This window comes from Gossypium raimondii, chromosome 3, assembly GCF_025698545.1.
Source record: "Gossypium raimondii isolate GPD5lz chromosome 3, ASM2569854v1, whole genome shotgun sequence".
Classification (NCBI taxonomy): Eukaryota; Viridiplantae; Streptophyta; class Magnoliopsida; order Malvales; family Malvaceae; genus Gossypium; species Gossypium raimondii.
The window spans coordinates 41,549,509-41,621,597 of NC_068567.1; the positions used below are offsets into that span (position 1 = coordinate 41,549,509).

At 33.2% G+C, this 72,089-nt stretch overlaps 2 protein-coding genes across 3 annotated transcripts; one reads left to right on the forward strand and one right to left on the reverse strand.

The window, feature by feature from the left end:
- Positions 1-23,870: 23,870 nt before the first annotated feature.
- On the forward strand, positions 23,871-28,422 carry LOC105794302 (aldo-keto reductase family 4 member C10). Of its 2 annotated transcripts, XM_052628370.1 has the most exons (4): positions 23,871-24,168; positions 24,481-25,051; positions 26,164-26,418; positions 27,865-28,422. In XM_052628370.1, exons 2-4 carry the CDS (start codon positions 24,494-24,496, stop codon positions 28,123-28,125), a joined length of 1,074 nt encoding a protein of 357 aa, XP_052484330.1. In that variant the 5' UTR covers positions 23,871-24,168; positions 24,481-24,493; the 3' UTR covers positions 28,126-28,422. The 2 variants fall into 2 exon arrangements, with proteins under 2 accessions (XP_052484330.1, XP_012478867.1); XM_012623413.2 differs by having other exon boundaries at positions 23,873-25,051.
- A 4,373-nt stretch (positions 28,423-32,795) lies between these two features.
- LOC105794303 (phytosulfokine receptor 1) lies at positions 32,796-36,469 on the reverse strand. The gene has a single exon (XM_012623416.2). The coding sequence runs from the start codon at positions 36,122-36,124 to the stop codon at positions 33,086-33,088; it is 3,039 nt and encodes a 1,012-aa protein (XP_012478870.1). The 5' UTR covers positions 36,125-36,469; the 3' UTR covers positions 32,796-33,085.
- Between the last annotated feature and the right edge of the window lie 35,620 nt (positions 36,470-72,089).

Sequence of the window (72,089 nt, forward strand, 5' to 3'; positions counted from 1 at the left end):
ATTTAATGTATAAATTACATTAATAACTGAATGAATTACAATGAGTGGAGAGGCCTCTAATTATAGCTGAGCCTCCCTAAAATCAAAGGTATAAATTAAAGTGCATCCATGGATAAAATTAAAAGCTATCTAGATATTAAATCTCTAAGATTACATAATCGTATCTTCTAAAGATTACATTTAATGTCTAGGATCACATATCTCTGAAGATCACATTCCATATTTGCCAAGCATATCTTTGAAGATCATTTTCTATATTTACCAAGCTCCGAATATGGGCTTTTAATCTCTCCAAGTAATGGACCAGTTCGATTGGGCCAAATGACCTCCCTCGAATGCTATGAATCGTACGAGATCATCATGGTTGCGGGCTCCCATGTGTAACCTATGGCACTAGCACTCAATAGGGGATAAATAATGGTAAGAGTGTAGACAGTGAAAGGCCAAGTTTAGCATTGCATAGCATGATTAGTTATTCGATTGTTTAAGATTCTAGTATGAACATATTAGATTGTCGTGACCTGCCCCTGTATATTACAATATTACTGATTAACTTACACGTAGATTATGATTAATTAAGTGTATGATTCGTTAGTAATGCTCGTGACCCTAATCTGACGACGGAGAGGGGTTAGGGGTGTTACATTTAGTGCTCTAAATGTAACACCCCTAACTATCAGGTTGTTACAATTCTCCCCCACTAAATAAATTTCGTCTCCAAAATTTTCTTGAAAAGAGGTGGAGATATTGAGGTCTCATCGTCTCTTCTGGCTCTCAAGTTGCTTCCTCGACACTAAGACTACGCCATAGGACTTTCACTAGCGGAACACATTTATTACGCAATTCTTTCAACTCGCGAGCTAAAATTTCGACCGATGCTTCTTCATAAGACAAGATTAGGTTGAATATTAATTTCTTCCGTTGAAATAACGTGAGACGGATCTGATCAATACCTTTTAAGCATTGACACATGGAAAACGTCAAGCAATTTTTGTAATTCCGTAAGCAAAGCTAACTGATATGCCACTGGTCCCAATAAAACGAGGACTCAACTTCCCTTTTCAGCCAAGTCACAGGATTTTCTTCCATGGTGAAACTTTTATAAATACTTTATCTCAAACCGAAAACTCAATATCCTGGCGTTTTAAGTCTGCACACGATTTCTGTCTATCGAAAGTTGTTTTCAATCTATCTCGAATTATCTTAACAATATCTTCCATTTCTTGAATCAATTCCGGCCCAACAACTTTTCTTTCACACAATTTCATTCAACAAATAGGTGTTCAAAACCTACGACCATATAAGGCTTCGTACGAGGCCATTTGAATACTCGATTGGAAACTATTGTTGTATATGAATTTTGCCAAAGGTAAATAACATTTCCAGACTAATTCAAAATCGGCTACACAAGTGCGAAACATATCTTCCAAAATTTGGATAACACATTCAGATTGTCCGTCTGTCTACAGGTGAAAGGTTATACTGAAATTGAGTCTCATACTAGAGATTCATGCAACTGTTTCCAAAATCTCGAAGTGAAACATAAATCTTGATCAGAGATAATCGACATAGGAATTGCAATCTCACAATTTCCTGAATGTAAATTCCAGCAAGTTTTTGACGTGACCAATCAGTCCTGACTGGAATGAAATGAGCCAATTTGGTAAGTCGATCAACAATCACCCACACAACATTTTTCTTGCTCAGAGATAATGGTAACCCCATTACAAAATCTATCGTGATGCACTCTCATTTCCATTAAGGAATAGAACTAGACTAAAGTAATCCTATGGGAACCTGATGTTCTGCCTTAACTCGTTGACAAGTTAAGTATTTAGCTACGTATTCAACTACATCTCTTTTCATTCCCGGCCACCAAAACACTTCTCGCAGGTTGCAATAGATTTTCGTTCCTCCAGGATGCAAAGCAAAAGGATTATCGTGAGGTTCGTGAAGTATCAACTCTTTTATTTCTAGACCATTTGGAACACATATTCGATTTTGAAATATCAAACAACCACAATTATCAATTCAGAAACTTTCTATTGTGCCATTTTGAACCATGTATCTTTTATTCGCTAACTTGGCATCACATAATTGTGCTACTTTAATCGGATCAAATAACACCAGCTTGACCTTCAGCTCAGCCAACAAGCTTCCTTCAGCTACAATGTTAGCTTCACTAGGACGGTAATCAATAACACAATCATAATCTTTTATAAGCTCGACCCAACGTCGTTGTCTCAAATTCAACTCCTTTTGTGTTAAGAGGTACTTAAGACTCTTCTGATCGATATAGATATGTCATTTTTCACCGTACAGATAGTGCCTCTAAATTTTTAGAGCAAAGGCCACAACAACTAACTCTAAGTTGTACGTCGGATAGTTACATTTATGCGTTTTTAGTTGATGAGACGCATACGCGATCACTTTTCTGTCTTGCATCAAGACATGATTGAGACCACTCAATGAGGCATCACTATGGACCATAAAACCTTTTCTCGATTTAGGTAAAGTTAAAACCGGTGCCTTAGTCAACATTTGTTTTAATTTCTCGAAACTTTCTTAACATTTCTTGCTACAAATGAACTGAACGTTTTTGTGCAACAGCTTTGTTATCGGCAAAGCTATCTTCGAAAATCTATTTACGAATCTTCTATAGTAACTAGCCAAACCAAGAAAACTACAAACCTCTGACACATTCCTCGGTGCTTTCCACTGAACAATGGCTTCAATCTTTTTCGAATCAATTCTAACTCCATCTGCCAAGATAACATGTCCCAAAAACACAACTTTTGATAACCAAAAATCGTACTTGCTAAGGTTTCTATATAACTATTTCTATCATAACACTTGTAAGAAAATTCTGAGGTGTTGCTCAAGCTTGGATTCAGATTTCGAATAGATCAAGATGTTGTCAATGAAAACTACTACAAATTGATCCAAATAAGGTTAGAAATTACTGTTCATGAGATCCATGAATGTCGCCGGAGCATTAGTCAGCCCAAAAGGCATCACTAAAAATTCATAGTGGCCATAATGCGTACGAAATGTCGTCTTAGGTATGTCACTATCTTTCACTTTCAACCGATAGTAACCTGATCTCTCAAATCGATCATAGAAAAGACAAGCTCTTTTTAGTTGATCAAAAAAGGTCATCAATATGCGGTAGGGGGTATCGATTCTTAATCGTCAACTTATTCAATTGCCAATAATCTATATAGAGTCGCATTGAGCCATCTTTCTTAATCGTCAACAAATAACACTGGAGCTCTCTAAGGTGATATACTAGGGCGTATAAAACTGTGATCTAGTAAATCTTGTAATTGCACATTTAATTCTTTTAGCTCTGTGGGTGCCATACGATAATGACACATTGACACCGGAGCCGTATCAGGAAACACTTCAATTGCAAACTCAAACTCTCGATCTGGTAGAAATCTCGGTAATTCCTCGAAAAACACATCAAGAAATTCATAAACTATGCGAATCTTACTGCTTTGGCTATTGCCCGAATTCGAGTTAATAACATAGGCTAGAAAAGCTTCACAGCCTTGATTGAAAAGTTTATTATCTCGAATTGTCGAAATGGTACTAGTTGACCCACTCGTTCGAACACCATTCACTTCAATTATGTTACCGTCTTCACTTTGAACCAAAAATTTCTTTTTACGGCAGTCCAGTATCACTCCATGCTTAGTAAGTCAATCCATTCCCAAAATTAAATCAAAGTAGCCAAATTGCATTATCAACAAATCAACAGGGAAGGTTATATTCTGTATTTCTAACGGACACCACTTACACACCTGATCCACTATTACAGACGATCCCAAAGGACTTGACACAACTATTGATACTCTAAACATCTCAGCTTTTAAACTTCTTAATTTAACTAATTCAACATTAACATATGAGTGTGAAGATCCCGGATCTATCAAAGCATAAATAGGTTCTGAATGTAATAAAAAGATACCTACCATGACGTCGGTAGCATCACCATTCTCACGTTTCCATACAACATAAGCTCACACTGACACTCTGGCCTCTGTCTGACGAGTAACAATATCACTTCCCTTTCTAGCACAACCTCTAGCAAAAAAACCACCGCAACTTATTCCGCGACCCCTAGATATAGGCACAGATGTTAGAGAAGAAACAGGAGTAGCATTCTAATTCTTCAAACACTCTCGAGTAAAATGCTCCGTAGATCCACAGTAAAAACAAACCCGAGTTAGCTTTCAACATTCACCATGGTGTTTTTTCCCTTAATGTTCGCAATTCGAGACATCAATATCCCTGAACATACCTCGCATACTACCTGTGGACGCAGTCAGTTGTCGATCGCGTTTTCTATAAGATCTGCCGAGCTTAAAAGTCAATTTCTAGCCACCACGAAATTCCTTAGTTCGTTTTGGTTGTGGATGCGAGCTAGTAGCTCCAAACCGTTTCTCAAAAGTGTGAGAAACCTCAACCTTTTTATCAAGTCTTAAGGCTTGTTCTACCATCTTTGCCCGTTCAACTAGATCGGCAAATTCTGTAACTCGATACGATACCAGCTGTACCCATAGTTCATCACGTAGCCCATGTAAAAATCGCTTACAACTTTCAATTTTAGATGGTACAAATTCAGTAGCTTACTTACTGAGTCGTTCAAACTCCCGTTCATAATTAGCCACCGACATCCTACTCTACTTTAACAGCAAAAAACTCTTGCCTTCTATCTTCAAGATACAATCTTTCGACGTATTTCTTTCGGAATTCCCTTTGAAAGAATTCCCAATTAGCCTGTTTAATAGTTACGTGGCGTGCCACTAACTGCCACCAGGTATATGGTTCAGTAGCACTATATCTTTGCAGTTCTTTTATTGGAGTCTGTCGAATAGTAGGTGTAGGTACTGTAGCAGACGTAGTTCCTATAACACGCTGAAGTACAGTAGCGATAGCTCTAAGTAAATGTGAATGACCTACTCTATCATTATTATCACACTCAACATTAGGTCATTGAGCACTAGTTGGGTTAACATTCGAAGTTACCGAACTCTGTTTCCTCACAATCATTAATATACTGATCACTAGAGTAGAACTCTTGTTCAACTTCATTATCAGATTCGTTTGCCATCTTTAACTATAAAATAAAAATAATTATAATCAGCATCCAAATCCTTACTCAACTTGACTCAACTTTGGCATGTACCTCTATACCTAATTTTAAGCTCAATTTAGTCTGAGAATCGGCTAAACCTGTAGTTTTGATACCACTAAATGTAACACTCCCAACTATCGAGTTGTTACATAAATGCATTGATATAGCACAGAGCACTTTTGTGCCAGGGAATTTAATTTTGGATAATGTTTTGTTGGATTCTGAAATTCTACATACTCTAAAACATAAAAGGGCAGGGAAAAAATGATTTATGGTGGTAAAATTAGACATGAGTAAAGCGTATGACAGGGTCGAATGGAGTTTTGTTAAGGAGATGATAGAGCGAATGGGTTTTGATCCGAGCTGGGTAGCGTCTCTTATGCAATGTGTTTCCACAGTTTCTTATTCGATGGTCTTTAATAGTCATGTTGGAGAAAACTTTCGACCAACTAGAGGACTAAGACAGAGTAATCCTTTAAGTCCGTTTTTATTTTTAATATGTGGGGAAGGCTTATCCAATCTTATACGATTTTCTATGAAGGAAAGCTTATTAAGAGGAGTTAAGGCCAATAGAAGTGGTCCGTAGGTTTCACATTTGTTATTGGCAGATGACTACATTTTGTTTGGGGAGGCAACAGATAGAGGAGCTCATATTCTGAAATGGCTTTTACGAGGAGTCTACAGACCACTAGGTAAGTCCCTTTTCCTCCTCCTTTTTTATAACACAAGATTAATAATAAAGAAAAACAGAAAAGAAAAAAACGCAGAGAGAAAAAGACGAAAAGAACACCTTCAAAACTCAATCTATTCTTTTTTGTGTATTGATATTGTGTGTCCCCACATTACAAATTTAAAATCGGTTTTATATAGCCAAAAATTACAAAGAATTTTATCTTTTTCTCTATCCTATTCACTGTATTTTTTTGTTATTGTTGCCCATCTTTTCATCTGTCTTTTTGTTGCTTTGTTTGTTGTTTGCTGCAGGTGTGGCAGTACAAAAGTCGACGTCGAAGTACGGAGGCACGAGTGAGGCTGAGGGAGAACCCTGGCGGCTGCGGCGCTGGAGGCTCACCATTGCTGCTAGGGCTTCAGCCTCTGATTTTACATCGTTGGGCCACATAGTAATTGGGCAACCGTTGTAGGAATTGGGTCTGGGTTAGATTTGGTTTCAATTGTATGGGTATTGGGTTGAAAATGATTTGGGCCATGTTGGGCCCATGTATTTGGACTTTGGACTTTTAAATTTTGATTTGGTTTATTTATTACGGGCCAGGAAAATATTGGGCCTTACAGTTGCCCCTCTTTGCTCATTGTCATGTAACGGGAATGAAACAAATACTTAAAAAGGGCCAATTTTGCTCGGCCGTGCTAGACATTGGTGCTCTTCTTCTTCAAGTAGCTTCATTCCATCCTACTGCATCTTCAGAGGTATAGGAATTGGGGCTTTGATCCACTCTATTGCGATGACAAAAAGATAGGATTTGTAGCTTGTAGCTTCTCAGTAGAACAAAATTTGCTATCTTTAGTCTGTTCCACTGCAACTCAGGGAGATAAGACTTGTAGCTTCAACTTGTTCTACTGCAAATTTAAAGATAAGTCTGATGCGATCTGCTCTACCGCAACTTCATAGAGATGAGATCCATCATTATGATCTGCTCCACTGTAACTTCAGGGAGATAGGATTGGTTTCTTCTGTCTGCTCTACTACAATTCCAGGGAGATAAGATCCACCCTCTTTAGTCTGCCCCATTGCAACTTCAGGGGATAAGACTTGCTTTCTTCAATTTTAATGCCAAGGAAGTGAGATTCGCTGCCCTCAACTTTAATCTACTCCACTGCAACGCCATTATAAACATCAATGAGAGTTCAGTCAGTGCCTAAAAATAGTCGTTTCAAGATTATGGGAACCACCTTGTCTGTCTAGGAGTCAAGTATGATAAAATCAATCGAAAAAATAAATTTATCCACATGAACTAAGATGTCTTTTATTTGCCCTTCAAGTTGAGCCAATGATTGATCGGCTAGTTGTAATGTCACTGCAGTAGGTTTCATGTGATCAATTCTCAACTTTCTGAAAGTAGATAGTGGCATTAGGTTAATGCTAGCTCCTAGCTCGCATAAAGCCTTACCCAAATAATGATTTCCAATTGAATATGGGATGGTAAAGCTCCCAGGATCTTTTAATTTAGAAGGCAACTTGTTTTTCAAAACAGCACTACAACCGTCTATGAGTGTAATAGTTTTAATATCAATGAGTTTCTTTTTCTTGGACAAGAGGTCTTTCATAAATTTTCTATAACTCAAAATTTGTACTAGAAATTCCACTAAAGGAATGTTGATTTGCAGTTGCTTCAGTGTGTCCAGGAACAGCTGATACTGCTTGTCATGCTTATTCTTCTTGAATCTTTGTGGAAAGGGTAAAGGTAGAGATGTTAATTGCATCGACAATTTTAAAGGTCAGACAGTAGGCAGATAATTGACAATTAGTGGAACATCTTTGTCTAATACATTGACAAATTCTTCAGATTCAACCTTTTCACCAGTGATCACTCGGTCTATATCTTAAGGTACTACAGTAGAGTCGATAATTGGTTCGCTAGTTTGTTTACCACTCTTAAGAGTGATAGCTTTACAATGTTATTTTCCCCTTGGACTAGGATTTTCCATATCACTAGGTAATGAACCTGGTGGTCGAGTATGCAGATTTGAAGCAAGTTGTCCTAACTGTGCTTATAATGCTTGAATGGAAGATGAATTCCCTTATATAATAGCTTTGTGTGAGTAATATGCTCCCGCATTAATGCCTCAAGATTTGCTAATGGGTTAGAAATAGAAGCTTGAGTGTACGGTTGTTGTCGATGTCCTTGAACATGTTGATTTGGTATTGAAGCATGTTGTGACGGTAGTGGATTTTGATGTGCATATATCTGGCCTTGTTGTGGATACATCGGAGTGTGCTAATTGTAGGTCTGCTGCTGTTGTTTGCAATTCTCTTGTCTGGGATTATAATTACCCTAAGTAGATAGATTCTCATATCTGAATATAGCAACATTTTGTCCAGCATTCTAAGTTCTCCAAAACGGTTGGTTACGTGCAGAGTTTCTATAAGAATGTCCATAAGAACTGTTGTGGATGTTACTAATATAACAGGCATTCTCAACATATTATTGACAATCTTCGTAGCTATGGTTATCACCACAAATTTCATAAGAAAAAGTAGGAACATGAACTTGCTGAGCGACTTGTATAGGTCTAACGCCACTTGTCCCTTGCATATTTTTAGTCATGTTTGTGAGAGAAGAAACTTGAACACTTACTGTGATTATTGCATCCAATTCAATAACTCTTAGAGTAGTTTTTACTTGTGCCGCTCTGAAGATAAGGTATTGATAATCATTCTGAGCAATTCTCTTAAAAATTTTCACAACATCGTTATAAGTACAATCCAGCAGAGGTCCATTGGCTGATGCGTCAACAAGATTCATTGTATGTTAATTCAGCCCATTATATAAAATCTCAATTTGTGTTTCTCGTTAAACGTTGTACAAAGGACAATGTCGAATTAAAGATTTATAACATTCTCATGTGGTGTGAAGATTTTCATCATTCAGCTGATGATAAGCAGTAATATCATTTTGAAGACGAGCATTCATTACCAGCAGTTTAAATCGCAAAACAAACTGTGTTGTTAGTGCATCCCAAGAAGTGATTGATCCAGCAGATAGTCCGAAAAACCAAGTGCGTGCTCTTCATTGTAAGGAATAAGGAAATAATTGCATCTTCAAGGCATCATCAGGAGCACCTTTTTTACTAAAGGAAACACAGATCAATAAAAAGGATTTAAGATGTTCTCTCGCATCTTCACGTGGTGGTGCACCAAAATGTCCATTAGAATTCAACATTTGAAACATTACTGACTTATGTTAGAAATTCCCAGCTTGGATTGTTGGCCTAACAACTCCTGGTTGTAAATCATCGAAGACAAGTACTACAAAATCACGTATAGTCCTAGTTTGTATGCGAGCACCTTGCGGCAACAATGGGTTATTTACATTTTGTTGTTGTATCGGGGGTATGGCTACATTGTTCCCAGGTAAAGCCATATTTCTTTGTTCTCAAAGTTTACTCTGAACTGTCCTTTCAATTTCTATATCAAAATTGGTAAGAAAATTCAAATTACTTCAGGTCATAAAACACCTAAATTGAAGTTAAAGAAATAGCAACAAAGAAAAACTAGTTAGTGAATACTAAATACTATAGAAAGAAAATAAAATGCAAAAAAACACAAAAACAAAAATAAACAACAAACAAACGCCATCCCCAGCACTGGCGCCAAAAACTTAGTCGGTTGTTTAACATCATAACAATAATGTGCAAGTGTACACTGTCGATGCAAGTTTGGTAGATAGATGTGAGTCTGTCGGATATCGATCCCACAAGGATGGTAGTTTTTTGTCTATTAATGTTGGTGTGATAACTAGATGTAAACAAGATAAATTGTGAGGATAGTTGTCGATGCAATAACTTTAAAAATAATAAAGTAAAATAAGATGATGATAAACTGAGATCCCTAACATGAATCTTCAGCAGAATACTAAATGCTCATAAGTACAAAAGTATAGGTGATTATCAATGCAATAAAATTCAATGTGTATCTTACCCAGCGTTACTCCTCTATTTAATCTGAGACTTAAACATGCATATTAACCTCACCTTCCGATAAAGGCAATACGACACTATTTAGAACAAGTGGACTAAATTCCTCTAATCCTCACTCAACTTCTATTGAAATGCTTGTTGGCTTAAACTGTCACTACACTTTCCAGTGTTAGTGGCTGCAATAACACTTCCCTGTTAAAAAACATTAAAACCCTAAGATTAAACAATAAAAGCAAGCTTGAATAAGATAATGTTTAACCAAGAATTCATGTGTACTTCCATAAAAACAGAAATTAGAGATTAATCACCAGCATTTAGAAAGAGATAAGAAAGAATCGAATGGAGAAGACTATCCCTAGACCACTCGACTGAATCTCTCTATTCATTCTTGTTGCACACTTAGGTCTCCTCGTCAGGAGCTAGTCTGCATCTGGTTTACACGTTGGCTCACCCGTGAGAGGCTTAAGTTGCCATGGCCGCAAGCTTTAAGGTAAGATGATGAAGATGATGATGGAGGAGAAAAATATAATAATCTCCTTTTTCTTCTCACGTCCCCTTTTATGTCCTGCTCCAATAGTACAAGTGTCATTTCCTCAAAATTATTATGTCCTTGTACGTCCAGGTTGGTTATACCAGACTAGATAGCTCACACAGTTTTGGTTCTTATCCGGATAGCTATTAGTTGCGGCGACAATTCTAGATGCAGTCTGGGATTAACTCATGCAGTGACATTGCAGACAGTTGTTAGGTGCGGCGACAATTCTGTATGCAATCTGGAGTTTACTCATGCAACGATATTAATGCAATAAGATAGCAAAATTAAGGATAAAATAGGCTAGGATTTGCTGAGTTATAAAATGTAAATTACTAAACTAAAAATGCTAAAATATATGCTAAAGATAATTAAATAGAGACAAATTAACCAATAAGTAGGGAGAAAATGTATGTTCTTTCTAGTACTATCAAAGTCATCTAGGTAAAACGATGTTGAAAGATAAGTTAGTCGAGTTAATCATAATTTATCCCACTGTAAAAAGCGAGGTCAAAAGATAAGTGAGTATTTATTGACTAATTAATCAATTAGAGGCCGAAAGGTAATCATTGGTTAGCTATTATCTAATTCACTAAAACCTAAGTTCTGAAGTTAATTTCAACTGCTGAAGCGAGTTAATCATCTGCCTGGTATTTGAGATTTCGTTGATTTCTTTTTAGTGATTTTAGTTTAGGCTAAAGTAATGAATTAATTAGTGTTTTTTTATTTACACTACTAATTTGTAACTCAACCATATTAGTATTTATTTTCTGTAATTAATTTAATAATGATTTTCTCCAATCAACTATCCCTTGGGTACGATCCTCGAAATACTTACTAAGTTTTTCGTTGTAAACAAACTATATTACAATTTGACATGCATACTTGCTAACACAGCTGTTTTAATTCCATATATTTTGTTGTAGTATTTCTAGTCCAAATGTTCACATGTTTGGCGACGATCAAGTTGTTGGCACCGTTGTTGGGGATTGCAACGATGAAAATTGTTTTTAATTTAATTTTTTTTGTAAAATAATACTAGTAAAAAGACAAATGAACTAGATAGTGTACTAATTATTTGTTTAATTATTCTTTATTTGCATTTTTTATTTACCTTGTTAACTAGCAAAATTAATTATGGGTGAATTTGACGATGATTTCAGGAGGTGTGGCGACTGGTATGTTAATGAGGGATCAGGTTCGTCGAACTGTAACACCCCTAACCCATATCCATCGCCGGAATAGGGTTACAGAGCATTACTGTAAAAACATAACTTAAAATCATCCATTTCAAAAACATTTCATAAATCATATCATAGTCCAATCAAATACATGCATATTGTCCTTTATTCAAGCCCTTGAGGCTTTAAAAACACTTTTAAAAAATTATTCAGGACTAATCGAAAACATATGAAACCTTAAGGAAAAAATTAGAAAAATTTAAACTGCAAAGGTCACGCGGCCGTGTGACTTACACGACTGAGACACACGCCCGTGTCTCAGGCCGTGTAACTACCTGACTTGCTACCCTTTGAAACTTACAAGGGACACAGGATCGTATTGCATGGCCGTGTGTCACACAGGACTGAGACACCCGCCCGTGTGGACAAGAACTAAGTCAAATTCAAGCCATTTCTTTCACCCAATTCAAGTACACACCAACAAGTCATTTGCTCACACAATCAAGCATTAAAAATACCTAAAACATGCATAATAAGATCAATTCGACTGACCAAATCTCATTCAACCAATATGTCATATAAGGCACCTCAAAAGCAAGCATTCAACTTAACCAAACATATACATAATTAGTCACCTTGCTACCATTTTATAACATACCATAATTGACTTATACCATGTCAATATAACTTACCATTTGAACCATTATTCTCATGCATCTCAAACACACATATACCTAAACTTATACATATTTTATCATAACTCATCCATATATATTTAGTTTCATCTCATACTAAGTTATACCATAATCGACCATATTGAACTACACCAACATATAGCCAATTGGTCATTTTTCATACAAACACAATTAACTAAATTTCATATTCAAGTATACCTTAATTAACCATAGTTCAAACATTCCAAACTTACCTCTTTGGTCATAAAATCATGCATCAAATTAACAATATTAACGCCAATCATCAATATACCATAAGTACATTAAACATAACGGTACTTATATATACCAAAACAACCACTAGATTATTTATACACAAATCCACTTATACTTGTCATTATAACCTTGATCAAGACATCAGAATCTACCAATATAATCACTAGATAGTGTGATAGATTTCCGATTAGCTTCCAACTCGATTGAGCTTCCGATAATCTGTAAAGTAAGAGAAAGAAAACTATGTAAGCAATGAATGCTTAATAAGCTCGTAGAACATGAAACATAACTTATCACTTTAATACTATAATACATAGATTAAACATGATTCAACACTAATACTTTAAACTTAGTATAAACCTATTGAACACCATTCAACCCACAATTGAGTATATTCAATAAGATCACATATACTTTTCATGTATAACATACTAGGATTTATAAGTTGTAATACATAATCATCAATCTTTTCATAAGATTATAAACCATTCTATTTACATCCCAATTATAAACTTACCATTTCAATCCTTTTATAATTTCATGACATAATTCATTTGAATCACATACCTTACTTTTCCTTTTTCATGCATGTTAAACCAAATATAACAACATCAGATAATTGAAACAATATTTACCGTACCAGTTATCTATATAACACACCAAAACAAAGTTTACTAAGCTCGAGGCCTTATACAATTACACCAGCACAAAGCCTGAATATCACTGGTACAAAGCCTGCTAGCCACAAAGCCTGAATATCACTAGCACAAAGCCTGCTAGGCACAAAGCCCGAATATCACCGGCACGAAGCCTACTAGGCACAGAGCCCGAACTAATGTTATGTTTCAATTTCTTAAAACATAGCTAAATAACATTTAAGATTTAACAAATAATGAAATAGTATGAAATATTCAATATGATTAAGAATAATAGTATAAGGAACTTACCTGGCTAAATTGTAAAAATACCAAAGTTCAGGTGCATTTTGGTAATTTTATATTTTCCTCGATTTTTACCCGATCTTGATCTAAATTAATAATTTCATTCAATTTATCAATTTAAACAGTAAAATTATGAATTCCATGCAATTTGGTCATTTTTGACACTTTTAAAAAATTACCCCTAAATTTTTACTTTTATTCAATTTAGTCCCTGTGCCCAAAACAGACAAATTAACCATTTTTAATGCCAAATTATAATAGCTGAATATTCATGGCACCCATATCAGTCCATATTTGTAATAATTTCACATCAAATCATTGTACTTTTAATTATCAATTTAGTCCCTAATCGATAAATTCATCAAAAATCACTTAACAAAATACTTTTAATTTTCAATCAACGTTCCAAATTCATCATTTAACATAAAAAATCACAAGATTCATAATGGAAATATTTAAAACCTTTAACAGTTTCCAAAACGAAGGTACGGGCTAGTTGGACCTAATTGCAACGATCTCAAAAACATAAAAATTATAAGAAACGGGGCTAAATCGGACTTACATGCATCCTACGAAGTTTGGCCAAAGCTTGAGCTTTCTTTCATGGAGGTTCAGCCATCCAAGAAGAAGAATGAAGAAAAATGTTGATAAATTCCATTATGTTTTAAGTTACATTTCAACTTTTTTACAAATTTGCCATTAAACATATTTTATTTTATCATTTTAATTCAAGTTGCGGTCCAACCATATTAATTAAGGCTAAATTACCACATAGGTCCTTTCTAAATTAATAATAAATCCATTTGGCCACTAAATGTGTTAATTCACAAATTTTGCACATTTTACAATTTAGTCTTTTTTCTTTAATTAACTATCTAAACGATAAAATTTCTTAACAAAACTTTAATACCACCTTAATGACACTCCGTAAATATTTATAAAAATATTTACGGCTCAATTTATAGAAACGAGGTCCCGATTCCTTATTTTTTAAAACCACTTGACGTTAGGGTCATGCCACTCGAACTTAATAAATCACTTAAATAACATAATTTATCAAATAAAAAACCATTTTAAAATCATATTTGACTCGTAAATATTAAATAATAATATTTATAAACTTACTCGTCAGATTTGTTGGCCCGAAACCACTGTTTTCGACACCAATAAAAATCAGACTGTTACACGAACGGAGCTTCAACAAACCAATGGAGCTATGATAGTGAATGTGGAGAAAAAGGGTATTCATGCGAACCTCTTTATGAGTCGTATGATCAAGAGAATAATATGCTCGAATTCCTAGAATAGCTCTCTTATAATTTGCAGTAGATATCTTTGTGCAAAGCAATTAAGCAACCCATTTTCAAACAATTGGAAGCAATATCCAAACGATTTGAGGCTATGTCAGATCAAATGTCACTCATGATAGAGCTAATCCAATGAAGGTACAAATTAATGACTCCATTAGAAGAGGTCATGCATGATGTTCCCAACCATAATCATGTGGACCACGATATTGTCCTTGATTATTCTGAATTAGATGATAATAGTCAGCTAGAGTTTGGAGCCGGAGACCATAAAGACGAACTAAAAAAAGCCAAAAATGTCTTTGATCTAATTAACATAGAGGTAGACGTAGCAGTAGAGGTAGAGGTAGCATTGACTACTAACATTGAGCTGCAACTGGTTATGAATGAAAGTGTAGAAGAGCCAATACGCTTTCTGGCTAAAACTAAGGAAGTGCCAACCGAAGGGGTTGATGGGTTCATAACGTTCTCATACAATGTAGAGGTGAAGCTTATGCAACCAAAGCTTCACGTAACATGGAGGTAAGGAAGCTCGAGTTGATAATACCCCAGAAAATAATTTGGGGTTGGCAAGGATTTGGCACAAAATGGCTTGTAATGTGGATGTTGCACCGGTCAAAAATAAGACAACATCAATGGAATTGAATAAAGGTACTGGTTTACATATCTCGATGGAAGAACAAAAGACGAATCAAAGTGTCAAGGACCAACTAGAAGTTCTTCTACGGAGGCGATTTAGATCATCCGAACTCTGAAAGGGAACTTCTTATTTAAATTTTTGTTGATTTTAATTTTCATTGTTCGTTTTTATTACTTTATTTTTAATCTTAAATTAGGTATTTTATGTGTTTTTACACAATGGTTTCAGAGTTCGTAAAGTAGGGGAAGCAAAGAATCCAAAACGTTAAAATGTTTGCAAAAGGGGAGGCTCAACACAATAGGTGATGTCCTGACAAGGGACACAACGTCGCCATGACAAGCCAGCCATGTCCCAACTTTATTACTAATTTTGTAAATATTGTAAAGTTTTGTGAGTTTTGAATTTTTAAGTTGTAATTTTTTATTTTTAGTTTTAGTTAGAGTAGAAATAAAGTTTTAGAGAGCGAAACTGTTCTTAAAGGTGCCTAGGGTGATTGGGCACAAATCGAGCAGCCTGATACTACCCGAAAAGGCAGTTTTTGAGACTTCCAGGCTGTGTCGCAACACAACTACCCCTATGTTGCAACACAAAATTTCGAAGCTTGAGAATTTAAAAATTTCATGTTATGTCACAACACAGACCCCACTGTGTTGCAACACAAAACTTTGAAGTAAAATTATTGAAAATCTAATTTTTGTGTCACGACATGTATAGCCTATATTGCAACACACAACTTCAAACTCAAAAACCTGGAAATTAGGGCATCGTGTCGCAACGCGCACCCCTATGTCGTGTCATGCTATCGGGATTCTATAATTTCTATCCCGTCCTTGTGCGCGACTTGTCAAATTTCCTCTATATACCAAATGATTTTTACCCTAAATATCACTTTCAAAACACCTTAAACAACCACAAAAAGACCCTCTTAGGCTGTCGTACTCCCTCCTTCCATTGCTAGTTGAGATTTCGTTATTTTAACCCCGATTCTTCTACCAATCTTCTTTTTTCTCTATTACTTTCCATTCTGTTGTTCTTTCTTTTGGTTGTCGTCTATTTTGTAGGTACAAAGTGCCGCTTGTTGGTTCAGAGAACAACCCGACACGAGAGAACCCACAACCTAACAAAGTTAAACGTTCTGATTTGATTTTCTATTATAAAACATGTTTGTGTAATTTAATGTTTCATTAGCTTGATTAAATCTATTCAATGGAACCTCGAAAAGGACGATGGACTACAGAGGCACCGAGCAAAATTGATGTCAACCATTTCCACAAATCAAAAGTGGAACGAGATTCTTTACAGATGAATGGTTCTAAGAATAGAGGTTCGATCCCTTGTTGATTGAATGTGATGCAATATGGGAATTGGTGGAATTCCTATTGGATATGGTTCCCTGAGTGTAGTATATTTGTTTGTAAACTTGTAAATTCTTTTCGAATAGATTGATTAATAAAACAAATTCATTCATTACACTAATATACTTTGTATTATTGTCCTCAAATGGTTTTTGCACACAAAGAAAAATGGGAGCAAATGTTTTTCATTAGTTGTCTAACATTAAAACTAATATTAAACGGTATTACGTGGTCGGATCATAATACAAGAAGATAACTTGTATTAGTAGACGAACCTAAATATGTCCTTAGTCTAATTGAAAATGAGAAAATCGATTGAAAGACTAATATGTCGTCTATCAAGTCCAATTGGGGAGATGCTTTGTCTTGGGCATCGAAACATATGACTCCTAGAAGATAGAGACATAGATGTAACTGACTAGACTGATAGTACATCAGACTGAACCTAAGAAGAATAGATCCAGAATCTGTTTATGGATTTATTCACTTGTGATGTTTATAGTTTGACATACCTAAATCCTGAGTGGATGATGGCTATGTATGCGTGACTCTTACACTTTGATATAACTAAAATCCTAAGTTCAAATTGATAAGGAACTGAAAGTTGGTGTGTTGGGTGTACGACTTCCGCAGTATGTAGCGTCATTCACAATAATAAAATTCATAGTTTGATATATGAGTAAATGATATCCTCTCGTTGGCATTACATGGTTGATGAAAAGTAAATGTGGCCATGGGTTATTCATCTTTGTGATGGGTGACTTGATCAATATATGATAGTGATTACCTTTTCATGAAGGAAAATGTAATGGTTACCATTAGATAAAATAAGATCATATTGAGAGAACGAATATTATCCCAAAGAGATTAAAGATATCATATGAGGGTAACACACTTGAATGTGTGCATAATGTGTGGAGTCTTGAATTCCCACTCGTCCCAAATGAGAGAACATGACCGCTAGTGTCTAGCGTGCCGTATGAGTTAGCACCAAACATGAACCTACGTTGAGTCTCGAAAGGTCACCCGAATTCTACTAGGATACGCACCAATATGGATATTCGAGAGAGGGACAACCAATAGAGGCTATGCGGGTACTGTAGAAACCCATGGCATACAAAGGCAACATGTTTTGTACTGAGGGGTATGTTGGGTCGTCAACCTCGATAGCATTCATTTTTTTCAACGATATAAAATTTATTACAATACTTACCTTTTTTGTTTAAATTTTTTTAATTTATTAAAAATTGCATGCCAACTGTATTTGTAGTTGTATTTATCATTTTCAATTTATCAAGGAATTTAACTTTTCAAATTTACGTATAATTTACATCACAATTTAAGAAAGAAAAATATGAGTTGCAATACAAATATACCAAAAAAATTATCATTTCTTTATTGATGTCGTTTATATTTACACCACAATTAGTAAATTAAAAATACATCATCGGCATCGTTGGGTTGAATGTGTGCCTCCCGACAGTGGCTGACAGGTGCGTGTAGAATTTCTACACACAACTAGTGGCATTGATTCCTCCACTAGATCGTGACAATCATCCTCGTCTTCTTCATTTTCACCTCTACCTTCATGTTCATCTTCATCTTCATCGTCGTCTTTGTCTTCATCTCCACACTCGGCTTTATCTTTGTTCCCATTGCCTTCCTTCATACTGGAGTGCGGTGCCATCCTAGCCTCCCATTGTGTGTCATCCACTCCATGAGAAGATGGTGTCGTCGATATCTCAACCCGATAAAACAATATAGTGATGGGTGTTTGTGACACTACTGATGTATAATCGTAAGGTGTCACAAAACTCGGATACATCAGCTTTGACCCGGGCATCGTCATTAGCAGCGATGACTAGATCGGTGTCAGCATCGACGTTGTTATCAGTGATAGGACATGCGTCGGCATCTGACTCAACATTTGCATCGGCATTGATATCAGCATGGGGTGTAGAATACATGGGACGTTAGTGCCCTGAAATATGTACCTGCGATGGGGGTAGAAACATGGATTTATGGTGGTCCGTAATATGGTGATTGTGAAAAAAATACGGGGTTAGTAAAATGAACAAGAATAAGTGGAATATATTGACTGGGATGTCGCGCAGACATAGGTGGTGCTTCTTTAGTCGAAGCCGATGACAAACCCAACATGCAACCACGTCCGGACCTACACTGTTGGGGCGATCGTCGTTCCCTCTTCTGACGAATTTGCCTACTTCCCGTCTTAATAGATAGCAGATATGGCTTACTCACGAGTCTGAACCATGACAAGTACTCCAAACAAGTCATCGTGTCCGTTAAGAAAAACGGTTCGCGGATGGGTAAGAATTCCATCATACGATCCCAAGTGTCGATGTACTCCTTGTGAATATCTCGCCAATTCTCGTTGTTTTTTCCCCATAGGTCCACCTTGTATAATTCATCCATGTTTCGCTGTGGCGGTGGAATTTGTTGCCTCCACTCGAATTGTTGAATTACTTGATTCAATTCATGCATTTCCACCATCATGTACACTATCAACGATACCTTCACATCTCACATACTTCGATTGTCCAAAGTATTCTATTATATCTAGCTCGACGTACGACATCCATTTAAACTACAGTGCATAATTGTAAATTGTATTATGTACAAAATGTTATTTAAAAGTCATTGCATAATTATTATAGGTTGGAAAAAATAAGTAACTAATCTTGGCTTCCGAGCATTGATTTAACAGCAACATGATATCTTCGAGTTGGTCGGGTAGTCTCACATAACTCGACTCATGGTTCTACCTATAGAAGCGATATGTTAATTCAAACTTATAATAAATAAACAACGTTTAATATACAAACTACACATTTATTAAGAAACAATTTTTACCTTGTCACCAATGGGAACATGTATGGGTCATTCACTTGGGGACATAGAAATAGTAGTCGCCACAAGGCCCATGACTACAGCAGGAGCAGGCCACCACCGATTGACATCTTATCTGGTTTCGTCACTCGACACAACTCCCGGTACAATGTGGCCAACACGGCTGATCCCCAACTTAGTCCTCTATATTCTTTTAAGTTGACTAAGTGTAATAGCCACCTTATGTGTACCAAAATTTGAGATTTATTGGGCATTAAAATGCCCCTGATTAACCTCAGAACGAATGCTCAGGCGTATTGTTCTTTAACGACGTCAATCGTATTCAGAGGAAACTCCTCAAAGTTGATTTCCAACCACTTTATCACTATCTAACCACCTTGAAACTTGTTCGAGACCTTCCCCAAAAATGCCACGCAAAGGTCCTCTTTACTTGGAATGACCGCTAACCCTGTGACGACTGGCCCATCAATGGGTAAATCGAGTTGTAAAGCTATATCCTCGAGTGTGATTGTATACTCGTCGCATAGAAGATAGAAAGTGTGTGTCTCAGGCATCCATCTTTCCACCAACAAGCTAATGAGTGTAGGATTGAGTTTGCAACCCTCGAGCATACGAGACGTATGCAAGAATCCAGCGTCTTGCAAGTAACTACGAATTTCGATGATTAGGCCATTTGACAAATTGTTTATGAACCCCTCCAAAACACGATCATCTGCCTATTTATATCAACAACAAAAATTCAATTAAAATATTTTAAAAAATAAAAAATTTTAAATTTAACTTAATTGAAAATAACGAAATTTAAAATTTTGTCTTACCATTATCACTTGAGAGAAGGAAATGTGCTTGTCGTCGAAACGAATCAGAGAGGTTGTCATTCGTGAAAACTTAATCAAAACGAATAAAATACGAAATAATTAAAAATATATTTTTTTAAATGAGCGTATAGAAAATTTTAGAATAGAACTTAAGAAAAATGATAGAACTAAGAGAGTTGAGATATTAGAAAGAATTGAGAAAGTTGGATTTGAGTGAAAAAAATAAACTTGCATGGTTATTTATAGAAAAAAAATTGACTGTTGGGGCCATTTTTTTTTTTTTTACCGTTGCCTACCAACGTTCAAAAAGCCATTGGAATTGACCATTAGAGGAAAGCGCGACCAACTTTCTCTCTCCAAAAGGGGTCTATTTTTTAAAATTAAAAAAACGACATAAAAAGTCAAATAATTTTTTTTGAAATATATGCCTAATTTGGCCTATTATAATATATTTTTTAAATAATTAACATAATAGATATTAAAAAATTTAATATAATTAATATTAGTAATATTTAATAACAAAAAATAATTTTCTGTTCACTATTTATAATTTTGAAGTTGGTACCTTTAAGATAGATAGATAGTCTTCTTTATATGCACCACTACTATACGTTGTCACCGACTTTAACATCTTATTATGCTCCGCCATTGACCCCAATATCATATTATGCATCATCTCTAACTTCTGTCATCATTTTATACAGTGTCACCGAGTAGAGAGCTACTAGATCTAATACTTATAATTTTTCATTTAGATTGATTTAATAAAATTCTATTATTATAATTAATATCTTTTGTATATTGTTTTAATAATTTTTGCATAAAGTAAAATAAAAATAAATATTGATTTATTAGTTATCTAACATTTAACTAATACTAAGTGTAATTACATGGACGAGTTGTAATGCGAGAATACACTTATATTAGTAGATAATTTAAAGATACTTTTAGTCTAATCGAAATTAAGCAAGATGATTCAAAGACTATATCTATCAAGTTCAAATGTGGATGGTATTATTTTAAATATCAGAGCAGGCGACTTCCAAAAAATTGAGACATATCAACTAGACTTGGAGCTACTTTTATACATTTTAAAAAAAGGCTTAAGGGTGTAAAAAAACCCTCAAACTTTTACAAAAAAAGCAATTAAGTCTCTCTCTTTTTCTTTTTTTTTTTGCACTCAATTGAATACTTAAACTTTCAAAATGAATAAAAAAAGCCTTCAAACTTCTTCAAAAAAAAGCAATTAAGCCCCTGCGCCTTTTTCACTTAATTGGGTACTTGAACTTTTAAAATGCATCAAAAAGACCCTCAATTTTTTTTTAAAAAGTAATTAAGCCCTACTCTTATTAAAAATTATAAATCATAAAATAATAAATTTTAGAAAATTATTAAATTTTAATAAAATATAAAAGTTATAATTTTTATAAAAATTGTAAAAATAAAAAATTGTAAATTTTATAAAAATCATAAAAATTAACAACTCGTAGTTTTTTCAATTAAAGTCATCATGTGTTGCAATACAACACGTGACATGTGGCGGAAAGTAATAAAAATAAAAATCAATAAAGTTATAGAAAAATTATAAAATGCTTCTTTTGGTACGATAACTTTTATAATTTTTTATGAAATTTATATTTTTTACATTTTGTATAATTTTCTTATGACTTTATAAAATTTTATAATTTTTATATTTCTATATATTTTATAACTTTTACAATTTTATATATATATTTTTATGATTTTTATATTTTTCTTCTAATTTTAATAAATTTTAATATTTAAATTTTATTAAAATTTAATAATATTTTAGCTTTTTATTGATTTTAATTTTTAATAAATTTTTTCTAATTTTAAATAAAAGCAGGGTTTAAAATTTTTTTGAAAAGTTTGAGAGAGTTTTTGATGTATTTTGAAAGTTCAAGTACCTAATTGAGTGTAAAAAAGTAGGGACTTAATTGCTTTTTTGAAAAGGTTTGAGGACCTTTTTGATATATTTTGAAAGTTTTATTATTTTTTTTTAAAGTTTGAGGGCTTTTTGAAAGATTAAGTTAAAAAAAAAGGGGATAAACTTCAGCTATTTGGCAGCACAAATTTCTCGTTTACATTGCATGCATTAAGAAGGATTGAATTTGTGATATTCATCAGATCTATTTAGTGAACTTCTCCTTGAGCTGGTTGTTGATCGTAGGACATCATTCTTAGGGTAACCATAATAAACACAGATTTTTCTGTGTTATCGGCTAAAATCACATCAATCTGAAATATGGTTTTGGAATCAATGCAGCTTTTACAAAGGATTGGTGACTTGATGAATATCGGAGATGATAAATATTCAGAATCTGATCTGAAATGGAAAAAGATATTAATTATGTAACAGATCATTTATTTGTTGGATTTGCAGCAAAAACCAAAGTTCCCATTTCACACACATAGATGTTGAGAAAATCAAGCCATACAATTTCTTCTTCTGTACTTGCCAGTCAAACTAAGTAGGTAAGTTTGAGTAAAAGCGTGGTACTTTTAAAACAATTTCTCATACTTCCTTTTCACCCTTGTTAATTTTTCTTCCTTTCTATTCTTGGCTGTACATATTTGGAGCTTTTCATTGCCACTTTGTATAAAATCTATCACTGTTCTTCTGCAAATTTGTCCAATGGTTACCATCACTTTCACTTAATAATTTGATGAAAAATTAAATAAAAAAACCGGAGATGGGAAACACAACAAAAGCAGCTTTTCTGATTACATGTTCCAGGATATGACTGCTTCTTTTGTTTTACTTACAGTGACCATTGTGTTTTTTATGTTTATATGGTTCTTACAGAGACAAAAAGGAAGAGATTCCAAATAAAGTTTGTTTGACCCGTAGGAAATGTGCTTTCAACTAAACCATCATTTGGAACTTCAGAACAACATTGTGATTACTGCTGCCACCTCCCCTCCACTCTACTGTCTGTGCCTTCACCTGTCTCCATAAATGGAATGCCAACTCTTCACTTGGACCAATATCACTTATAAAACACCCTATGAGTATTTATAATTGAAGAAATCAAATAATAACTTCGTTACCCTTTTACTGGTACCAAACTGTAATCCTTAGGATACTGTCCCAACACCCTAGTCTACCCATTGGTTAGAACTTACCAAGTCCTATCACAACGAATATTCTCACGTTGAAACCAATAGATATGGCTTAAACAGAACCAGAACAGTATCTGAAAATAAAAAATTAATAAAAGAAATTGAATTTCAATGACACAATTCAAAAGAGATACTGGGAGCAATGTCCAATGAATGTAGTTGTGATTTGTGAAGTTGGGTGCTTGGTAGGTGGTGGATAGGGTTCATTTGAGACAACCCCTTTCTTCCAGTTAGGTACATACATAGCCCTTCATTTTTCTTTTTCTTTTTCTTTTATATTCCTATTAAAATTTTCAACGTAATGATCTAACTCACTATTATTTTATATTTGACCTTTTGTCTTTTGTCTAAAATAGATAGACAGATTCATAAATTTGAATACTGTGTATATAAAAAATATGTTATAATTATATACACATACTCCAGGCTACAAGTAAAAGAGTGCTGTTTTATCTCTTGAGGGGGGTGTTTTAGTTTATAAGTTTATTTTGCTTCCCTGTGTTGCCATTGTTGACCTTGAACCTCTCTTTTGAAGTTCTGCTGTATCATACGCTTTTTTTCCATACACATAGTAGGAAAAAAAGAAAAGTCCTTGGTATTTGGTGGCTGTGGTCTGAATTTTTTGAGGTTTGTTTATTACTTTTCTTTTAATATATAGTTTGATTTCGGATCAATTGTAATGGATAAACAGCAGCTGAGTTCTTTTTTAGTATTTGAAGTGAAGTCTTGGTTTTTTTAATAAAGAATGTTCTTTTAGTATTCTTGCCGATTTGGGTTGTCTTGTTTTTGAGATTTTAGTAGTGGGTTTTTGGTTTGATTTCCATATCTTACCGCAATCCTTTGAAATCGGGTTTTTTTCTCTTTGTTTGTTGGAAACTTTAGAGTTGAAATCTTGCTCCCCCCTAACCCCCTTTTTTTATTCTTGGTTGGTGGGTCAAGAAAATCAAGGGAAATGAAAGGGAAAACTGGGAATTTCTTTGTGTTGAATACTGGAGCTAAAATTCCAGCCATTGGGCTAGGAACATGGCAGAGTGGAGGAGACCTCTGCGTTGATGCTGTGAAAACAGCATTGTCGGTCGGTTACCGCCATATAGATTGTGCACATCTTTATGGCAATGAGGTTGAAGTTGGGGAAGCTTTGGCTGAAGCCTTCAAAGGTTCTTTGAAAAGAGAAGATGTTTTCTTAACCTCTAAGCTTTATTGTACTATGAATTCATTAAATAAGATTGAGAATTATGTTAAGGTGTCTCTTAAGAACCTTGGGGTCTCCTACTTGGATCTTTATTTGATGCATTGGCCTGAGATCTCGGCTTTTGGAGATGCAACCGATCCTCCTTCAAAGTCAGGGAGCGAGCGTAGGCAGTTTTTGAGTCGGCTGAAGAAGGTGTGGAAGGCAATGGAAGCGTTAGTCGAATCGGGTTTGGTTAGAGCTATTGGTGTAAGCAATTTCAGTGTGCCTCAGATCAAAGAACTGCTTAAATTCACAAAAATTGTACCTGCAGTTAACCAGGTTTGATAGAGATCACCTTTTCTTTCTTTTTTTTTCTTAAATTTGAATTCATTCTAATTTCAGTTATTCCTGCATAAAAAAGAATTGTCATTTGCTTTGATTTATTAATAACTTCACCGTGAATTAAATTCATTACTAGTTAGAGATCCAGCCATTGAGTTTCTTCTATTTAATTATCTTGCAGTGATTCAGTCTAATGAACATGTATGATGATATATGCACCTTGGTTTGCATAAAATTACTCTCAGAATGTTTGAATATATGGTATGCAAAACTCTAGGCAAACTTTTAGTACTTGATGCACAAGAATCTTTGTTTATTACTTGATAATCACTGTAATCAAAAGTGGAAACCGACCACATCTGGCATGGATTATCTACTATCATGTGAAAGCACATAATTTTGAGCAATCCCTTGCTTGTACCTTGAGGAATGCATTTTGCTTGGAACTTAGTTTTTTGTACGCAGCATCTTACTACTAGAGTTTATATTCGCTAAACATGTTACCTTCTATTTAAATTATGTAAATTTTCCTTTACATGAGTTTTATTCAACCATGTTTTTGCTTTGTGAACCAGAAATATGATTCATCTGATTGACTACGTTAGTAGCTGCTAAAGTCTCTTGTCACCTTGCATACCACTTAAAACAAACGAAGAAAAAGGCTTTTGTAATTGATTGCCTCGAAATTTGACTGAAATAAAATGTTGATGATTTGATTGTTTTAATTAACTTGAGAGGGAAAAAGATTATGATTGCATGTACATGTGATTCTATATTATGCTTTTCCTTTTTTAGTAGTTTTTTTTTCTTTTCCATGACTCGATACCATCTACGCAAACTTTCATTCTTGCTTTTGTTTTACTGTTATTGAAATAGTGTTCAAATATTAGGCTCGAATCTTATGCATGCAAAATAGTGCTTGTTCATCTTGTAATACTTTTCCAGTTATGAGACCTTTGTTCTTATAGTTGTCATCTTTTTTCTTTAATTTATTTAAAACATCAGTTCACAGCAAAGTTAGTTGATTACTTTTCCTTTTCTGAAACCTGAACTCTGTATATGGTGAAAGTCATCAGCAACATGTATGATTGATTTGACATTATTTATAGGTGGAGTTGCATCCTTTTTGGAGACAAGATGAACTGGTGAAGTTTTGCCAATCGAAAGGTATCCATGTGTCTGCTCACACACCTTTGGGAGTACCTACTTCAAGTCCCGGAGTGTCTGATAGTGGATCGGGTGGGGAAGATGAACCTGGAACTCCTCGCATTTCATTTAGGAGGTCTCGATCAGTACATGGACCAATGTTGAAATTGTCAGTTGTTGGAGAGATAGCAGATAGGCACAAAAAGACACCCGAACAGGTATGCTAATGAATGACTTTGAAATATGCCACCGATATGTTTTGTGTAGTCAACTGCTTAAAAGTTGGCGTATGAAATATTTCCCACGTGACCAACCTAGGATTAAACTTGAGCTTGCCTCACAAACTTGATAAGTTTTAAGCTTCAAAATGAACTCGTACAGAGATGAAACTTGGTAAAATTTGGTCAAGTGAAGTCTGAATAGAACTTGCCTCGCCTCATTTAGTTTCACTTTGCTCAATAAATTTGACCACGCTCCATTTGTACCATGTGTTGATAATGCATTTATCATTTTCAAGCTGTTGTACCATTACTGAGAAAGGAAAGCAGATTGCATGAAGTAATGACTATAATTTGCCCAGACACAGGAAGTTGCATGTCTTTCATGGTTATATGTAACCATGAAAAGCAATATCTTTATTATTAAAACCGAGTTCATATAATTGTCGGTAAACCCCTGAATAACTAGTAAAGAAGTATATCTCTAGGAAAAGTACTAATATTATGGTGAGTATCTTTCGGTTTAACTTCCACATATGGCTATACCAGAGAATTTCCAATTGTCAACTACCACCAAACCCATTAGCTGGTTTTCAATCACTTTTTCCTTTTCCGTTTCCACCAAACACCAAATGAAGAGCGGATTCACGGAATAGCTCTTCAATCAGGTCAATAAGCTTTAAAGCAAGCCTACAATTATACGTTATCCTTACATCTAGTGAACTTCTGAGTTTAGTGAGCGGTGGAACAAACCTTATTTCTAGGCACTTTGTGCATTCCAACTAAAAACAAAATACAAAAGAAAAGGGAAAAATGTGGATAGAAATAGCTAATAAAGGGCTCTGTGTTAATAACCCAATCAATTGTTAGAAAATATATTATATTACCTTCATTGATAATAGATAAAAACATTGCTGTATGTTATTGTTTCAATTTCCTGAGTGGTCCAAGGATTTAAAGGATTGGAATCGAGAAATGCATGTTAAATGCACTTATAATGGTGTTCAATCGCGTAGACCTTAAATGTGATAATGTGCATTGTGGATATGCTGAGCAGTAAGCAAGTAGTAGTAAGTTGATTGCCCTTTTAAGTTTTTCTTTAGCATCAAGATGTGATGATTGGAACTGAATAATGCTTTTGATCAGGACCTTCTGATCTTGGATATTTTGTGTACTTAGAGCTTCATGTGTATGATAGTGCATTATTTTATCTTGGCTCAGTTCAAGGTTCTCTTAATAAACTGTAACAACGGCTTGAATACCCTATGAGCATTACCCTGGTTATTTAGCTAAAGCAAGAAATGCTTCATCCTAGAACATCCGTTTTCAGTTGACTTATTGCCCTTAAAAGCCACGATATGCTTCCTGTCCTAACATGCTATGTTTAACTAGTCTAGCAGTTCTAACGATTCTAAATCATGTGGTTGTGCTTTGCTCCTTTTGTAGGTAATCCTACGGTGGGGTTTTCAAAGAGGAACCAGTGTTCTACCATGTAGCTTAAAGCCTGACAGGATAAAGCAAAATATCGACATATTCAATTGGTCACTGTCAGACGATGAATGGAAACGGTTGAATCAGATTGAACCGCAGGTATGTTTATTTGGAGATGGTCCTCTAAACAATCTCTCAGGCAGAGGTCTGATGTTCGGTAGCGGTCCCCTTCAAGCTGTGCACGAGATAGAAGATGATGCAGAATCCAACGCCTAAATCCGTGCAAGCTTGTCAGTTTTTTTAAGATAAAAATGTCCCATTTACATTCAATCCATGTGGATGGGCGGTTTATTATATAATTGATGCTCCCCCATTGTTTGCAATACTTTTAGAGTTCATGGATGATGAATAGAAAGTCAATGAAAGACATTATTAGTATAATATGAGCGTAGTTAGTGACAGGGTTTTCCGTATAAACAAAACAAAAAAGGTGTTTCATATATTTCTGCAAGCGTGTCTTTGTATGTAAACATCATGAAATGTCAATTATCAATGATTTTTTTTTTCCGAAAAGATGTCACTCTTGTTTTAAGTTATTGTGTGGATTTTGATTGTAGATGGCCCAAACTATACTTGTCAAAGATAATTTTATTTGACATTTTTTTTAATTACATGGTCAATGCTTTAATTCCAATTCTGGTTTTGGTATGAATTGTTAAGTGGTTTTTTTGGATCAATCTCCACCATGACTTTAGTTCTAAAATCCAAAGTATCTTAATCAGAAGGTGAAACATCAAATTGAAAGAGTGATACATGCTGCCTTTTTCCTTAAAGCATCTATATTGGACACATCCAAGAATTGAGATATGATCTTCTAAAAACTCATCAAATATGTATACGACACTCACGCTCAAGTATGAGTAAGATACGCTAATATGGATATTAAAAAGCAAATGAAGGGTATTAGCAATGGTAGTGAAATGTTGGTGGTCTAGCTTCTTCCATGGATAAAAGTATCTTGGAGACCCTTATATTAGGAGTTGGATTGCATTTTGTCTCATTTACTAAAAAGTGGGGTAAATTAGCCCTTGTACGTTAGATTAAGGAGCAAAATGATCCTTCTGTTAAAAACTGGTCCCTATAAGTCAGCATGAGGTATACGTGGCAGGCATGTATAACTCTCACTAGTTTTTAATATTAGAAATGGACGAAATTTTTAACAAAATTATCGAGTTTATTCTTTGATATAATATACAATGACTAATTTACCAAAATTTTTAGTAAAATGTGTAAAATGTAATTTGACTTTTAATACAAGAGTCTCCATGAGGTGAGGTGACATATTTTTCCTCCACATGAAGATGAACATTTTGGTGAGTTGGTAAATGTAGAGAGTTTAGGCATGTATTTCTGATGGTGGTGAATCGTGCCATCAATTCAATGGGTGTTTGGAATTAATACTTTAGAGGTGAGTTAGATGTTTCAGAATTCCAAATATCAGATTAGCTGTTGAATGCATGCAAAGAATTGTCTTGTTTCAGAACCAATTGCTGCCAAAACCATTGACTACTTTCCTTGCATACACGTCTATCACATTCACCGGTTCTTTGGTATCTGTCCGATGATGTGTTGAATTGAAGATGAGGAATTTATTAGTGTGGGAACGTTGAATGATTTATTGAAGAAAAAATGGCATCTGATTTGTTAAACTACAGGGCAAATGAGCAGTTAACCAACTTTAACTACACTCCAATCAATCTCCATATTTTCTCTTACTCTTTTCAACAAGGTTGTTAACATAATCCTTCCAGTTTTTTTTTTCTTCTTATGTAAACCTCCTTTTTCCATTTACAAATGCTGCTGACTTTTGGGTTTTGGGTTAAATATCTCTACTATTTTATAATTTACACATTTTAATATTTGTATATGGCGTAGGTTTGAATATGAAAGTAAAACTTCCTAAATGTATTTAAAATAAAAAGTCAACCAAGCCTTAGTATTCTTGAGTTTTATTCGTGTTTTATCATTTATAATTACGATGTATGACTTTTCAATCTTAACATGTGCATATGTCATGGATGGGTTTGTTCGGTTCTTTTCGATTCTTCATTTATCGTGCTTACTACTAATTTAATTTTATGCTGTAATTACCACCAAAGACTAAAACGACTTTGCTATTGGATCAAATGATAGTTGAAATGTAGATCGATCTAACACGAAGAATGAAAAATAAAATATAAATAGGTATTTTTTATAAAACATAATTCAATGGTAATTTTCTGTAGTTTATTGGTAGGAATAAAATACAATTTTATTTAAATATAAACAGAATTTCATATATACAGTGGTTGTGTTATATAAATACATAAATTTATATAAATGGTTTATTTTACTCGAAATATTTATAATAAATTAATATAGTAATGGAAATGTTAGTATTGCTGAATTGTTTGATGAATAAAATGCATATACTAATTTGAAGATCACTAGATAAATAGCTGTTTTTGATAAGAGAGATTAGATATGCAGGGCTTAACTTCAGTCTATTATTGGAACCGAGAGCACAACTCTTCTTTTTATATAAAAATAATTAATTACAAATATATGATAAAAACAAATTAATTATGAAAAGGGATGTTTGTTCCGTAAAAAATATTTTCTTAATTGGTGTCATCAATGTGTCAGGTGACACCCTTGATTAAATAAAAAATTTGGTTATAGGAATTAAATGTAAGGAAAAGATATTAATGTATTAAATATGTGGTGTTGGAATTACAAATTAGCTTTTTTTAAATTTTTTAGTTTTTATCAGATTTTTTAAAACAATTAACTGGTGTGTCAATATGTCAAGTGGCAACACAAATTTTCTTTTTCACTTTTTAGCTTTTTTTTGGTTAAATTTTTAAAAATTACCGGTACCATCAATGTATCAACGACGTTAAAATTATTATGGCAAATACCTCAATTTTGTAATTAATTTGTTCTTCATTCTAATTTTTATAATTAATTAATTTTTAATAAAAACCCCGAAATCACTTATTTTTACATCTTTGTGTGTGTCATCATTGTTGTTTAAGATATAGATATAAATTTTATGTTAACGTTACCCTAATTCAGCAAAGAAAATAATGCTTCTTCTTGCCGTTAACCAATAACCACCACAAAAGCACTTTTAACATGTCCCTAAAAATAAATAAAGAATGGAGGAAAACTGTAACTAAAAATTCATAACAATAAAATATAGTCAGTCATACGTATCTAAAATGCAAATATCACATTTTCTTTCATTGCCAAAATATTGGCAGAATAATATAAAAACTAAACTCCCAACTCATATTTTCTATAACTGCCTTGCTAATTAATATAATAATAATAGGTTTGGTTATTATTATAATATGTTTGATTGAGTTAATGTCAATCATTACCCTATAAAATTACCAAAATCTATTTCTTTACAAAGTAATAAATATTATTTTAAAAGTATTTATGTTTTTTTAATATTTTGATAAATCTAAAAAACATACATGTAATAAAAATTATTAGTTGTGATGCGGTGGTTGTTCACCTCATCTTTTAACCATTATGTTGGGAGTATCTCTCCTCATGGAGATGGAGCACATTCAATGGCTAACCATTTACCCCTTTGGACAATACTAGCCACGAGTGAATAATTTCAACTAAAATATTATAATTTTATCTCAACTTTTTCATTTCAACTAAAAATACATTTAAATTTATTTATATAAATATTTTTCGTGCATATCGTGAATGTGTGGCAATCTAACAATCTCTTTTTCCTAGTTTAGTTTCTGTTGGTTTTCTCTTTTCTTTTTAGTTTTGTGAAAAGAAACAGATGCACGAATGAACCTAACTTGACCCAAAAGAGAATTCAACAACTTGATGGCAAAAGGCAAGCCCCTGCCCGAATTGACCCGCCACCCTTTCCTATTTTAATAATTTTGAAACTATTACCTCGTACTCTAAACTATTCGCCGGCCCACTTTCATTTGATTTCTTAACAATTTAATGTAATTATATTTTTTCGCTTTGGAATTTATTCATTTAATATTTTAAAATTGTCATAATAATTTATTTGACTCCTAAATTTATAAAAAAAATATTTTAACCCTCCATTTAATTTTTCACCCTTTTTTCAGCCTTTAAACTTACATTTTTTGTTAAATCTTCCTAAAATGGATGAAAATTAATATTTTTAACTTTCTTGACGTGGCATACTCGTGAATGCCACGTTAGTATTTAATTAATCTTTTAAAACTTTAAAATTAAAAATATATAAATTATTTAAAAAATTAAAAACATTAAAATTATTTAAAAGTATAAAATATATTTTTAATAATTTTTAAATTTTAAAAAATTAATTAAATACTAACATGGCATCTGTATGGCAATCCACATATATGCCACACTAGCAAAGTTAACAAACCCTAACTTTTTCACCCATTTTAGGTTGATTTGATAAAAAAAATACAAGTTTAAAGGCTAAAAGAGGCAAAAAAGAAAAGTTAAATGTAGAGTTAAAATGACCTCTTTTGTAAAGTTGGAGGGCAAAAAAATTATTATGCCTTAAAAGTTTTATAGAAGGGAATTTTAATTAGGTTTGGCCACATAGTCAAACCTGAAAATGACATAAAAATAAGAACAAGTTGGCCCTTAGTCAGCTATAAACATTTTACCAAAATTTGTCTTCACAAGCCTACAGTGGACCCAAAAATTTCTTTAATTCAAGTATTTCCCAACTTTTGACCAAGTAATTGCTGCTTATTAATGTCAAATGGTTGATTGTACTGGATGCAGCCCCACGTCATTTCAACCTTATATTCTAACTTAACCCAACAACCAAGTTTTCCTTACCAACAAACCATTACGACAAATACACCAAGTAGGAAAGCATAGGACCATGCAAAACAGCAAAAGAAGGCATAACATTCAATGGAAAAAAAATCTTCACATTTCGTATCACCATTACATACAAAAGAATTATATGTATTTTACACGTTTGGAAACAAACATTTTGTTGTTCGATTGTGAAAACTTACAAAGTGAATCATAAAAATGCTTGTTGCTTTCTGTAAGAGTTCTCCATGTTGGAGAGCAGCAGAATCCGATACACCACATATCTGGAGTAATATTTACAACAGGATGACATTACTATGAAAAACTACCAATTTTCTGCTGCTGCTTCTAGCTGTACAACCGGAGTTTCATGTAGTTGCGTTCAAACACTAGATAACGATGTCACTTTGTCAAGCCAATAAACTAGCTGCTGCGTTGTAGGCCTAATTTTAGGGCTTTCGTTTAAACAAAGGCAAGCGATTTCAAGAATCCGCAACATTTCCTTATCATGCTGCTTGCCATAGATAAACGGGTCAAAAACCTCACTCTCCTTGTTTTCCATCTTCATGCGAATCACCCAAGAGATCAAATCCCGGGTACCTTTTGGCTTGCACATATCCATGGGCCTTTTCCCGGTCAGAAGCTCCAAAAGCACTACCCCGAAACTGTACACATCACCTTTATAGGTTGCAACTGAAGCTTGTCCGTACTCAGGAGGAATGTAGCCTAATGTCCCTACCAGATCAGTGGTTACATGGGTATCATAGGGAAGTATGAGCCTTGCGAGACCAAAATCGGCCAAGTGAGCTTTAAAATTCTCATCTAAAAGAATGTTACTTGACTTTATATCTCTGTGAAGAATATGAGGTTCACATGACTGGTGCAAATAAGCTAGACCCCTAGCTGCCCCTTGTGCGATTTTCAGCCTTGTTTCCCAACTGAGCAAGGATGGTCCATCAACCTTCTCATGCAACCAATAGTCCAAGCTACCATTCTCCATGTAAGAATATATTAAGAGCCTGTCATTTTTATGCATGCAATATCCTTGTAGATGGACAAGATTTGGATGCTGAGCTCTTGAAAGTGCTTCAACTTCAGCACGGAATTCTCTATCCATCTGGCCACAATCACCAGAAAGCCGTTTAATGGCAACCTTACGACCATCTGGGAGAGTGCCTCTATAAACCAGACCAAAACCACCACAACCGATGATATTTGCTTGGTCAAAATTGTTGGTTGATTCCAAAAGGTCATCAATGCAAAGCTCCTTGTAGGATTCCCAATTTTGGAAGAGCACCACTAGCCTTGAACTGAGTTCTTCTAAATTTTTATCATTGGTGTCAGGCTCCTCTTTCTCGGGATCGACCTCGTTGCGTTTATGTGTACGCAGAACAAACAAATACATAAGGCCAATCAAAAGGGCTGTCCCAAATATGATTCCAACAACCATTCCAATGATGATATCTTTGTTCTTTCTTGATCTTTTTGGAGACACATGTTCACTTGTATTATCTTGACAACTGAACCGATGATCACCACAAAGATTGTTTCCTTCAAAGCTTGAATTCGGGAATGTCTGAAATTGACCTCCAGAAGGAATCTTCCCATAAAGTCGATTGTAGGCAACATTAAAGATAGACAGAAAACTGAGACTTTCCAGTGAAGGTGGTATGGTCCCAGTTAAGTCATTATGTGATAGATCCAGAATCTCCAAGCTGCTCATCTCAGACAAATTTTCCGGAATCGGTCCAGAGAGATTATTGAATTTCAAATCAAAAACAATAAGCTTTTTCAGATTCCCGAACTCAGGCCAAACTGGTCCACTAAGAAAGTTGTGACCAAGTTCAAGTGTTGGTGGAAAACTCCAAATTTGATTATACTGCAATCCCCTCGCACTTTCATTCCTTTTCATGAAAAAAGGGAAATCTGGTGAAGGTTCCTCCAGTGAGATATTTCCATGAATGAGGCTCGGTAATTCAGTTAAACTCTTAGGGATCTCTCCAGTAAACGAATTGTTCGATAAGTCCAAGTAAAACAGATCCCTATAGCTTCCCAACCATGGTGGAAGTGCTCCATTCAGATGGTTCCATGACAAATCCAACAACTGCAATGAAGAAATCTTGCTCAACCATTGGGGAATTGAACCTCTAAGTTGACAGCTTGCAATAACAAGAACCTTCAACTTTTCAAAGTGCAGATTAGGATCATCAGGTAATGTTTCAACAGGGAAATTCAAGGTGAGAACCAAAGCAGTTAGGTTCCTACACTGCTGCAGAATTTGAAGAGCAGAGGAAAGATTATGGAGGCTCGAATTCGAGAGGGAAAGATAAGAGAGGCTATGGAATTGTTTGAAGCTCTCAGGGATTTGGCCACTGAAATTATTGCGGGCAAGGTTGACATCTTGCAATTGTCTGCATAAGGGAAGATTATCAGGCACAGGCCCAGTGAACTTATTGGTAGCCAAATCCAGAGAATTCAAAGTAACCATAGCAGAGCAATTAAGATATATAGAACCCTCCAATGAATTATTCCTCAAATTCAGCAAACTAACGGTTGGAGAATTGGACAGTGAACTGGGAATTCCACCACTAAAGTTATTTGAATTTGCTATAAGATACTGAAATCTCTTTAGCTCACTAAACACATCCGGGATCTCTCCAGAAAAATTATTTGAAGAAATATCTAAACGAACAAGATTAGAGAGATTAGCAATACCAGGACTAAGTTTCCCACCCAAGTTGTTATCTTGAAGCCCCAGACGTCTCAAATTTTGAAGCTGAAAGATGTCTTCAGTCACCACACCAGTGAGTTGATTTGTGCCAAGATACAGTTCCTCCAAGGAAGAACATTTTCCAAGCCCTGGTGAAATATTACCAGAGAAATAGTTCACTGCCAAACTAAGGAACCCAATTCCGGAGGAGTTAACACATATATGGGAAGGAAGGGAACCCTTCAAGGAATTGGCAGAGACGTTAAGACTTCGAATTGAAGGCAGATTGATGCTTTCAGGGATTAGTCCAGAGAAGTCATTATAGCTCAAGTCAAGTTGCTCTAAATTCGGCATATGAAACAAAGAAAGTGGCAATGAATCTTTAAGGAAATTGTGGGAAAGATTGAGAGTTTTAAGCTGATCCAAACCAGACAAAGAATCAGATAATTTGCCTGATAACCTTTTATTGGGCAGTACCAACTTGATTACTCTACCAGCAGACGGAGGATCACAGGTTATGCCTTCCCACTCACAACAATCAGCAGAGGAATTTGTCGTCCAACCTTCAAGTGTTTTTGTCAAATTGTCCATGAAATACCGGAGAGCAGTCCAGTCCTTTTGATTGCATGTCAGGTTTTGAGAGCTGAGAAACTGAGGTTGCAACAACAACCCAAGAATAATAACCATAGCCCAGCAGCCTTGAGCCCCCATATCAACAACAAGAGAGCAGCTTTGTATGCTGAGGACGAGAAACAAGCAAACCCCTTTTACCAAAGAAGAATTTTTCCGATGTGGGTTGAGAGAGGGTGAAAGCTCAAAACAGAAGAGATGAGATGAAGGAAAAGGGAAAGGAAGAGCAAAATGGTGGCTTTGACTTCAACACGGATTTGGCCATACCACGGATTTCAATTGTCAAATGAGTGAAATTGAGATTGCCTTTTGTTTTGCTTCTCTATTCTCATATTGGGGGATTTTTTTATTTATTTAGACTTTAGAGGTTGCTTTGCGCCATTAAAGCCGTTGGCATATGGAAAGCACACAACTATCCGATGGGTTAACCGGTAAACTGTTGGTATCACTGGCGATGGCCGGTCAGCTCACAGATGTCCTTTGGATTTTATAAAGAAAAAAAATCTTTTCTTAACTTTTGACTACTTATTTTTTTATTACAATCTAGTCTGACTTTGTGAATTTCTAAATTAATCAGCTATATTTTTATTATTCAAAATTAAAAAAAACTGAAGGGAAATAAATGAAAAACTTTTATTTACTGAATTCTCTTTGATGTTTAATGTGGATATATCCCTGTTATATGTGTGAATATTAATATTTTAATTGTACAATATAAAAAATTTATTGAAAAAATTCACTTATACTCTTACAAATTAGGATAAGAACAAAATTAAACCTAAAGCAGCCTAATTAAAGGGCAGCAAAGTTTGGTAATCACTAATGACATTTATTAGGAAATAGCCTAAATGCCTCCCAAGAAAACTATATATAGGATGAGAAAATTTCCATGTAAAAATATGCTTAAATGCAAAATTGTTAAGCTATATCAATTGTAGGTCTTTTCCTCATAAATTGCATTTAAACTATCAACTTCATCTTATTTTACTCTAAAACATAATATCATTCAATAAAATGTAACACATAATATACTTTTATAAGATGTTGTACACTTTTACGGTAAAATAAGATAGAACTTATATTTAAGTACCATTTTACCTCCAATAAAATTTTAGGTACCTAAATGAGAAATGTGATATAATTTGGGAACAATTGTATAGTTAGCCTAAAAATATAATTATTAAAATTTATATAAAAATTAAAGATTAGACTATTTAGATAATCTCCTTTTAATGCATTCTTGTTTTGGTCACAATTTTTTGTTGTTAATTTAGTCACTTTAGTTAGATCAATTGTAATTTTAATCTCTCTACCGTTAAAATATCTTTGGCCAACACATGGAATGCTAATGTGGCTAGACGTAATAACAAAGTTAGCTTTTAATATTTTCTATCAATTTGTTCCTAATTCTAAAAATTTAATAAAATTAACCCACAATGTTTATACATTATATCAATTCAATCTTAATTTTAGAAAATCATAAAATTTTAATTAAAAATACATAAAATTTCAAAATTAAAATTTAAAATATTTAAAAATACATAAATAAAACAAAAAAATCAAAATCAAAATTTTAAAATTAAAATCAAAATCAAATTTTCATTAACTAAGAAGTTCCATTAAAAATAAAAGCTTTGTTTATTTTGGAGTTTCATTTTGATTGTTGGAGCCTGCCTGCGGCTTCCTTTTAGAAATTGATAGTGGAGTTTGATTTGGCAAAAGGTCCAAGGCGCAGGTGTGAGTTAAATGTTTAATTGTGGCGTCTATGTGCAGTTGAACTGGATGTAGTTTGGTTAAAATTGAATTAATGGATGGATTTGATTTAATTCAATTAATTAGGTGATGATTAAATTTAATTTAGTTGGAGATCGATTGATGATTTTTAAAATTTTGGTTATAAAATTAATTTGTTTTGAAATAATATAATTAACTGAATTAATCAAAATAACCAAAATAAACAATATATTATATATAATATATTTTTTGAACTATTAAAAGAAATGAACATTAGCAATGTATTTTTTATATGTTTTATACTTATTTTAATCAAAAGACAAAAATATATCAATTTCGATAATTCGATTAACCGAAATATATCAGTTAAATTAATGAATTTGAAAAAATTTTGGTTCAATTAATGGTTAAAAATTTTACATTTGAATAATTTAATTAATAGTGATTCGATTTGGTTAATAATCTAGCCAACCATTTGAACACCCCTAGTGGACAAGGCTCATAAGTTTATCCTATATATGCCCTACAAATATAGTTCCAAATTATTAACTCCAAGCTTAAGTACCTATACTCTTATTTCTAGGAATTTTAAAATCGAATCAATTAAATTAAAACATGAAAACTTGTTATCATATCTTTCGCTTGAAAATGTTTTACTTTAGTTTTCAGATATTCATATTTAAATAGAGAGAAAATTATATCATTAGTCATTAAGTTATGGATAAATTTTTGTTTTAGCTACTTAATTAAAAAAGTTACATTTTAGTCTTTAAATTATTTAAAAGTTTTCATTTAAGTCATTAAACTATTCAAAAGTTTTTATTTAAGTCACTGAACTGTTAAGTTTTTTTTTTTTTAAGTTTCACCAACAAACTCCAAGCAATGATTCGATGATTGGTACGATGAATCAATACCCATCGATGAGTAAAAGAACATACCTTAGATTCAAGTCAGTTTGATGGTCAGTGTTATAAATCGGAGAAAAAACTATTTGAATTTTGGTTCTTAGATTCGTAATGTCCAAAGATGTTTCATGAAAGAAAATTGAACTGTAGAAGAGAAGGGGAAAGGGAGCTTTTGACTTGTGCAAGCAGTATAAACAGAGAAAGCCATATAATATCGATTTTAACAACCAAGTAACTTAAATGAAAACATTTGAATAGTTTAATGACCAAATTATAACTTTTTTTAGTTAAGTGACCAAAATGAAAACTTGCCCATAGTTTAGTGGCTAATGGTGTAATTTACCCTTAAATATAATATGGAAATAATGAATATATATTAATTTGATTGATTAAATTTATAATTTATGTAGTAAAAAGAAGGATTTGTTTACTAAATTTAGGTATATAGTATTTATAGTAGACATTGTAACAAAGTAGAAGGAAGATTATCTCATTCATCTTTTTTTTTATATATATATGAAGTTTAAAATTATTCATAATCTCTTTCAACCTTTAAATAGAAGGACAAATGTACTTTAACATGCTCAAAGCCACGTCTTTCTACATTGACAACAAGATTGATACTAACCGAGTTAAGGTTCAATGAATGTTGATAATATTTATGCTTATGGTGTTGATTATATCTATAACTACTCCTCAGTGTGTTTACAGTAATTTTTTTTTGAAAGGTAAATTCATTAATTCATTCAATGAATGGAACCATACAATTCAGGGAAAAAAATAACAAACATTCGTCATAGATGGGGAAGGACAAACTCCGTCAACACAACAAAGGCTTTAGCCTCAGCATCAATAGAACATTCTGACACATTGACAATTGGCTCTGTCACAACTCAAGCACGACATATCTGGAGTGATTGCAAGCACTAAACATGATAAGAAAATCAACCCCGGATGGTCTAAAGCGGCGAGCAAAAATTGACAAAAGAATCGAGTATTCACCAAACTATAGAGGACGACAACAAAATCATCCCAAAAATCACTTGTAAAACTAAGATTACATGCATAAGTAAGGCTAAAAACCGTGCTACAAGAGCAGCAAAAAAACTTCTGAAATTGAAGACTTATTAAATAATGGAAAAACAAATAAAAAACCCATATAAAAATTAAGACAACATAAGTCCAAATCGATTCGTGAAATCATTTATTATTTTGAAATATTCTCAAAATAGAAACAAATTAAGAAATTGACGAAGAGCCACCCACTTTTCAAAAAAACTACTGGTGGTCGGTGGAGTTTTAGCAAACGACAGGCATCGTTATCTATCCATCATTACTTGTAAATATAACTGTAGGGCCCAATTTTTGACCCGGGGCCCAATTACAAAAACAAATACGCAAACCCAACAAAAAATTAACCCAGTGACAAACCCATTACAGGCCCAAACCACTTAAGCCCAAAACTCAAACTTAAGCCCAATAACCCGACTGGCCCAATCCCCAAAGTCAAGCTAGGGTTTCAAAAAAAAAACCCTAGCGCCGCATCTAGGGTCTTTGACCCTTGGCCTTCTGACGCCGCCGGACGTCCCATCCGTGCCTGCCCACGGTCACGTCGACCACGCCACTTGCGCCGCCGGTCACCTGTAAACAAGACAACACGCAAACAGCAGCAACCAGAAAAAAGAAAAATAATAGCAAATAATATGTAATTTTAGGCTATAAAAAAGCCAAACGTTATCATCGTAAGGGGTTCGGCTTCCCCACTTTTACAAACATTTTCAGAAATAAAAAAGGCAAACTAAACCATTGAAGGTGATTTTCGCCTTTTATTTCTCTGTTTTTCTTTCACTTTTCATAAAAAAAATTATTTCGATTTATTTCTCTTAAAAATAATAAAAAAAGGGTCGAAAAAGAGGTACCTTTTGCTGGCGGCGCGCCACCGTCGGTGATTCCCTCTGTGTGCCAAAGTCGCGGCGAGGCTACGGTGAAGCCTTCGCGCGAGTTCACCAGCGTCGTGCCCGAACTCAAAAGGGGGAGGAGATATTGGGTTTTTAAGAAACAGAGAAAAGAAAGAAAACTTTTTGAAGTTTTTTTTTATTTTCAATAGCAAAATGAAGGTCTGCTAAAAATTTTAGATTTAAATAAACTATCAAAACGGCGCCGTTTTGAGGCCCCTTGACCCGCGCGGTGACCTGACCCAGGGGGAGGATCCGCGTGTTTTCTTCGAATGGGATATTTGCGCGCACAGTCCCTTTGACTTTGCAACGCGTTGCAATTTGGCCTTTTTTTCATTATTTTCTTTTATTTTAATTCAGCCACATAGTTTTATTTTTGTTACATTTTGGTCCATTGCAGAGCTGTGTTTTGGGGAACTCAGTCTATTTGCTGTTTTGGTCCTCTGTTGTTTTGCGCGCGTCACAATTTGATCCTTTTTGTTTTTTTTAATTATTTCGAATTGGCCCTGTATTTTCGTCTTCATTTCGATTTAGTCTGTTTTTTAGCATTTTTTATTTAGTTAATTATTTGAATGTTATTATCATTACATTTATTATTATTATTATTATTGTTATTGTTATTATTACTATTGTTATTATTATTATTATTATTTATTATTAGTTTTATTTTCCTCTTATATATTCGTTATTATTGTATTAATATATTAATTAGTTTTTATTATTATTTTAGCTTTATTATTATATATACATATATATACTTACATACTCTTGTATTTTATAAACTTAAGGTATATATATATACATATCTTTTCTTATTTCTTGTAATTATATGCTTACACATATATGTTTTTATATATAAAATCCATACATGTGTATATTTTTTAATTTATTCATACATATATGTACGTATCTATATAAATATATGTATTTTTATTATTTTATAATACTTATACATACTTACACATCTTATTTATATCTTATGGTTTATATATATGTACATACATATATCTTTTTACATTTTATAATTCCATTCATTTTATTTTATTTTTATTGGTTTGAAGGAATGCTTTAATTTTATTTGCTAGTATACATTGTTATTTCGCATGTTATTGATCATCCTTTTTATTTATTTTATTTTAGTTGCTTTTGCTCGTATTATTTTTATACTTTCGTATTCATTATGGTATTGCCATGCATATCAACAATGTAATTTGTTTTCACATTCTTTTATTACGACTTCGTGTTTCATTTTACTCGATATGTCAAAACTTGTTTTAAATAAATGGCATTTCCTGTTTAGATTCGAGAAAGTCGTACCCTAACTTACTGGGTTTCGATTTTCACAATAGATCTAAATGCATGAATGTTCTCAAACTCAAGTTTTAGACGATCTCGAGAATTAAAAAAGATCGTGTCCTAACTTACTGGTCGTGATCCCTTTTTTTAAATCCGAGATAACTAGATATCTTTTAAATAAGCAAATTTTTAGCATTCATTCGCGTATTGGGAATTCGAGACATTGTGTCCTAACTTATTGGATATGATTTTTTTTCTCGATTAACGTGAAATATGCTTCTTTTCTCAAAATTTTTAACATCTTAATACAAGGATCGTATTTTTAATTCTTCAAGGTTTTCAATTCTCGACATCAAGACATTAACCAATCAACTAGGTACCAATTTTTGGGCGTTACGAGGGTGCTAATCCTTCCTCGTACGTAACCGACTCCCGAACCCGTGTTTCTAAATTTCGTGGACCAAATTCGTTGTTTTAATAAAATTAAATTGTTTATTAAAAACAATCATTTTCACAAGGTGACCCGATCACACATCATCAAAAAAGATCGGTGGCGACTCTCATTTTCATTTTTTTTCAAAACCCAAGTTGACCCCATTTTTCAAAAAAAATGGTGTCAACAATAACAAAGATACCCACAAAATAAATCTGCAAACTGAAAAAGAGAGAAGACATATGGAGTGAATGAGAAGAAAAAAAAAGAGTTGATGAGAGGAGAAAAAAAATGGACAATAACCAACCCGGAAGTTGGTACCTTCACTGAGTAAAACAAATGATAAAAAAACAAATGGGTTGAAGGTTTACAAGTAATTTTTAAATTTATGATTATAAAAGTTTGAGCATAATTTTGATATATATAACTCTTTGGTTGTATACCATATAATCACACATTTATAATTTTAGAATATATATATATAAACACTAAAGATGTTAGTTTATATATCAAGTATTTAATATTACAAATAAAAATTGTAAATAAAATATTATGAGAGAGAAAATAATAATCTTAAAATCATGCGTATATGTAGAGCAAAACAAACATTTATTATAAGTATTCCATGTCTATTTAAAAAAAAGCGCTTAATATAACCTCTGATATTTAAACTTCACATTTGTTTTTTTTAATTTAATATTTAATTTTTTAGTTCAATTCGGTACCCACTTTTTCTTAATTTAGTACTTAATTTTTATTTAATTTAGTACTTAAACTTGTCAAAATTAAATAAATTACTTCAATATACTAATATTGTTATTTTTTGAGGTAACAAAAATAATCAATATAGGATTCACATATGATAAATAACATGAATTTTTTATTTTAAATGTTCATTTACTTTTAATTTAATTTTAGGTTTTTTAAAAGTTATTGTTTTCTTCTTTAATATCCATTGGTTAAGCATAATTGAAAGCCCAATTTTGAGCACAAAATAACTATGATACTAAAAAAGAATTTTAGAATCGAGGGTTTTGTAAAAACCATATCTTGGTTTAAGCATGTCATCCTTGAATCCTTCCCACCTTTAATAATCACAATAATCTTAGCCTTTATGAAAAATAAAATTCGAGACAGAGGAAATTTTAAAAAATATAATTATTACTGTCATTAAATTTTGCATCATCTCTCATAAGTTCATCATACATTAACTATTTCTATCCCTTCATTAAAAAACTAACATGCTAGTGTTTTAAAACAATTTGTTTAATATTTAACAAATTTAGATATCAAATTGTAAAAAAAAAAACTTAAATACTAAATTAAAAAAATGTTAATGTAGGAAATATGATATTAAAAAGCATTTAAGGCGAATAGATATAAAATTGGTAGACATTTTAGCAGGAAATAGAAGGATTAAGAGCAGTGAAACAAATAGGATTAAAAGTAATAAACAAAAACACTAAACATAACTAAATTCCTTTCTTCTATGGATTCGATTTGATTTGATTGTGTTTCTATTAAAAGGAAAATAAATAAATTGAGTTGAATTTTTAAAATTGCAACTTGTGTTAGAGCTGAGCTGTTCACACAATTAATACAGCTTTGACTTTGGTATTTTATAGTCAATGGACTTCACCTCTCCCTTCATTTTCTTATATTTTAATCTTTTCATTCATTATTCTGCTGTGGTTTAATAGATTTACCTTTGATTTATCAATTTTATTCTAAAAATTGGCTGCATTTTAAAACCATTTTAGTCAGAAAAAGCAGCTTTTTAATTGTAAATTACATTTAGTTGTTATATTATAATAATATCCACATATAATCTTTTTATTACTCCATATCAATATTTAAGATGTGTTTCGACAATAAATTTATAATTATTAGACAGCAATTATGCTCTTTTATAATTACAAAAATTTTAAGTCCTATACATGTTTCATTGATGGGATGTATTTACTATTTTCATTTTTTATGTTAATATATTTTGTAATGACATAATTGTATAATTTGAAATTTTAAAAATTTATTAATTATCATATAAGTTATTAGTAACACTTAAAAAAATTCTCTAAACAATTAAAGAACTTAAAATCAAATCATCATATAGTATGTTAGTCCAAAAAATATTCGATATTACGATTACTAATAAAATTAACAAAAAAATATACATGCGATCTTATCTAATTACTCTCACATTCCATATTTATTAGATTATTCTCTTTCAAATATAAAGCATATGCTCTTTATTGTTTCAATTGATCATTGACCAAGTATAAATAATCAATAATAAAATATATGTAACTTAATTAAATTTATAGTAAACACTAAGTAATTTAATTAATTATTTAGGAGGAAAGTATCTTAGAAATAAAATATATGTACTAAAATTGAAATCATTTAGATTATATTTTTGAACTTAAATCATGTTAAGCATATTTGAAAAGCTTGAATATATGACAGAAATATAATTATATTTAAATCCAACTATAAAGTGATTTTTTATAGCAAAAGGTCACTTTTCATTAATGCTTTTGGTTTATGGATGAACTAATTAATGGGATCAGCATTACCGTTGTCTACTTTTATTTCTAAAAAATCTTTATTTCAGGAAAAGCTAAATGCTTTTAGTCTAAGTTTATTCATGAATTAATGGGGTCAGCATTTAACATTTCCTTATTCTTATTACTTCTGGCTGCAAGTGAAATTAAAACAAATTAAGAAACTGGTTTTTATTTATTTATTATTTTAATATGTTATAACAATACAAGTCAGTGTTTTAATCTGTTTTTTATTTATTTCTAAACAGAACAGTAATTTTAAGAAAATATTTGATGATTAATAAAATGTACATAGTACAATGCATAAATGTAATGTTTGTAAGGTAATCCAAAAAAAAAGAGAAAGACTAATTGGCGGTAACAACAACATTAGAATAATTCAAAAATAAATTAAAGATGCATCACCATAATTTCTCGCTGAAAATTGTATCTTATCCTCGTCATCATCAAACCGGTCAACTAAGAAACCATTACCAAGAGTCCCACCGCATTAGTGATGTACAAAATGACAAATCTCAAATGTTTTATCTTGGAGTCCAAATTTATAAATATCATCATTGTGATCTATCATGATAAAGACTTTCGAGAATAGTTTTCAATATCTTGATAAATCTTATATATACTAGAACACAATTAACAACTAAAAATTACGAGAAAATGGAGTGGATTGAAATTAAAAACAAAAAGAAAAATCAGATAGTATTGTTGAAAAATCACAACCGTACGCCATAAATAAAAACTAAGATTTGTTTTGAGAAAGTTTTTTTTTTCTTTTTAAAGAATTAAATAAACAAAGTAATTAGCTTATATAAAAATATTAATAGTAAATTAAGGAAAATATTTATACGTATATGCACAATGGATTGGTGAGTCAGTGTCCTACAAAAACCAAAGAAAGAAATTCAAACTCCTTGAATGGCATTTCCCCCCTGAGGATATGAATAGAAGAATGTTGCAAGGGCAGATTTTGTTGAAAATAAAAAATGGATGACTTGGGATTTATTAGTCTGAAAAAAATGGGGTGAGATGAAAATGAAAGAAACGTCTGGGAAGCAAGGTTAGGGTTGAATAGTTTAAGAAGAAGTCAGATATATAGTTTAATTCAAGAGAAATGGATTGGTGATCAACTAACCCCAAAATTTATATATTAATATTAGTGCTGCGCCAATCTCTTCTTAATGGCAAATGATGGAGCATTAGGTTCTAAAATAAGCCAGATTTATTTTAATGAATGAGGCACCATCTATCCCTACTATTCTTCTAAAAGATCCAATTAGTTTTGGTTGAAAAGTAAAGATTGTCCATTCATTTAATTAATTAATATTGTAAAATGAATGCCAACTTTCCTTTTCCTTCTGCGGAACACACCATCCACTATAAATAAATAAATGAATAAAAAGAAAAAGAAAAGGCTGAAAATTTTGATTACATCCACTAGGGAAATTCATCATCATTTGTCTGCAACTATATAAAATGATTTATTTCAACTTTTTTCTTATGGAGCTAATATTATTTTAAAAAGCAGAGAGAGAGTTTGAGGTTCAACATTATGCTCACAATCACAACTTAGCATTTACATTTGAGCATTAGCAAGTCACTAAACCTCATGCCTCAATTCTTTTTTATTGATTTATGATACAAATAATGAGAATGGCAAGGTCAACCCTCATAAACTATTATTTCATTTCAATATGAGGTGGCTTTTGAATATACAAGTGTTTGGGAGGATGAGAATTGTGGTGAAGGGAAACTATTGATGCTACCCAAACTTTTAATGTTCCATTCAACATCTGGACTTTACTGCTATTTTCTACCCAAACTGTTATTATTATTTGGTTTGAGAAGGAATTCAAAGTCAACTTAAGCGGATTCAAGTATTTGACTCTGGTAAATTATTTTATTTTATTTTATTTTTCTCTCCAAATATACAAAAAAAAAAAAAGAAATACAAAGGCTAATGGATAACCATTTTTTTGTTTTTTATTACGAAATTTAAGGTGTACCACCCTTAGAAGTCAAAGAAACATGCCTTAATTATTTATTATTACCATTAAGTTATAGTTTAGTGGAGAATGTTATCGTTACAACAAAAATAAATAAAATTTTATGTGTTTAAAGTCAATTTTAGAGTTTTAAGGATGAGAAGTAGTAAAAGTTATATAAAGAAAATCTGTTTGTGGAGAGAAGAGAAGACTTCATTTTCTGGTGGACATAGGTTCAATTGCATGCAAATTATCTCACAATCAAATTCTTGAACATACCCTCTTTCTGTTTATTTTTGGGTTAATCCATTTCTCTTCATTTTCACTAATATTTATTATCCTTATATCTTACACTTATTTAACACAAATTCAATTATATTATTCAATGGTGTATCATAAATATAATGATGGTGACCAAGAGAGCCTCGGCCTCTCAATTTTTGAGAAAATTTTAATTCTCTCTTGAAATTTTTAAATAAATTTAATTAGGTCCCTTCAAAATTTTGAGATAATTTCCTTTTTCTTAAAATTTTTAAAATTGTAATTGACCTCTCAAAATTTTTGGAAAATTTCATTATATCTTTTAATTTTTGAAAATTATAAGTAAACTTTTTAAAATTTTTGAAAGTTGTCGTTAATCTCACAAAAATTTTAAAATTTTAATTAGTCCCCAATTTTTTTAAATCTCATTAAACTCATATATATATATATATATTAAAAATTTACTAGGTCCTCCAACACTAAGATCCATTAATGTAGATATTGGTAAAAGAACACATGAGAAAAAAAACAAACAAACAAAGGAGCAGTTTATTTTATTATTTTAAAAGTTCAATTTTAAAATATAAAAATTTATTTATTAAAATTAAAATACTTAAATACCCTGCTGTTTTATTTTGTTATTGTGATTTTAGTTTAGACTACTAAATAATTTCTGGACTAAATTAACGTTGAATTATTTAATGATTAATCTATGATAATATTAATAAGGTGTCACCCAATTATGTTTGTGTTTTTGTTTTGGTCACTCAATTTTAAAAATTTCAATTTAGGCATTAACTATTAGTCATATAGTTTTAAATTAATTTCTTGTTAGTCAGTTAGTAGTTATTTTTCTGTTACTTTCTGTTACTTCCTTTCCTTGCTTGTATATAACAATACGTTAGCATCCAATAAACTTGAGAAGTTTTACGTTAGCATCCAATAAACTTGAGAAGTTTTCTTTTATTATTCTACATGGTATCAGAGCTATTTTTTGCTTTCTCCATAATTTGCATTCTTGATTCCCTTTTCTTCCAATGGCATTTCATGATACTATGCTGCCTTCTAGCCCATACTATCTGCATCCAAATGAAAATCCAGCTTTGGTTCTTGTTTCTTCTGTCTTATCAAGCTCAAACTATCACTCTTGGTCTCGAGCTATGACAATGGCATTTCTATCCAAGAACAAGCTCCAGTTTGTTGACGGTACTATCACGGTTCCACCTCGAACGGATCCTCTTTATTCTGCCTGGAAACGATGTAACACTATGGTGCTTTCTTGGTTGCACCATTCCATCTCGCCCTCGATCATGAACAGTGTTCTTTGGCTCGACTTTGCTTATGATGTTTGGCGCGATCTTCGTGAACGCTTTTCTCAAGGTGATGTTTTCCGCATTTCTGCTCTCCAAGAAGAGATCAATGCTTTCAAGCAAGATGATCGTTCACATCGATTACTTTCTTGAGTTAAAATTCTCGGGATGAGTTGATGAACTTTCGACCAATTCCAGTTTGTTCTTGTTCACCATCTTGCTCTTGCGGTGTTTTTGTCACTCTCCAGAAATATCATGATAATGACTACGTTATTCGTTTTCTTAAGGGCCTTCATGATCGATTTGCTGCTGTTCGTTCTCAAATCATGCTTATTAATCCCTTGCCTCCAATCAACAAAGTATTTTCCCTGGTTATTCAACAAGAACGTCACATTCCTACTGGCTCATCTCAGTTGTTTGTTAGCAACACACTGCGCCACCACAGTTCTTCAAAGAAACCTCAGGCTAAATCATTTACTGATTCACGGCAATGTACTTTCTGTGGCAAATCCAGGCATACTGTTGATACTTGTTATGAAAAGCATGGATATCCCCCTGGTTACAAGTCTCGAGGTCGGGCCTCTCGTGCACATGCAGCCCTTAATGATTGTGCTTCACAACCTTTGGACTCTTTGCAGCATGTTGATATTTTGCCATCCGACCCTTACATTACTTTGACACAAGATCGGTTTGCAATGACTACTTGCATTACTTCCATCATCTACCTCCCCACCTCATGTTACCAATCTGCTTCTTCCTCACAACCGAATCCTTCCCCATCCTCGGGTAACCTCTTTTCTCTTCAATCCCATCATTGGATCATTGACACAAGTGCATCGATCATATTGCTCACTCGTTATCGTTTTTGCTTCTTTTCATTCCATTAAACCTATATACATCAACCTTCCAAATGGCACTAAAGTTTGTGCTCAATTTATTATAGTCATTTTCAATAATAGTATTTACATTACTAATGTTCTCTATGTTCCTCAATTTACCTTTAATCTTTTATCTGTTACTAAACTCACTGCTATATTACCTTGTTCCTTTACTTTTCATAAAACTCATTGTTCTATACAGGCTCTTCCTTCTTCGAAGATGATTGGTACAGCTAGAGTGCTCCATAGTCTTTATATTTTGGACTCCCCAGCTCAAACTTTTTCCATTTCTGCTCCCATTGCCTTGTCAGCCAACACATCTTCCTGTTCCCTTTGGTATCATCGTCTCGGTCATCTTTCTGATTCTCGACTAAAACTACTTTTCCCTTACATTCCTTCTTTGTCTTTGTCAAATAATGCACCTTGTACAGCCTGCCATTTGGCCAAACAAAAGAAATCATCTTTTCCTGTAAGCGCTTCCGTTTCCAATAAAATTTTTGAACTTGTTCATGTTGATATTTGGGGTCCAACTGATGTTATTTCCATTACTGGTCATCGTTATTTTTTAACCATTGTTGATGATTTTAGTCGCTTTACTTGGATTATTTTATTGAAAGCAAAATCTGAAGTTCGTACTCACATTCAGAATTTTTTCACACTTGTTGAAACTCAATTCTCATCCAAAATTAAAGTCATTCTATCTGACAATGGTTGTGAGTTTGTCATTCCAGCCTTTTATGCTTCCAAAGGCACAATTCATCAAACTACATGTTTTGAAACCCCACAACAAAACGGTCTTGTAGAACGCAAGCACCAACACATTCTTAATGTTGCACGGGCTCTCTTATTTCATTCTCATTTGCCTAAGCATTTTTGGGGACATGCTATTCTTCATGCTGTTTTTCTTATTAATCGTACCCCTACTCCCATTTTGGCTAACCTTACCCTTTTTGACAAATTATACCAAACTAAGCCATCTTTTCAACACCTTCGTGTCTTTGGCTGTCTTTGTTTTGCAACCACTCTTACTACTCATCGTCATAAGTTGGATCCTCGAGCACATGAGTGTGTCTTTCTTGGTTTTCCACCTCATGTCAAAGGCTATATTCTTTTTGATCTATCAACCCATGCCATTTTTATATCCAGAAATGTCTATTTCCATGAGTCCGTTTTCCCTTTTTCTCAACAACCATCTTCTTCTTCTTCCATCCTACAGTTAACCTTTGACCCCACCATTACCTATGACTTGCCAATTCAATCACAACCCTCACCTCCCGTTCCTTTACAACTCTCTAGGCCAACTCGTCTTAGGAAACCTCCTTCATATTTAGACTAGTATCACTGCTTTTCCAGCAAAGCTATTGCCAATCATCTTCGATGCGCCACACCTATTACTCTTGCTATCAATGCTTCTCCCATACCTACAACCTATTTACAAGCTAGCAAAATTCCCCATTGGCAAGAAGCAATGCAAGCTGAAATTTCTGCTCTTGAACAAAATAACACCTGGATCCTTATGGACTTACCTCCAGGCAAAATTGCAATCGGTTGCAAATGGGTCTATCGTGTGAAATATCAAGCCGATGGTTCTATTGAGCGTTACAAGGCTTGTTTGGTTGCTAAAGGTTTCACACAAACTGAGGGTGTTGATTATTTTGATACTTTTTCCCCTGTGGACAAGATTACTACTGTTCGATTATTGCTTGCTATTGCTGCTTCCAAAGACTGGTTTTTGCACCAGCTTGATGTTAACAATGCATTTCTGCATGGAGATTTGACTGAAGAGGTTTACATGCTTTTGCCTCCTGGTTTTGCTTCCTCCACTTCCCATAAGGTTTGCAAGTTGCAAAAATCATTATATGGTCTCAAGCAGGCTAGTCGACAGTGGTTTGCCAAACTCACTGTAGCTCTCACTTCAATTGGTTACGTTCAATCTACTTCAGATTTTTCTTTGTTTGTTAAAAAGGATGAAATTTCCTTTACTGCCTTATTGGTTTATGTTGATGATGTTATTCTAGCTGGTGATTCTTTGGAAGAAATCACACGGGTAAAAGCATTCTTGCATTCTGCCTTTAGCATCAAAGACTTGGGGGATCTCAAGTATTTTCTTGGCCTTGAAGTTGCTCGTAGTTCTGCTGGTATTCATCTTTGCCAGCAAAAATATGCTCTCGATCTACTGGCTGATTTTGGTTTCTCAGATTGCAGGCCTGTTACAACTCCTATGGTTACTAAAATCCCTCGCGATGCTTCTGACGAATTGCTTCCTGATAACACTATTTTCAGAAAACTTATTGGACGCCTATTGTATTTGGTTTCTACTAGACCTGATCTTGCTTTTGCTGTTCAACAGTTAAGTCAATTCTTGGACAGACCTACAGTCACTCACCTTCAAGCTGCCCATCGCATTCTTCGCTACCTGAAAGGATGCATTGACTTTGGTCTTTTCTTTTCTGCTTCTTCTTCGCCTACACTGAAGGTATTTAGTGACTCTGATTGGGCTGGTTGTCCTCTCACACGTCGCTCCGTGACTAGTTACTGCCTATTTTATGGAGATTCCCTTGTTAGTTGGAAAGCCAAGAAGCAAAGCACCGTGTCTCGCTCTTCCACAGAAGCAGAATATAGGGCTCTTGCATCTACTGTTTGTGAAATTCAGTGGCTTCGATTTCTTCTGTCTGATTTGCATATGTCCATTTCTGGGCCTACTGCTTTGTTTTGCGACAACAATTCTGCTCTTCAAATTGCTGCAAACCCTACGTTTCATGAACGTACTAAACATATTGAGATCGACTGTCATCTTGTTCGTGAAAAAGTGTTGTCCGGTGTTGTCAAATTACTTCCTTGTTCTTCCAAAAACCAGCTTGCTGACATCTTCACCAAAGCTCTGGTTGCTGTTCCTTTCCAGCTTCTTTTGTCCAAGCTGGGACTGATTCCCATTCACTCTCCAGCTTGAGGGGGGCTATTAGTCATATAGTTTTAAATTAATTTCTTGTTAGTCAGTTAGTAGTTATTTTTCTGTTACTTTCTGTTACTTCCTTTCCTTGCTTGTATATAACAATACGTTAGCATCCAATAAACTTGAGAAGTTTTCTTTTATTATTCTACATTAACGTTTGTATTTATTCTTGTTTTGGTCATCACCGTTAAATTGATAACAAAAGCATTTGTTTTTACCCTTGATTTTATCAAATTGATCTTAATTATAAATAATTCAACAAATTTACCCTTGATTTACAAATTCTATCAATTTGATCTTAATTCAATAAATTTACAAATCCTATCAATTTGATCCTAACATTTAATTTAATTCATGGATGTATGTGATACTACAACTTTTAACAATGGGATGGGTTGATGGATTTAATTTGACGTAGATGTTTGTATTTTCTGTTTTCAGATATGAAGTAGATTTTTAGTTACTTTAAACATGGTAATTATGTTGTATGCTACTGCTTTTGTTTATTATTTGTGCTCATTTTCTCTGGCTGGGTTTTACTTAATCTGAGAGCCATTTTGAAAGCACAAAGTGTTCCTCCTTTCTCTTTTTCGGTTAATTTTGGCTCTCTCCAACGGAGGAAGGCTAGAAGCTTGCTAGATTTATATGTTTTAGTCTTTCAAAAACAAAGCATTGAAACATGATTGTTGTTTATCCCCGCAAGCGAAACATGTTATGAATGACATAAAATGGGGCTCGGAAAGTAACTGTAAGCTCTTGAAAACTTGTATATCCATTTCTCCTAATCAAATTACATGTTGAGCAAAGTATTCTTGAGGATCAAATTGATAAAATTTGTAAATGTAAAGAGTTAAATTTATTGAATTATTTAAAATTAGGATCAAATCGATAGAATATATAAGTATTAATGACTAAATGTATTATCATACCAATTACAAAAATGCTTACTATTATCAATTTAACAACGGGGACCAAAACAGAATAGTACCTAAATTGAAAAATCGTAAAGTTAAGTAACCAAAAGATGAAAGCGAGCATAGTTGGGTGATATTTTTATAATTTACCTTTATTAATAAAGTTTTAAAGCCTAAGAATCCAACCAAATGATCTAGGGTATAGCCCAAAAAGGAAGTGAAAATAGAACTGATTTTGGGTTTCAAGTCCACTAGAATCAGTGGACATTTAATACAAAAAAAATTTAAACCATGTTGGTAATTCAACTTTTGTTTGTTTGGTGTAAAGTTTTAGGGAAAATAATTTTACAGAAATTAATATTTAACGATTCTATGTATAGTATTTTTTCATTATTTAGTAAATTTATTAAAAATTATTCTTAGACAAATAAACACAAATTAACGGAAATTCTTTTTTTTCATAATTTATATAGAGAAGTTTAATTATTAATTAATGAAATTAGTAAACAACATTGATTTGAAATAACCTTTTCTATAATAATATAAAAAACTAAAATTTAAGTAATATGTACATAATTAGAAAAATAAAAATGCATAAATTAAGTAAACATACCATAATAAAAATATGTGCAGGGAAAAGCAGTAGGAAAAATTCAGGATCACATGTCCTATAATATAAGTGATTTCATTCTTGTTTAGGCGATTTTTATATTTTTCTTCCTGCTAAAAAATTTTTAAATATCAAAGTCATCATAATAATATCAAAAGTATTTCTTAATTCATGCTTAGCTACTTACTATTAGTTCAACTTCAGCTGTTCAGATTATTTTCATTTTTTTATCCTCTTTCTTCCCAATAATTTAACTAAAAATCATTATTTAAGCAATTTAAAATCAAAATAATATCGAAATGTATTCCTTGATTCTCGTATGGCTTGTGGTTTAAAATAGGTGATTACAAGTAATTTAAGATAGGTGATTCTAATTTATCCTCATTACCCTATTAATTTAGCTACAAAATAATTGTTTAAGCATTTTAAAATCAAAATTATTAAAAAGAAATTTCTCCATCCTCATATTGCCCTGTAATATAGGCGACTTTATTCATGCTTTGGTGATTACAAGCATTTCAACTTAAGCAATCTTGTAACACCTCAAGTCCCATGAGTCACCCAACGAACGATAGTGATACCAAAAAGACAATTGTATTCGTAAATCAGTACTTAAAGATTTCATTTAAACGGTTTTCCTAAAAAAGAGGCATAAAAAAGGAGGCATCAACCAAAGAACTCAAAGAATGTTTGGCTAACAATAAATTCGAATCAAAATAAGAGGAAATGAGAAGAGTTCGTAATGTTTTTTTACAAGAAAGAAGTTTAAGGTTTCGACATCATAAATATAAAAGGAATAAGAAATAGGGAACATGTTTAATGATATTTGGCGAATACAAGTGTTACACTTTACCTTGTGAAATAAAATGAGACACAAGGTTCATTTACAATATGAAGATTTAAATTATGGCATAATCACCAAAATACATTACATAACATCTGAAAAAGGGTAAGAATCAATAAAGTTTGATTTTATTCAAATTACACAAATCTGAGAATTGTCTGATATGTACATGTTACAGAAGAACAAATAAAAGCTCACAAGATGGTGACTATCTGGCGGAGTCCTTTCACGAACACAACTGACCTAAAGTACCTGAAAGAAAAAAAGGAAGACAAGTAAGTTCATAATGAGCTTAGTGAGTTCCACACATAAATAGATACCTTTTCCCAAAGTTTCCAAGATCACAAACAGAACATACATCATAGCAATTAGGTTATAATCAAGCCCACAGATGGGCTGATCAAACATCATCTAACAAGCCCACACAACACTAAATATTGGCAGATATGAACACAGATTTTCCCTTGAAACAAGCCTACGGATAACCAAAACTTATTCGCATTTATAGAACCTTCCATTGGCATGATCTTTCAGAGTGCACGAAAACATAGCTTCCACTAAATGCAGTTCGCCTACAAATACCACTCGTCCAAGGCCACGATTCGCCTGATGATAACTTAGATGCAGATACCAGTCACAATTGAAACATCCCACGTCGGATTCTAATCACTTCAACAAAACAACATTCCGTAAATAGATACTATCTCATCTAAGAATAGCTTAGGAGTTTCGGCTAAGTCGAAGGCATTACATTCGATCACCGAAGTGGTCATGTAAAACCTCTCTTTTACTTGCGTTAATTTGTAAGAAAAATCGCTCTTTTTTTTTAGGAAAAACATTCATTAATTTAAATCGAGTTACTTAACAATTTAATTACAATATTATTTATTGTGGCGTTTTGAAAAATGGTTAAGGTTTTTAAAAAAAAAATCAAACCTTTAAGTTTTTTTCAAAGCAGCAGGAAACATTTAAAGTAATGGTTTTCTAAACTGAAAAGCATGCAAATATCAGAGTTTTAATTAAGTGTCATGTTTAAAATAAAAAAGCTAAACAATTCCCAAACCTAAGATATGAAAGCGAGGGAAACTTAATAATTACATCCCAAAAATAAAACGATTAAAGAAACTTTAAAGAAACTTTAAAGAAACTTTTAAAAGAAAAAATAAGTTTCTTAATTCGAGGTTCTTTCGATGCCATTTCGAGTCTTAATTTTCTGTGCTACCTAAGAGGAAAAGAAAGAGGGAATGAACTTACAAAGGCTCAATGTAAGACTAACCTTCAACCACTATATATAATAATTCAAATAGTAAAATATTTAATTTATAACATAATAACAATTAAAGCATAATATAAGAAACATATAATAAATCAATGCTTATAAATAATATATTTATGATGTAATGCGAATGCAAATTTCGCACCCGTCCATCCTAATTGCCCTCGAGCATTGCTCGGCATACCAAAAGCCCACATATAAAAAACTTACCATCCTGGGTTTGATTTTCGGTGATGGTGGTTGTTCACATGTTATCTGAGACGACCATTTTCTTGTGGAGTATGACAAACTATCAAGTGTCTCACGATCCCTTCTGACTTGCACCATTTATTAAACTCATTAGAACAGAGCTCTAAGCCATTGTCTGTGCGAAGATATTTTATTTGTTTTCTCGTCTGTTTTTCAATCATGGTTTTCCAAGACTTAAATGCAGAAAACACATCGTTTTTCTGCTTAAGGAAGAATGCCCACACTTTTCTGGAAAAATATCAATAAAAGTTAGCATATAATTAGCTCCACCTCTTGAAGGCACTCTAGATGGCCCCCACAGGTCAGAATGAATATACTCCAACGTTCCTTTCATGTTATGGATTCCTCTGGTGAATCGAACTCTCTTTTGCTTCCCAAAAATGTAGTGCTCACAGAACTTCAATTTGCAAATTCCTTGCTCATTAAGAAGTTCTCTTTTGTTCAATTTTTCCATGCTATTCTGACTCATATGTCCTAGGCGCATATGCTAAATTTTAGTAATATCATCATCTAACAAGGAAGAGGATACGACAACTACATCACCAGTAACAGTAGAACCCTGCAAAATATATAACTTGGCATTCTTTCTCTACCCTTTCATCACAACAAGGGAACTTTTAGAAATCTTCAAAACCCCACTTTCAACTGTGTATTTGTACCATTTTGAATCAAGAGTACTCAACGAAATTAAATTTCTCTTCAATTCTGGAACATGTTGTATATCACTAAGTGTTCTGACAACTCCATCAAACATCTTAACTTTAATTGTTCCAACACCTACAATCTACATGAAGCATTATTCCCCATCAAAACAACACCTTCAAACACTATTTCGTAAGTTGTAAACCAATCCTGATTGGGACTAATGTGGAAGGTGCAGACCGAATCAAGGATCCATTCATCATTCACTTTAAAATTGTTGACAGAATCGACTAGAAGTTCACCATCGTTGTAGTCTTCTACAACAATAGCCTTACCGGAATTTTCTAGTTGTTTTCCATTTTGATTCGCAGCCTCCCTTTTGATCTTGTTCTGTAGCTTATAGCATTCAGATCTAATGTGCCCTTTCTTCTTGCAGAAGTTACAAGTTTTACCTCTGTTTGAAGAATTCAATCTACTCTTAGATTTACCGCGAGGATTCCGTTCCTGTGTCCTTCCACGATCATCATCTTTTTTCTAATCTTGTCTCCTATGAACAATGAGACCCTCTTCTTGAGAGTCAATTTTAACCACAAGATGTTTCATCTTATCATGCGAGGTTAAAGAATCAAAACCTCATCAATTGTGAGAGACTCGTGGCTATATAAAATTGTATCTCTAAAGGTTGAATAAGACGAGGGTAACAAACAAAGTAAAATCAACCCTAGATCTTCCTTATCATACTGAACCTCCATGGCCTCCAAATTTGAGAGAATTTCTTTAAACACTGTCAAGTGTTTGTGCAAAAACGCACCTTCCTCCAAATGATGAGCACAAAGACGCTGTTTCATATGCAGCTTACTAGTTAGAGTTTTCGACATACATATTTGTTCCAACCTCTTCCATAATCCAGTGGTGATCTTTTCTTTGATCACATATTGTAAAATTTCATTAAACAAATGCATATGTAACTTTGTTAATGCCTTTTGATCCTTGCGTTTCTTCTCTTCCTCCGTCAATGTTGAAGCCATCTTATCTACCTCTAGCAGGGCTTCTTCTAAGTCCATCTGTATAAGAAATACCTGCATCTTTATCTGCCACAATACGAATCTGGTGTTGCAATCTAACAGCAGAATTTCATACTTCAAAGACGTCATTACCGTGATTGAGATGAACCACCCGGAAGCTCTGATACCAATTTGTAAAAATAGAATGTCGGTAATGACAATATATCACAAAGAAAAAAAGAGAAATAAAAATAAAGAACACACAGATTTTATGTAGAAACCCTTCGGGAAAAAACCACGGGTAGAGGAGAAGAAAATTCACTATGTCGAATTCGAATGATTACAAGAGGAGTAGACTATGTCTATTTATAGGCTTGTAAAACCATATTCTAATAGGAGTGTAGGAAGATTGAAACACCTTATTCTAATCAATATCAAATAGATGGGGTTTAATAAGATTTAAAAAAACCTTATTCTAAAAATAAAATAAAAGAAGTATAATTCTATAGAGATTTTACTTTTATTTTATTTTACCACTGTATTTGATTTAAATAAGGATTCAGGTCACTTAATTCTAACAATACCTTTTCTCCCACTACTTAAATTCACCTTTGAAATACTTATCCTTTCCCAAAGACCAAAATTTTAATGTGCTATAGCTTTCTTCAATTCAACCCATTCTCAAATCCCAATTTTTGACCCTCTTATCTCATTTTACGAATTGCTTCTAGAGAATGCATTTGAAAAACTCATTGTCGTTACACTCACAAGGACAACTCTTTCAAATTCGTAATTACTTAGGTAAGTGCTCTCCATTGGGCTTCATCTAGTTCTTATTGATTATTAGCCTGTAGGTATTTATGTTAATGTATACATTAACTTGTATTTTGGATCTTTGGACTCTTATTTTTGTTTTTTTCTAATTTTTTTAATTAAATTATGAAAATAAACATTACTTAAGAATGATGCAAATATGAGTGAGCTAAAGCCTAAAATATGTAACAATTCCACTCATAAGCTTACTAGAAAGTGGAATACATATCCTTGAGGTGAAAGTTTACTCGTATCAAGTTTAACTTGGCTTTTAAACCTTTTTATTTATTTTCATGCTTTTGCATTTTGATCTACATCACTAATAAATCGATCAAATGTGTGGACCTTTTGGTGAGGGTCATGAGATTGGTGAAAGAAAGTTACATCATTGTAAATGTTATAAATTGCATGCTCCATAGGTAGAAGGAGGATTGGACAAAAGACAATCAAAATTAATGAATGAAGTGTTTTTTTTTGAAACATGGTTAGAGATTAATGACCAATCACAACTTAATTATGCCAAGCGTAATCAAATCTAAATATTGCATAAGTCGTAACATGCTTAATGTCTAAAAGAAATATTAGGATTCATGGATTTAGAAAGGTATACTTTTTGGGAAGGACGTACTTATCTAAGGGATGGGCATTTTGATAAAGGAGGGACTCATTCTTAGTTAGCAACTAATTCGTTTAATTGCCTCACCTCAGCTCAAAGGGACATATCTACACAAAGAAATATTAGATTAGTAATAAAAAGGGAGGGAGAGCTTGGGATGATGAAGTGGTAAAAAATATATTCAACAATGATGGATGGTGCAATATCACAAGTCACTCATTTTTTTTAAAGGAGAGGAAAAAATTGTTTGGAAATATATAATAACCTGATTTTTAGTGGTGTCGAAAATAGTGGTTTCAGGACCATAATTTTGACGAGTGAGTTCCTAAATATTATTCATTAATATTTACGAGTTAAATATAGTGTTATTGTGAATTGGGATTTGCTCGATTTTATTAATTAGTCAGTTAGTCAAGGTACAAGTGGTTCGTACCAAAAGTTAGTGGTTTTTGAAAATTGGGTATTGGGACCTTGTTTTTATAAACCGAGTTCGTAAACAATTCTATTGAATATTTGTAAAGCTATTATATAGGTGAATTGAGTTTTGGTCCACAAATTTTGATGTTTAATTTGTAACACCCCAATACCCGGCCTAAGAGTTTAGATCGAATTTCAGAGGTCACATTGATCACTGAAGTCATAGTGAGAAATTTTAGTTTAACAAACTGAAAAACATTACCATATTTAAGTTCCATAAAAACTTTTAGATATAAAATCCTGGTATTACAAAAACTATAGTCCAAATAATGCTCATATGTATTTAATACGAAAGTTCATACCACAGTTTTCAAAACAGTACTTAAACCAATTATTTAAAATGCGTAACTCCGAGACCTCCGGCGTGTCGAGTCCAATTTCAGAATTCAAAAATGTACCTGAAAGGGGAAACACTAAGGGGGTGAGCTACACGAGCTTAGTGTGAGTTTGAGACATGACTAACAACAAAATTACAGACCGAAATTCTAGATAGCAGTACAACTGTGAAATGTACTTATAGAGATATACAGAACCAAAATGTATACATGAAGCCAACGTCCCAAACGAACATACTCAAGTAAAGCACTTATCATCACACACAGTGTTACAAAATGTTATTACACGAAAGAACAATCACAAATGATAAGTCAATCAGACAGAATGCAGACAAACAAACTTATACCCAATCACTTAATCAGATGCTTATGAGTGCAGTCAAGTAGTGAAAACCCACCCATCCAGCCAAAACACCTCTCCGTCCCTCGATCACACCCCAATAGAGCTATTTAAGCTCATCCAACTAGACACACCACATAGGACCTCGAAAGGCCCATCCAACCCTACACACCATGTATGTGGACTAAGCCACTAAGATAAAAGTACGCAGCAAAGCTGACCTAGATACAGTACAGTCCATTGTGGTAAACTGTTGTATAGATAAGTTGTAGTTAAACTGACAGATCAGATCAGAATCAATCTTCCTTTTCTTCACAACCAAACCCCAAATCATGATGCAAATATAGCAATGCACACCAAACATGAACAGTCACACACAATCATATGACCCTAAGCCATATTAGAGTCCTTAGCAATTATACAAAGGCCCCAACAACCATTGGACGGCATAAGAAACAGAACAAATAAGCTATGCTACAGAATAAAATTTTATGAAACAGGGTCACACAGCTATGTGCTCCGACCATGAGGGGGTCAATACACCTATGTGGAGAGGCACACACTCGTGTGACCTAGGGACATGGTCGTGCGATCCAGTCGTGTAACTCTTTGTCCGTTTGTGCTAAAATAGGGTACAGGGCAGACACGACCATGTGAGGGTCTCACAAGCCCGTGTGCCTACGGGACACGGCCGTGTGTCCAATTGACATACCCGTGTGGGATCCCTAAATCCCCAAATTGGCCACACGGCTGTGTGGTACCAAACCATCCAAACCCTAATCCCTAAATACACAGTCCTATGTGCCTACGGGACACGACCGTGTGGAAGTCGACTAAAATCCCCAAATTAGCCACATGGTCGTGTGGCACCATAATTTACCCAAAAAACCCTGTTGACACCATTTTTTGATAAAAACGGGGTCGACTTGGGTTTTGAAAAATAAAAACGAACACGGGAGTCGCCACCAATCTTTTTTGATAAGGTGTGATCGAGTCACCTCGAAGAGTGGTTGTTTTTAATAAACGATTTAATTTTTATTAAAACAACGATTTTGGTCTACGAAATTCAGAAAAATGGGTTCGGGAGTCGGTTACGCACGAGGAAGGATTAGCACCCTCAATACGCCCCAAATTGGTACCTAATTGATTACTTAATGTCTTGGTGTCAAAAAATAAAAAACTCGAAAAGAATTTAAAACTACGATCCCTCTTTATATTGTGTTATTTCAAAATTACTTGAATAAATCAAAATGGAAAATGCCTCCTTATCTCGAAGTAACAAGATGTCACATCCAGTAAGTTAGGACACGACACCTCGTATTTTGAGAGTAAGTTTGCATTTCACTTTTTATTTAAACCTCATTTATTTTAATTTTAAAAGGATATTTGGTTACTTAGAATCAACGAGAAAAATCGAAGCCCAGTAAGTTAGGGCAGGATTTCTCGAATTTTCTAAATATAGAATATTACCTTTATTTTTGAAATTTTATGCGTTTGAAAATTTAAAAGGATATTTTGCTATTTGGGTTTAACGAGAAAATCGAGACCCAGTAAGTTAGGGTACAATTTCTCAAATTTCCAAAATGCAAAATATTGCCTTATTTAGCAAAATTCTATTTCGAATAATAGCGGGTAATCTATTTGAAGGTAAGCATTTGTTTTGTTTGGAATAAAATAAAGTAACCTAAGTTGGATAACTATGTCGGAGTTTAATTTACAATATGATGACATGAAATAACAACATAATAATAAACATGGAATAATGATACATGAATAAAATTACACAAATGTATGACAATAATATGAAAATACGAGTAAACTAATTATGGTACACACAATAGCAATAATCACACAATGTATATCATTTTAATATTAACATTAACAATAAAAAACAAACCAAAATATTATGCAAAACAATTTAAAGTAAATAATAATTTAAAATAAATAATTTACAAGAACAATTCAAAAATAAATAATAAAAGGTTTCAAATAAGCAAGATATAAAAACTTAAAGTGAATAATAATAGTTTAAAACAAATAAATGAAAGACATATAACAGCTTTTTTTTTAAATACATATGTAGGAATTTAGAAGATTATGTACATATAATGGTTTAAAATGAATAACATATTAAAAGAATTATAAAAAAGCATGTAAAACAGTTTGCAATAAATGATAAATAAAAAAGTTAAAACAAATAATAATAATAAAAGAGTTTTTAAATAAAAATAAAAATAAAAATAAACAAATAAATTAAATGGACTAAGGATGATACTGAAATCGAACCAGAATTTAGGGGGCTAAACTATAAATAAATAAAAGGTGTGGTCAGGACTGAAATGAAACGCGCTCAAAGTGCGAGGGACCTTCAGGGAAATATTCCCCAGTCCCAAACGCGGCGTTTTAATCGACGGACTGCATATGGTCCAAGGACCAATTTGAAGCGTAAGTAAAATTTAAGGCCGTAATTGAAAAAAAAAGAACTATATTGAACGCGCCTAAAAGATGAAGGAACTTATTGCGCAAATATCCCCTTAGGAAAAAACGCGCGGATCCCTTCAAGATGGGTCGGGTCGTGCACGGGTCAGGGCCAAAACGACGTCGTTTTGGCACCTGACCTGCAGTTGCAAAACGGCGCCACGTCGTTTTGGCACCTGACCTGCAGTTGCAAAACGGCGCCATTTTGTAGTACTATAAAAGCCAATTTATTTTTTTGGAAACCCCATTTCAGCCACTTGTTTAGGAAAAAAATTTCAAAGCTCCCCTTTTCTCTCAAAAGAAAAAGAAAGAACCCCTATCCGGCCTAAGGTTCCGACCGACAGCCACCGAGTCGGTTGCCGTTCGCTGGCGCCGGTGCCGTCGTGTACGGTGGCCGGCGAAGGTGAAATTTTTTTATATCCTATTTTCGACCCTTTAACCTGAATCTGGCCTCAAAGCATCCAAAAAAACAAAACAAAATAAAAAAGGACTATCAGCCCTTTCAACGACAGGTTTCGTCACCAACGGAGGAACCCTCCGATGACGAGGACACGGATCCACTCCGGTGAGTCCCTTTACCCTCTCTTTTTATTTTATTCAATACTTGTTAAAACCCGATCGAAAAAGAAAATGACTAAATAAATGAAAAAAATGAAAAAAAAGGAAAAAACAGAAAATAGAAAACAGAAAAACGAAAAGAAAACAATTAGATTTCAACCTTTTTCAATCTCTATTTTATTTTCTTTTACTGATGTGTGTTCGTGAAAAGAGAGGAAGAAAAAAAATACATAGATCTTTCATGGCTTTTATAGCCGATTCTTAAAACCCCTAAACTTCTATTTTTTTGTTGTTTTTGATTTGGAGTATGGTTGTTTGTCGTTTTCTGCTTCATTGCCTTGTTTGGTGATCTTTTGCAGGTGACAGAGCAGTGTCAGACGCGTGGAGGAGGTGGCGTGCGGCAGACGCATGAGGTGATTGGCCAGTTGTGACGGTGGAGGCTAACCAGGGGGCAGGAGCGGCGGCCAACAGTAGCTAGGGTTTTCTGCTGCTAAAATTTTAGTTTCCTGGGCTAGGGTTTTTTAATTTTGGGCCTGCTGGGTTATACTTGATTTGGGTTGGTCTTTTGGGTTTATTATTATTTTCTTTTATTTGGACATTGGGCCCAACAAATTTGGGCTTCTACAAGCCCTAAATCCCAAATGTGCACAGCCTTGTAAACCGCCCGTGTGGCAACTCGTGTGGTCACGAAACCACATCAAAATTGGCTACAAATCGTGCCTTTCTTTCCAACAACACATTTCCAATATCAGTAGATCTAAAACCCACCCCGAAATTGCTTAAAAATGATTCGTATCTGCTTTAATACCAAAAACCTATGGTTTAATTCTCGCAGTATTCAAGATATAACTAAACTCCATGGAATCCAATATCAAAACTAAACAATTTAGAAACGTACTCACAATTGCCAAATTTCACATATCCATTTCAGAATTTCAGTAATGTAAAAGAAACGTTCGAAACCCACACTTTAGTTCGTGATCATACACCCAAACATTGACTTGACGACAAGGAAGCCGCAGCTTTTTGAAAATCATAAACAAATTTGTTCTTTTGTTTTTGTAAAAAGGAACAAGGAATCCAAAATTGAAAGAAGGAGAACGAAAAAAAAAAGATGGTGAGGGAGATAAGAGAACATGAAAAAAATAATGAAGGAAAAGAAAAAAATAAAATAAAAATAAATAAATAAATATTAAAATTTTCAACAAAACAAGGCTAAATAAGAAATAATTTCCCATAACACACCTAAGGACTCAAACTTGGGACCTCGGGCTAAACTAACACACAACCAACCACCAGACCAGCAGGCCCATTCTGTCACTAGAATGCAGAAACACACATAATTGGTTGAGCAATGCATAGACCCTAAATACAAACCCCAAGAAATTCTAACCCCAAAATCTGGAGTGTTACATAATTAGTCAATTAATGTAAAAGGATTAAATCGTAAAAATTGGAAAATTTGATCTTTTTTGTTTTTTATTACCTAAAATGTTCAATTAAAGAAAATTCATTGTTTTCAAGGGCAATTAGACCCTTAGGAACTAAATTAGATGGTTAGTGGCCTTATTATTGATAAATTATGTTATTATTATATTAGTTTAAATTAAAATAATGATAAACATAAAACCACCAAAAATAAAGTCATCACCTTCATTTTTTTTTCTTTTCTTCCAAACCAAAAAACACCATTTTTAACTAGGGGAGAATATGCCAAGCTTGTTCCCTTTGCATGTAATTCCTTTTAAGATCTGTTTTTCGTAATTTTTATGTTTTTAATATCGTTGTAGCTTAATCTAGCTAACTCGTACCTTCATTTTCAAAAATTTTGAAGTTTTAAAATGTTCCCATTGATGAAATTTGAAACTTTTATGTTTAATGGCTTGTTTTTAAGCTTAGAATTAAAAAGGGGACTAAATTGTAAAGAGATTTGTTAGTTTTAAATTAGGGACCAAAAGGTAATAAGTTTGAATTTAGCATGTAATTTATGTAATTATTGAATTTAGAGGGTTATATAGGGATGAAATTGAAATTGGAATGAAAAATAGTGCTTAAATGTGAAAATTATGATAGTCTCAGCTTTTAGGGCTAAATTGAATAAAATTTAAAATTTTAGGGAATTCAAATAATAAAATTAAATTGATATATGCTTATAATAGGATGAAATAAGAGGGTTGAAATCGTTAAATTGAATTGAATTATTGAATAGATCAAAATTGGACCAAATTGAAGAAAATTGAGGAAATAACAAAATTGTTGATTAGTCCTTATAGAGTTTTTTGTTGGTTTGAAAAGTAAGTTGGCATAGTATGATTGTATTTAAATTGTTTTATATTTTATGTGTGAATTTTTATTTGATTGATAATAGTTTGAATTGTTCACAATTTGGTACAACGGTGAGTTATGGACTAAAACATAAAAAGTGATAAGTCGGTGGAGAGAACTTAAAATGATGAATCAAAATCTGAAATAAAACAAATTGATAATTGATTATAAATGATCGAATTATTCGGTATGAAATTGATTGATTTTTACGGTAAAGAGTAAATTGATTTGATTTGAGATTAACGTCTATTGATGTAAATGCAAAATTGATTTTGTATTGATAATAATTATGTCGATATATTGATATGTATTGATGAATTGCTATTGAATAGATATAATTGAATTGAGAAATTGGCCATAATGGAAATTAAAAATGGTTACCCTATTAACTTTTCGAGTAAAGTTGGATATAGTTGGCAAGCCATAGGATAAGAATAGTTCAGGGTTACTTCGACTACATGTTAATGAGGCCGTAGGTGCCAAATTACTTCAGTTATACTGATGAGGCACTGGGTATCAAACTGGTGTGTTGGTTGGATCCGTGTATCTATATAAGTCTGAGTCAAGTTAATAGGGATATGAATGTGGTATTTGATAAATAATATGTATGATTTGATTTATGAAGTGATTTGGTAATATAAATACGATTTACGATATATATAAATATCATTAGCATGTAAAAGATCATGTAAATTAGATTTATGAGCCAAAGGGCCGTTATGAAATTATAATGAATCAAATGATTCGATTTGGAGCTTCGTTTGTAGTGTGATGTGACAAAAAGTAGCAAAATTGAATGTGTAATGCATTAGTATTAAGATGATGATATGTCATGTTTGTTAACTTGGTTGATTGAAGTAATATACATATAATTCATATAATGCATAATTGAGTAAATGTTCATACTTATAGGTGTTAATTGTTATAAACTAAATTGACTATGAATTAAATGTTGATAGGTTATGCAAACAAGATTGAAATCTAGATTATAAGTAAATTGGCAGGTTATATGCTTGAATTACTATATGAATTGGTTATATAATGAACTCACCTTGTTGATTTATGATTGCCATGTTTAGGAAAAATTATCCAGTTGAATAGTTTTTTTTGTTTAATTGTAAAATGAAGTAAGATGTTGTTTAAGTACCAGTGAACTTACTAAGCATTTGTAATGCTTACTCCTTTATTTCCCTTTTCCCTGTAGATTGTCAACTTTCGAAACATGTTAGGTGAATTGTCGAGAAGCTCAAACTATCATATTGTTGATTCGATAATCTTGTAGTTGTTTAAAACTCAGTTTTTTGGAATGTATATAAGTGATTTTTTTTGGTCAATCATGAATGTGATTTGTGTTTTGAATGATAATTTTGGTTGAAACTTTTTTAAGTGCTTAATTTTGGAAAAGTTAATACTTATGTCTATATATGCGTTTGCTTGGTAACATGTAGTGACATGTTGAATGACTCTTATTTGATTGAGCATGAAATGGATTGGTTAAATGATATTATTGAATAGCTAATTGACAAAGTTGAGTAAGTTGAATTGGTAAGTTGGGATTGATATGCTTGATGCCAAATTGTGGAATTGTTGCATTGAATGGTTGAAGTGGTTAAATAGGTTGTTTGGACTTGCATTTGGTTTGGTTTTATGTGGGTTTGAATGACCAATGCACAACATTTGAGTCATTAGGTTGACCTTTGTATGGTGTAGATAATTGAAGTTTATATTGATGTGGTGTGAGATTGAATAATAGGTAATATGTTTTGTAATGTAAAATATGTTGAACTGAGTTATAGATTGGTTGTGATGGTGCCTAAATGGCATATTGGTTAGGCACTTGTAAGTTAGATTATTTCATTTTTATGTTTGGTTTTGGATATGAATTGAACATGTTTTTATAGTACCATTTTATGCCTTTAGAATTGGTTAGATGAATTAATCGTTAAAGCTTATTTTTGCTCACACGGGCTGTCACACGGTTGTGTGTAACACACGAGCAAGTGACATGGTCGTCTGCTCTTTAATATTTAGGAGGTTTTGATTAACACGACCTCAATTTATTACACAGCTTGGAGAAACAACTGTGTGACTTAGAATTACACGACTTTAGTCTTTAGCACGGTTTGGGTACACAGTTGCGTGATGTAGCACTACACAGCCTGACCACACGGCCATGTGACCTTTGTTTTACATTTTTTTCCTTTTTTCTGAAATGTTTCAATTCAATCCTTGATTGATTTAAAGTTTATTTTTAGAGCTTTCTAAGCTCAATTTAAGCCTGATATTGCAAGAAAAACATGTTTTATTTTAATGACTGAGTTCAAATGAATTTTTGAATTAAGTTGCATGTCCTTGTTCTGCTAATTACTGTAGCATCCCGTAAGCTGATTCTAGTGATGGACACGGATAATGGGTGTTACAAAAGATGGTTGGAAAGGACTTCTAAATGAAATTGTTTTATAGGTTACTTTGGAACCACACTTATAATTGAGATGTCACTTAACCTCAAAGAGAGAGAGAGTGTGTGTAAAAATCTTTGGAAATTGAAGCTTTTTTTCAAGTAGGGATGGAAAAACTTGAACCGGCTAATGGATTCTGAACCATTATGCTTCGAATGAAGTGGATTTTTTCTTTCCAAAAGTGGATGTGAGGGTGGGGCAAGATGGAAATTTTTTGGACAATAGGTATGGATCGGTTATGGTAATTGCTTACCCCACTCCACTCCCATATATAAAATTAACATTTTAAACTTGTGTATATATAATTATTAAAAGTGTAAAAACGTAATAATGTGTTATAGAAAAATCCATATGTTTTATGTTTAAATATTTTTCTTGAAGAATTATGTTTAATAAGGAAAACAAGAGATCTATTACCAAATTGAATTCTTTTCCTATGTTTACTAAGGCAACTGAGACTCTAGAACATCTTTTTGTACAATGTAATTTTGCTAGAGGTGTCTGGTTCAATAGTCAATTATCGATAAGAATACAAAAAACTCATTTGTCTTGATTGGAGGATTAGACCTTTCAATGGCTAAAACTTAACGACCTTGAATCGAGGGAGGTGTAGCACTTCTCACCTGTATTCAATGCCAGAATAGGGTTACGGAGTATTACCAGACTTACAAAACAATTAAACATCCATTTAGCATACATTTTCTCAATTCAAGCATTCATTATTCAATCTCAATCGATTTGTCCCTAATACGAGCCTACGAGGCACTAAAAATGCATTGGGAGTGGTTTAGGACTTAACCGATAACTTAAGAAAATTTCCTAAAACTTTGAAAAATTTTCTCAAAACAAGGGACACACGCCCGTGTGACGGGGCCGTGTGTCTCACACGGCCACCAGACACGCCCTGTCACAGGCCGTGTGGACATTCGAAATGGAAGCACGTGACCATGTCCCAGCTTGTGTCCTACCCCATGTAACTCTCTGACTTGGGTCACACGGCCAACACACACGCCCATGTGCCCTAAAAATGGCCATACATGCCCGTGTGCTAGGCTGTGCCAAACCTGTAGGGTATACGGACTTATGCCAGATGGCCAAGTCACACGCCTGTGTGTGAGGTTGTGTGGAGCATACTAACTTGATTTCTAAAACCACACCAGGGGACACACGACCGTGTACTTGACCGTGTGTCACACACGGCTGAGACACACACCCGTCTCTCTTCTTGTGTGGACAAAAATAGGCTATTTACCAAGCCAATTTGTCACCCAAAATTACAAATACCTACACAACCCAAATGACACCAATTCGTAGCATAAATGAACATCTATTCTAGCCACAATCAAGGTTAATTAATACCATTTTCAATACTAACAACCAACTTTCTTATAACTCATGTTTTTCTAAATCAAAACATAATCAACTAACTAAACCTTTACCAAACATACCTCATTTTGCACCGATTTACAAACATAACCATTCTTAAGTCATCAACTATTAGCAACCTTAAGAATTACATTAAGCAAACCATTTCCAATCGAACATGGAACATATCACTAAGAAGTATTAACCCATATATATACACATATATGCACATAACCAAATCCACCATATTAAGCCAACTCTCATGGCTATATTTACAAACCAAAACATATGCAATTACAAACAATTACAAATAACCAAAATCAGTATCAACCCATAATCAAAATGACTCAAAATACATATACATGCCATATACTTAAAATACCAAAGTTCATAGATACCAAAAGATATGTGGATAGTGTGATGCGATCTCCGATGATCCCCGAGTCCGAGCTAGCTTTGATAACACTATAAAACACAAGAAAAATAAACAAAGTAAGCTATAAAGCTTAGTAAGTTCGTATGAAATAAACTCAATGCAATGTCACAAATATAATTCAATAATTTGAATACACCAACATATAGCTTACATTAACTAACAAACCTTTCAAATACTCAATTAAGAGAGTATACACTTCCTCCACAAGTTTCCTCGATTCGAAACTTATATAATTCATGTACGTAATTGTATCATGTAGCATCAATCTCATACTCATCCACATTCATCACTTACCTGTTGAACCATTCGGAATAGAGGTCGGATACTCAAAGGTCTCACACGATAAGTACCTATACAATGGCCCGAAGCCAAATCAAGGTAACTTATATCTGAAGTACTGATATCATGGCCCGAAGCCAAATTGGTATAGGTCACACCTGAAGTGCTCATATTATGGCCCGAAGCCAAATCAGTGTATTCCCTAACGACATGTCACTAGTATCCTAAACTATTCGTAAGGTTCAACTAGGATATAGAATGCCGAATTTCCATCGAGTCAATGTTGAACTTATCCAAAATCTTGTATTCACAACATATACAATATCAAAGAATTTAAAATACTTATATAACGAAATTTATCGCATACGAACTTACCTCGGTTGCTAAAACGACGAAACGAGTCAACTATTCCGTAACTTTGTTCTTTCCACGATCTAAGTCCGTATTTCTCCTTTCTTGATCTAAATATATTCAAAATTAACTTATTTAATCATCTATTTATTCAATTCAATCCAAAATAAACATTTGAACTATTTTACACATTAGCCCCTAAACTTTCACATTTTTACAATTTAGTCCTTATTTCATAAAATCACAAATTAATGAAATTCAAAATATACCCATGCTAGCCGAATTACTATAAGGCCCCTAGCAGCCCATATTTTTCATTTATTTCACATTTTAACCATAAAGTTTCAACATTTCTCAATTTAATCCCTATTTTACATTTTTACTAAAAATCACTTTACAAAACTTGTATAATTCATAATAAATATTCATAATCTATCATCAAACATAAAAACTCATACATATTCATCAATGGAAACTTTCAAAATCTTTAACATTTTTGCAAAATTGTCCCTGGGCTAGCTAGTACTAGATGCAATGATCACATAAACATAGAAATCATTAAAAACGAGACAAATTTCATACCTAATTGAGCATATATAGCAATGGCTGAATAAAACCTAAAAATTTTGGATTTTATCCTTCGGCTAAAGAAGATGATAGCCAACATTAAAAGGCTTTATTTGTTTTATTAATTATATCTTAATAACCAAATTACAAAATTAACCTTGAAAACACTTATTAACTACACCAAATATCCCTCCACTATCATCCATCATCTTATAAATGGGTTATTATCCACATAAGGACCTTTAATTTAAGGCTCTATAGCTATTAGACACATTTAGCTAATATAACATCACTTTTTCACTTTACGCAATTTAGTCCTTTTTCTCAAATTAACCAACAAAACGATAAAATTTCTTAACGAAATTTTTGCACAATCATTATACCATGTTATAAACATTAAAATAATAATAAAATAAATATTTTGACCTCAGATTTGTGGTTCCAAAACCACTGTTCCGATTTGACCAAAAATGGGTTGTTACAAGAGGGGCTTCTATAACATCCCGAATTTTGGGCCTAGAAGAAATAGGTTTTGAACAAGGGAACAGTTAAGAGACTGCGTATAAATATTTAGTTGTGCAAGGAAGTAACATAAGTGAATGTCTGCTTCAGTGGTTAGGTAATACCCCATACCCGTTTCCGTCGCCAGAATAGGATACGAGGCATTACTAGATTTTACTGAATTAATTTTTTTGTTATTATGAGTTTAATTACTATTCATTTATCGAATCATGTCATGACGTCCCTTGGATGGGCCTCCGAAGCCCAAAACATACATTGGGACTAAACTGATATTAAATCGAAGCCATAAGAAATTTTTCGCAAAATCTCAAAGTT

Bases quoted from the DNA above. Each gene is read 5' to 3' on its own strand.
- LOC105794302 (XM_052628370.1), top strand. From the start codon at position 24,494: ATGAAAGGGAAAACTGGGAATTTCTTTGTGTTGAATACTGGAGCTAAA. The intron at 25,052-26,163 runs GTTTGATAGAGA...CATTATTTATAG, and splicing joins TTGTACCTGCAGTTAACCAG to GTGGAGTTGCATCCTTTTTG. The intron at 26,419-27,864 runs GTATGCTAATGA...CTCCTTTTGTAG, and splicing joins ACAAAAAGACACCCGAACAG to GTAATCCTACGGTGGGGTTT.
- LOC105794303 (XM_012623416.2), bottom strand. From the start codon at position 36,124: ATGGGGGCTCAAGGCTGCTGGGCTATGGTTATTATTCTTGGGTTGTTG.